The 67,634-nt window shown below is 42.7% G+C and overlaps 1 protein-coding gene across 1 annotated transcript; it reads left to right on the top strand.

Moving 5' to 3' along the window:
* Positions 1-7,059: 7,059 nt before the first annotated feature.
* On the top strand, positions 7,060-46,107 carry LOC124019154 (calcium/calmodulin-dependent protein kinase type 1-like). Its single transcript, XM_046334546.1, has 11 exons — positions 7,060-7,242; positions 36,516-36,647; positions 38,817-38,891; positions 39,667-39,801; positions 40,243-40,257; positions 40,310-40,425; positions 40,620-40,695; positions 41,499-41,611; positions 41,882-41,960; positions 42,488-42,575; positions 45,914-46,107. Exons 1-11 carry the CDS (start codon positions 7,178-7,180, stop codon positions 46,055-46,057), a joined length of 1,038 nt encoding a protein of 345 aa, XP_046190502.1. The 5' UTR covers positions 7,060-7,177; the 3' UTR covers positions 46,058-46,107.
* Positions 46,108-67,634: the final 21,527 nt, after the last annotated feature.

The raw sequence follows: 67,634 nt of genomic DNA, 5'->3' as shown, positions 1-67,634 counted from the left end.
GTCTAAAGGCCAGTTTTATTGCTTCTTTAAATAGGACAACAGTTTTCAGCTGTGCTAACATAATTGCAAAAGCGTTTTCTAATGATCAATTATCCTTTTAAAATTCTGAACCTAGATTAGCTAAAACAACGTGCCATTGGAACATGGTTGCTGATAATGGGCTTTTGTACGTCTATGTAGATATAGCCGGAAATGCATGATTCTTTATGGAATAGGAGTCATTTACAACATTAACAATGTCTACACTGTATGTGATCAATATGATAGTTTAATAGACAAAAAAATTTGCTTTTCTTTAAAAAACAAGTGACCACAAACTTTTGAATGGTACTATATATACTGTGTGTACACACACACACACACACACACACACACACACACACACACACACACACACACACACACACACACACACACACACACACACACACACACACACACACACACACACACACACACACACACACACACACACACAGTGGGGAGAACAAGTATTTGATACACTGCCAATTTTGCAGGTTTTCCTACTTACAAAGCATGTAGAGGTCTAAAACAACAATCCAGAAAATCACATTGCATGATTTTTAAGTAATTAATTTGCATTTTATTGCATGACATAAGTATTTGATACATCAGGAAAGCAGAACCTAATATTTGGTACATAAACCGTTGTTTGCAATTACAGAGATCATACATTTCCTGTAGTTCTTGACCAGGTTTGCACACACTGCAGCAGGGATTTTAGCCCACTCCTCCATACAGACCTTCTCCAGATCCTTCAGGTTTTGGGGCTGTTGCTGGGCAATACGGACTTTCAGCTTCCTCCAAAGATTTTCTATTGGGTTCAAGTCTAGAGACTGGCTAGGCCACTCCAGGACCTTGAGATGCTTCTTACGGAGCCACTCCTTAGTTGCCCTGGCTGTGTGTTTCGGGTCGTTGGTCGGGTCCACCCTCCCCTCAATACGGTGCAGTCGTCCTGTCCCCTTTGCAGAAAAGCATCCCCAAAGAATGATGTTTCCACCTCCATGCTTCACAGTTGGGATGGTGCTCTTGGGGTTTTACTCATCCTTCTTCTTCCTCCAAACACGGCGAGTGGAGTTTAGACCAAAAAGCTCTATTTTTGTCTCTTCTGACCACATGACCTTCTCCCATTCCTCCTCTGGATCATCCAGATGGTCATTGGCAAACTTCAGATGGGCCTGGACATGCAATGGCTTGAGCAGGGGGACCTTGCGTACGCTGCAGGATTTTAATCCATGAAGACAGTGTGTTACTAAAGATTTTCTTTGAGACTGTGGTCCCAGCTCTCTTCAGGTCATTGACCATGTCCTGCCGTGTAGTTCTGGACTGATCTCTCACCTTCCTCATGATCATTGATGCCCCACAAGGTGAGATCTTGCATGGAGCCCCAGACCGAGGGTGATTGACCATCATCTTGAACTTCTTCCATTTTCTAATAATTGCGCCAACAGTTGTTGCCTTCTCACCAAGCTGCTTGCCTATTGTCCTGTAACCCATCCCAGCCTTGTGCAGGTCTACAATTTTATCCCTGATGTCCTTACACAGCTCTCTGGTATTGGCCATTGTAGAGAGGTTGGAGTCTGTTTGATTGAGCGTGTGGACAGGTGTCTTTTATACATGTAACGAGTTCAAACAGGTGCAGTTAATACAGGTAATGAGTGGAGAACAGGAGGCTTCTTAAAGAAAAACTAACAGTGGTAGCCGGAATTCTTACTGGTTGGTAGGTGATCAAATACGTATGTCATGCGATGAAATGCGAATTAATTACTTAAAAATCATACAATGTGATTTTTCTGGATTTTTGTTTTACATTCTCTCTCTCACAGTTGAAGTGTACCTATGAAAACAATTACAGACCTCTATGTGCTTTGTAGGTGGGAAACACTGCCGATTTTGCAGGTTATCAAATACTTGTTCTCCCCACTGTGTACATACACTGCTCAAAAAATAAAAGGAACACTTAAACAACACAATGTAATTCTAAGTCAATCACATTTCTGTGAAATCAAACTGTCCACTTAGGAAGCAACACTGATTGACAATAAATTTCACACGCTGTTGTGCAAATGGAATAGACAACAGGTGGAAATTATAGGCAATTAGCAAGACACCCCCAATAAAGGAGTGGTTCTGCAGGTGGAGATCACAGACCACTTCTCAGTTCCTATGCTTCCTGGCTGATGTTTTGGTAACTTTTGAATGCTGGCGGTGCTTTCACTCTAGTGGTAGTATGAGACAGAGTCTACAACCCACACAAGTGGCTCAGGTAGTGCAGCTCATCCAGGATAGCACATCAATGCGAGCTGTGGCAAGAAGGTTTGCTGTGTCTGTCAGCGTAGTGTCCAGAGCATGGAGGCGCTACCAGGTGACAGGCCAGTACATCAGGAGAAGTGTTGGAGGGCAACAACCCAGCAGCAGGACCGCTACCTCCGCCTTTGTGCAAGGAGGAGCAGGAGGAGCAGTGCCAGAGCCCTGCAAAATGACCTCCAGCAGGCCACAAATGTGCATGTGTCTGCTCAAACGGTCAGGAACAGACTCCATGAGGGTGGTATGATGGCCCGACGTCCACAGGTAGGGGTTGTACTCACAGCCCAACACCGTGCAGGACATTTGGCATTTGCCAGAGACCACCAAGATCAGCAAATTCGCCACTGGCGTCCTGTGCTCTTCACAGATTAAAGCAGGTTCACACTGAGCACATGTGACAGCCGTGGAGAACGTTCTGCTGCCTGCAACATCCTCCAGCATGACCGGTTTGGCGGTGGGTCAGTCATGGTGTGGGGTGGCATTTCTTTAGGGTGCCGAACAGCCCTCCATGTGCTCGCCAGAGGTAGCCTGACTGCCATTAGGTATCGAGATGAGATCCTCAGACCCCTTGTGAGACCATATGCTGGTGCGGTTGGCCCTGGGTTCCTCCTAATGCAAGACAATGCTAGACCTCATGTGGCTGGAGTGTGTCAGCAGTTCCTGGAAGAGGAAGGCATTGATGCTATGGACTGGCCCGTTCCCCAGACCTGAATCCAATTGAGCACATCTGGGACATGATGTCTCGCTCCATCCACCAACGCCACGTTGCACCACAGACTGTCCAGGAGTTGGCAGATGCTTTAGTCCAGGTCTGGGAGGAGATCCCTCAGGAGACCATCCACCACCTCACCAGGAGCATGCCCAGGCGTTGTAGGGAGGTCATACAGGCACGTGGAGGCCACACACACTACTGAGCCTCATTTTGACTTGTTTTAAGGACATTACATCAAAGTTGTATCAGCCTGTAGTGTGGTTTTCCACTAATTTTGAGTGTGACTCCAAATCCAGACCTCCATGGGTTGTAAATTTGATTTCCATTGCTTGTGTGATTTTGTTGTCAGCACATTCAACGATGTAAAGAAAAAAGTATTTAATAAGAATATTTAATTCATTCAGATCTAGGATGTGTTATTTTAGTGTTCCCTTTATTTTCTTGAGCAGTGTGTGTGTGTGTGTGTGTGTGTGTGTGTGTGTGTGTGTGTGTGTGTGTGTGTGTGTGTGTGTGTGTATATACACATACATACACACACTACCAGTCAAACGTTTGGACACAACTACTCATTCAAGGGTTAATTTTATTTTTACTATTTTCTACATTGTAGAATAATAGTGAAGACATCAAATCTATGGAATCATGTAGTAACCAAAAAAGTATTAAACAAAGTATCAAAATATATTTTAAATTTGAGATTCCTCAAAGTAGCCACCATTTGCGTTGATGGCAGCTTTTCGCACTTTGCATTCTCTCAAAAAGCTTCACCTGGAATGCTTTTCCAACAGTCTTGAAGGAGTTCCCACATATGCTGAGAACTTGTTTGCTGCTTTTCCTTCACTCTGTGGTCCAACTCATCCCAAACCATTTCTTCTGTGTTGAGGTCGGATGCGTGTGGAGGCCAGGTCATCTGATGCAGCACTCCATCACTCTCCTTCTTGGTCAAATAGCCCTTACACAGTCTGGAGGTGTGTCGGGTCAATGTCCTGTTGAAAAAAAATGATAGTCCCACTATGTGCAAACCAGATGGGTTGGCGTATTGCTGCATAAACCCGCAAATTCAGACAAACAGAGGTGTAATGAGTTCACCCTCAAAAATATGTCACATTTTTTACTGGATCAGGGATATTGTACACAGCCGTTGCGGCTTTACGGCGATCTTCAATGTGTAGGTACAATTATTTTTAAATTCACAACAGCATTTGTAAGCAGTAGGTGCTTTTGATCAGGATTTCCACTCATCTGCCAATCGGGGACGCAGACCCTCTGGTCTACCTCTATACAAAATATTCACCAAAAGGTACAGAATTATAGGGTATGGGAGTGGGCACGAAGGGCAACTCACACATGATCGCCCCAGGTGTCCGCTCACCTAAATACGTCACATCAATTAATGAGATAGCCCACCACAATGGACATCAGGCAAAGTCGTTAATAAATATGTGGGGCCTGTTCTTGTATATGTGGGGCCTGCACCTGCTCGCCTGTCCAGCATCACTACTCTGGACGGCTCTGACTTAGAATACGTGGACAACTACAAATACCTAGGTGTCTGGTTAGACTGTAAACTCTCCTTCCAGACTCGCATTAAGCATCTCCAATCCAAAATGAAATCTAGAATTGGCTTCCTATATCGCAACAAAGCATCCTTCACTCATGCTGCCAAACATACCCTCGTAAAACTGACCATCCTACTGATCCTCGACTTCGGTGATGTCATCTGTAAAATAGCCTCCAACACTCTACTCAACAAACTGGATGCCGTCTATCACAGTGCCATCTGTTTTGTCACCAAAGCCCCATACACTACCCACCATTGCGACCTGTACGCTCTCGTTGGTTGGCCCTCGCTTCATACACGCTGCCAAACCCACTGGCTACAGGTTATCTACAAGTCTCTGCTAGGTAAAGCCCTGCCTTATCTCAGCTCACTGGTCACCATAGCAGCACCCACTCGTAGCACGTGCTCCAGCAGGTACAGTATATCTCACTGGTCACCCCCAAAGCCAATTCCTACTTTGGTTATCTTTCCTTCCAGTTCTCTGCTGCCAATGACTGGAACGAACTGCAAAAATCTCTGAACCCTCACTAGCTTTAAGCACCAGCTGTCAGAGCAGATCACTGCACCTGTACATAGCCCATCTATCTACCTACCTCATCCCCATACAGTATTTATTTATTTATTTATCTTGCTCCTTTGCACCCCAGTATCTCTACCTGCACATTCATCTTCTGCACATCTCACTGCATATAGACTTTTTGTTTTCTTTTGTTCTACTGTATTATTGACTTTTGTTTATTCCATGTGTAACTCTGTGTTGTATGTGTCAAATTGTTACGCTTTACCTTGGCCAGGTCGCAGTTACAAATGAGAACTTGTTCTCAACTAGCCTACCTGGTTAAATAAAGGTGTTCTCAACTAGCCTACCTGGTTAAATAAAGGTGTTCTCAACTAGCCTACCTGGTTAAATAAAGGTGTTCTCAACTAGCCTACCTGGTTAAATAAAGGTGTTCTCAACTAGCCTACCTGGTTAAATAAAGGTAAAATAAAAAAAGAATACGTCTAAATGTAGCTTATAGCAAGGAGGTGAAATCAAATTATTTGTTTAAACCGTATGGAGATACAGAATTAAATGTATATATCCACATAGCAATTACATTTTTAGAATACCGACACAAAGCAATTCATTAATATGATGATTTTGTTCTATAAAGTGTCTCGGAACTGGCGAGGTGATATCTTGACATCTAATTGAAGATTTATATTCTCTAGATGTACTTTGAAGGCGGGGGATGTTTTTACAATAAAAATCGTATTACAAGAACATTGTAACATAAGTCCTTTAGTAGCGCAAGTTATACATTACTTTATCTCATAAGTTCTAGAAGTCTGAGGGCATACAAAGTTACACGTCCTTATGGTGCTGCAAGAGGTACAAGATATACAGGGGAAGCATCCTTTTATGAAGGCCTCTTTTCTCTCTGATTTAACCAAAATGTTTGATCGATTTCTTGATCGTTTATAGGTTAATAAAGGTGGAATCTGGAAAGCAGAATTTAAAGAGGAGTCTGATGTGCCAATATTTATGACAATAGACTTGATGCCATAACAGCTATCATTGAAAGTACGTATATAGTTTACAGAAAACTGTTTATTCTGTTTTTGTTAGTATTTATTAAGTAACTGGCTCCTGTTCAAGCTTTTAATTTGTTTTTGAGCTTTATCATGCCAGGTATCGGGGTATCATCTCAAGTGAAAACGCTCAAGGAGAGAGAGAATTTGATTGTCTATCATATTCTTCTTCTGTATTACAGATGCGACGCAGTCTATGAAGTTGTCTTACTGGTAAACCTCTTTTTAGGGGGAGAGGGGGATAAATATCAGCTATCAATATAGTATTTTTATCTGTAGGTTTTCCAGGTTTTCTCCCTCCCTCCCTCCCTTCTCTTAGCCTTGTGGTAAATACAACCTTGAGTGGTGATCACTCTTTTCTCCGGTTATTTATCGATTGAAATGACCTCTGAGTTGTAATGAATTAAAATACTAAAGAGAGATGGCATTGGAAATTGCTTTAAATCTCCCATGTTGATCCATACATCTGATTTCGCATTAGGCACACCATGGGGCCAATGGGGCTCTGGTCAAAACTAGTCCACTATATAGGGAATAGGGAGCCATTTGGGATGCAGCTCATGCCCATTTAAGACCCTACATGTCTCATCTATGTAAATACCACATCTTTCAAAGCCTATCATAATTTGATATTGAATGACTAGATGATAGATTGTCTGTGTCATCATTAGCATGCTTGGCTGCTCTTCTCTTCTTCTCTTCTCGATTTAAAGTATGAAGTGTGTGTGTGTGTGTGTGTGTGTGTGTGTGTGTGTGTGTGTGTGTGTGTGTGTGTGTGTGTGTGTGTGTGTGTGTGTGTGTGTGTGTGTGTGTGTGTGTGTGTGTGTGTGTGTGTGTGTGTGTGTGTGTGTGTGTTTTCCAGTGAGCAGGGTCTGCCTGCTAATAAATGTGGATGCTAAACTTTCTGCCTGACAGTCCACAACTTCATCCCTCCACAGTTCTCCCGTGGCTGATTGGATTGACAGAACAGGTTAGGATGCCCCTTGGAGATCTAGAGGACGGGAATGGATGGAAAAAGAAGACGTCGGACATCAAAGAAAACTATGACTTCAAAGAAGGTCATCGGAATGTAAGTGTTCTGACACTACTGTTACAGTAATAGCTAAATACAGTAAGTCTCAATGTTTTGCTGGGAGAGAGATGTGCAAGAAGAAATATATCACGTTTAGCGTAACAGAGAGATTAGTGCGCTTCGACATTATTGTATTTATTTCTAGTGTCTCAGTAAGAGCAGAGCATAGAGCAGCCAGGCCAAATGGCACAGTAACAGCCGTGTGTGAGAGGAACAAAGAGGGGAAATAAAAGAAGACAAAGAAAAACAGGATGAGAAGACATTTTATTTAACCAGGAAACACCCGTGAGGATAGAATTTTATTTTTTTGCGAGGGTGACCGTGACCTGGATATCACTGAGGAAATAACACACATTTGGATATGATAATTGGTCCAAAATGTAACATCTTTGGCCTTTTTCTGTTGCAAGACATCAAGCTGTGTCACGCCCTGACCTTAGAGAGCTGTTTTATTTCTCTATTTGGTTAGGTCAGGGTGTGATTTGGGGTGGGCATTCTATGTTGTTTCTTTCTATGTTTTGGCCGGGTATGGTTCAATCATTGTCTCTGATTGGGAATCTTAGCAGCCTTTTTTCCTTTTATCTTTGTTAGTGGCACTATAGCCCTAGTAAGCTTCACGGTCGTTTTGTTGTTTCTTGTTTTGTTGGTGATATTTTAATTAAATAAAGAGAAAATGTACGCTCACCACGCTGCACCTTGGTCCGGTCATTTCCAAGACGATGTTCCTGACAAGCTGCCATGGGTACATTATGCTTTTACTTGGATGTTCTGAGGAGCAGAACCATAGAGATCATATCATTCGTAATGAGAACTCCATTATGTCTTTGAGTAGTTAAATTTAGAATGTGTACTTAAAAATGTATCCTTGTTTGCTCTCCCAAATTGCGTGTGTGTGGGTGTGTAGCTTAGCATGCCTCTGCTTGGGGTAGAATTCAATGCACATAGTGGGGTAATATGAGGCTACTTTGGCAGATCCCCCTTGGAAATAGTCATTATAAGGATGCCTGACTCGTCTCTCCTGCTAACGGCAAGAGGTCTGACTGCTGCATTACTTTCACTGTCCTTGTCCAAAAACCCATACTAGTGTACTCCATACTTAAACTGCATGCTGTGTACTCATCAATACTATTTAGCACGTACAGTTTAGTAAAAAGTGTGCAGTATGACACGGCCGCAACACAGTAGCAGCTCCTGACTGGGGTCGAGTGCGAGTAGATTTTTCCAAATTCAACAGACATGCATTGCATTAACCAGCCTGATAATAGCCCATTTAGAAAATGATTAATTTCTCTAAACTCGGAATAGAATAGGAATGGAGTTATTGGCTGGTTATAGGCAGTCTATCACAATCAACCTATACCCTTGTAGACCACATAGCCCATCTATCCTATTTATAAGCGACTGAAGACAGAAATAGATAATTTGAGTGTGGTAAACTGTCATCAAGGCAACTTTGAAGAATAATAAATCTAATGTATGTTTAACACTTTTTTGGTTAACACATGATTCCATATTTGTTAAATCATAGTTTTGATGTCTTCACTATTTTTCTACAATGTAGAAAATAGTAAAAAAATAGTGTGTGTCCAAACTTTTGACTTCTACTGTATATAAATGAAATGAAATAGCCTAGTACACACACTTTTTAAATGTTCAAATCGAAAGTCTATTGCACAGAAAAATGTGGACAGTCAGTCGGGTGCATCACAAATTCAGGATCGCTGGACGCAGCCACATCCCAATGTAACAAGTGTTGAATTTCATGTTGTATAAATACACAAAATCTGAATAGTTTCCATGCCTGATATTAGTGTACTTTCCTTTTGTTGTTGTAAGTGTCCTTTTTAATGTTGCACGATTCCTTCTCCTTCTGCATTCCCCCTCATAAACATCCTCTGCCCCTCTCACCTCTTCCCTGTCTACTGTACCTATGTGGAAGAGAGAAACCCTAAATCTTTGGTCACATGTAAGCCGATCAAAACACAACACAGAGACAGTCTACACCGGTGACACTGAGTCCCTTTAAAGCTGTAGCCAACGAAGCAATACTTGTGATCATTTTAAGGAGAACAAAAACTACTTGGCCTACATTTGAACACCACCACAGAAGCTTTGCTATTATGTAGCCTTTTTATGTAGCCTTTAAAAAATTTTTTTATCACATACTATAAAACATTCTATTTTTGCATAATTAGAACGTGACATGATTACCACTATTTGTTGATTTTGGTAGTGCATCACATGTCTAGTTGATCAGCTGTTGTCAAAGCCCAAATGAGTATGACATCCAGGCATTTAAAGTATACAACATTTTCAAAATGTTGCATACTATTAAAGGTCATTTTTTCGCACACTCAAACGGCCTACTATTTAGGACGCAGTATGGGTATTCGGAAACGGCCACTGTCTGATGCAGCCTCATTCAGACCATTTCCTTTTCTGTCCATGTGTTTGATCAGACTACAGAGCAACACTCGTATTTCATTTTTCAACTGCATTGTTTTGTTCGAAAGTTAGCACATATTTCTCAGTTGACATTTTAATGGTCCAAACCTTGAAGCACACATGAAGCCTACGATCATCACATTATTTTTTGGTCAGTTCACACAAGCCTATGCACCCCAATGGACCAGAAAATCCATTTCCAAGCAGAAAGCTGAACACAGCCCTTGGCATTTTGACTGATGGTTTGTATCTGGAGGGGACAGACTAGATCGAGTCTGACGGCGTGACACTAAGCAACAGGAGGACAGCATTGACTCCAGATGGTCAGGGATTGAGTCTCCACCTTTCCGCTCCCCCCCACTAAAGCACCATGCAATGACCTAACATACATGCACTGGTGTTAACAGAGATATGGTGCTGTGTGTGGATGCTCACCTCTGTCAGGAATCGCATATTAATAACAGGTGTTTCCCTGGGACAGGAATGGTTGGAGCTGGAGATAAATGGCTCTACTGCATGCAGCTCAAACAGGGTGACATGATAGTGGCTTTGTCCTCTGGTCAAAAGTAGTACACCGTATAGGGAATAGGATGCCATTTGGGATGCAACCACTGTTGGTTGGATAATGAGGTGGTCCCTTACAGAATATCAGACCTGGTGTAGCCTGGACTCCAGCAATTTGCTGTGATGTCCTGTACTGTGAGACTAGAACTGCCGTAGCCAAGAGGAGTAAACTGAAGTAGTGAGTCAGAGTAAAGTCTGTGATATACAGTTACAGTATCACACCATATTTACCCCAATGTCACATCAATGTGAGAGAAGTAGAACATCACACTGCATCAATGCTAAACAGTGACAAAATAACATGAGCAATGATCTTCGTCCGCATATTTCAACCTTCCAGAGTTGTTATCTATTTCTTTCAGTAACATTGGATACAGCACTCAATACAGTGGTGTGGCATCTGACAGAATATGAAGATATTATAAAAGTCTTATATAAACAGGAGCCAGGAGGATAGCATCGCATTCTTCCTATGAAAACCTCATAGCAATCTTCCCTCCCTGTTGTCATGGTTCACAGTGAGACATGGCAGAGAGCAGAATATAATCTCACTGTATGTGTTGACGGAAAGCTGCTTACGCTCCCAGACAGATTACTGAATAAAGCTTTATCTAGGAATGCAGGGTAGGGAGTTAATAGATTTAGGGAAAATGTGGTATTAGGGTCTTCTGGTTAAATCTTGACATTCTATCCTTGTGGGGTTGATGGAACAATGACCTCCAAATATCATTTGTTTTATGGATCCAGATGTCATCATTTACAGTGAGCTCCAAAAGTATCTGGAACGGTGGGAAAGTGACAATTTTGCTGTTGTTTTAGTTCTGTACTCCAGCACTTTAGATTTAAATAATACAATGACTTGTTGTACATAGTCCCGCCATGTTAATGATGAGAGGCATGTCTTGGGGCTATGATATTTGTGCGTCTGTAACTTTCTCACCGTCATTATTCACAACTCATTCAGGGCTATTCGTAATCAAGCGAGCCAACTTCGTTCAGCAATTAGCTTCAGCAAGCAGGTGTGCGACAGTGGCAAAATTGGTTTCACTTTAGATTGCCTGTCTGAGGGGCTAGTTAGGGACCGTCAATAAATTACACTATGTAAATGGACAATATACATTTCATATTCATTTATACAAGCTTTTTAAGTTTGAAATTTTGTGAAATTTGGTGCTATTGAAATGTTTTAATATTGTCCCCTGTACATTTGTCTCTCCTCCATGGCCCGGTAACCGAAAAGTGGTCGAGGAGAGTGTCAATTAATTAAGGAGTCGATTACCTACTTTGGCAAGAATATTGTGTTTAGTGTGCAGCTGCGCACTGAATTGATGATTACATGGGTGCTGCCAACTGTGGGCATATGGGCAGGATTTTTTTTTAAAACAACCTAAGGAAAACTGGCCTACCCTTTATTCCGAGACAAACAATTTTTTTCTAGTCATCTTGCTAATCTCAGCTTTGAACTAAACGGATTTTATGACTAACATTATCCCTATATTATTATCATTATATTATTTTTATACTAGGATAAATGTTTCTAACTCATATCGATGCCACATAGGCCCATTTTAACCAGATAAGTTGTTTTTTCTGTTCAGTTACACTTTAAATCTACACTGTCTGCTAAAAAAAGGAGGTTTAATTTACCCCGATGATAATACCCACCAGAATGTCTTCAAAGATGTTGACAGTGACCAGGAACACTTAGTGAGCTTTAGAGAGCAGCAATTCAGAGCCCGACGATGGTTGCAATTGAAATCAGCTGTGCCGGTGATATGATGTTGTATTGATGGTTTAATGAGAGTATACCTCATTTTAATATGCTGGCCAGTGCTGGTTGCAATTGACCATGTGTGTTTATAGCCAGGTCTAGTACTAAGCATTAGGAAGAATAGGGTCAGTATGTTCCATGGTAGACTACTGTTTCTCTTCAAACCAAACACTGTTCTGTAGGCTAGGCGTTGAACTAGATTGCGCCAAAGAACATGGCCGATGTTTTACATTCTCCCAACCAAATGTGCTATTTTGTAAAAAAAAATTGCGTTTTGTGTAACTTATTTTTTAACTTGTTGTATAAATAATGTTGCTGCTACCATCTCTTATGACCAAAAATAGAAGTTATTTTTGGTCATAAGAGATGGTAGCAGCAACATTACTCTGAGACTAAACACCTCCCTCTGCAACTGGATCCTGGACTTCCTGATGGGCCGCTCTCAGGTGGTAAGAGTATGCAATAACACATCTGCCACGCTGATCCTTAACACTGGGGCCCCTCAGGGGTGCGTGCTTAGTCCCCTCCTGTACTCCCTGTTCACCCATGACTGTGTGGCCAAACATGACTCCAACACCATAATTAAGTTTGCTGATGACACAACAGTGGTAGGTCTGATCACAGACAACGATGAGACAGCCTATAGGGAGGAGGTCAGAGAACTGGCAATGTGGTGCCAGGACAACAACCTCTCTCTCAATGTGAGCAATACAAAGGAGCTGATCGTGGACTACAGGAAAAGGCAGGTCGAACAGGCCCCTATTAACATCGACCGGGCTGTAGTGGAGCGGGTCAAGAGTTTCAAGTTCCTTGGTGTCCACATCACCAACAAACTATCATGGTCCAAACATACCAAGACAGTAGCGAAGAGGGCACGTCAAAACCTTTTCCCCCTCAGGAGACTGAAAAGATTTGGCATGAGTCCCCAGATCCTCAAAGGTTCTACAGCTGTACCTTCGAAAGCATCCTGACTGGTTGCATCACCGCCTTGTATGGCAACTGTTCGGCATCTGACTGTAAGGTGATACAGAGGGTAGTGTAAATGGCCCAGTACATCACTGGGGCCAAGCTTCCTGCCATCCAGGACCTATACAATAGGCGGTGTCTGAGGAAAGCCCATAAAATGGTCAGAGACTCAAGTCACCCAAGTTAAAGACTATTTTCTCTGCTACCGCGTGGCAAGCGGTACCGGAGCACCAAGTCTAGGACCAAAAGGCTCCTCAGCGGCATCCCCCAAGCGATAAGACTGCTGAACAATTAATAAAATTGCCACCGGACAATTGCTGCTACTCGTTTATTATCTATGCATAGTCACTTCACCCCCACCTACAGTGAGGGAAAAAAGTATTTGATCCCTTGCTGATTTTGTACGTTTGCCCACTGACAAAGAAATTATCAGTCTATAATTTTAATGGTAGGTTTATTTGAAATGTGAGAGAGAGAATAACAACAGATGTCCAGAAAAACTAATGTCAAAAATGTTATAAACTGATTTGCATTTTAATGAGGGAAATAAGTAATTGACCACCTCTCAATCAAACAGATTTCTGGCTCCCAGGTGTCTTTTATACAGGTAACGAGCTGAGATTATGAGCACACTCTTAAAGGGAGTGCTCCTAATCTCAGCTTGTTACCTGTATAAAAGACACCTGTCCACAGAAGCAATCAATCAGATTCCAAACTCTCCACCATGGCCAAGACCAAAGAGCTTTCCAAGGGAGAGCTACACTTGTAGACCATGTCAGGTACAAGATTGTAGACCATGTCAGGGACAAGATTGTAGACCATGTCAGGGACAAGATTGTAGACCTACATAAGGCTGGAATGGGCTACAAGACCATCGCCAAGCAGCTTGGTGAGAAGGTGACAACAGTTAACAGAAGAAACACAAAAGAACTGGCAATCTCCCTCGGCTTGGGACTCCATGCAAGATCTCACCTCGTGGAGCTGCAATGATCATGAGAACAGTGAGGAATCAGCCCAGAGCTACACGGGAGGATCTTGTCAATAATCTCATGGCAGCTGGAACCATAGTCACCAAGAAAACAATTGGTAACACACTACGCCGTGAAGGACTGAAATCCTGCAGCGCCCGCAAGGTCCCCCTGCTCAAGAAAGCACATATACATGCCCGTCTGAAGTTTGTCAATGAACATCTGAATGATTCAGAGGACAACTGGGTGAAAGTGTTGTGGTCAGTTGAGACCAAAATGGAGCCCCACCGTCAAACATGGAGGTGGAAACATTATGTTTTTCTGCTAAGGGGACAGGACAACTTCACTGCATCAAAGGGACGATGGACGGGGCCATGTACTGTCAAATCTTGGGTGAGAATCTCCTTCCGTTTGCCAGGGCATTGGAAATGGGTTGTGGATGGGTATTCCAGCATGACAATGACCGAAAACACACGGCTAAGGCAACAAAGGAGTGGCTCAAGAAGAAGCACATTAAGGTCCTGGAGTGGCCTAACCTGTCGCCAGACCTTAATTCCATAGAACACCTGTGGAGGGAGCTGAAGGTTCAAGTTGCCAAACGTCGGCCTCGAAACCTTAATGACTTGGAGAAGATCTGCAAAGAGGAGTGGGACAAAATCCCTCCTGAGATGTGTGCAAACCTGGTGGACACCTACAAGAAACGTCTGACCTCTGTGATTGTCAACAAGGGTTTTGCCACCAAGTACTAAGTCATGTTTTGCAGAGGGGTCAAATACTTATTTCTTTCATTAAAATGCAAATCAATTTATAAAATTTCTGACATGCGTTTTTCTGGATTATTTTGTTGCTATTCTGTCTCTCACTGTTCAAATAAACCTACAATTAAAATTATAGACTGATCATTTCTTTGTCAGTGGGCAAATGTACAAAATCAGCACGGGATCTAATACGGGGGTACAGGTTAGTTGAGGTACAAATGACCTCAACTAACCTGTACCCCCACACACTGACTCGGTACCGGTGCCCCCTGTAAATAGCCTCGTTATTCTTATTGTGTTTTATAAATAACATTTTATTTGAGTCTACTTGTTAAATACTTCCTTAACTCTTCTTGAACTGCACTGTTGGTTAAGGGCTTGTAAGTAAGCATTTCACTGTAAAGTCTACACTTGTTGTATTCGGCGCATGTGACAACATTTTATTTTATTTACAGTGTTTAACGTTTTGCTGCAGTGGGCTAAATCAAGGTAACACAGAGTGATTATTGTTAGTCTTAAATCTACTTTGAAACAAAAGTATACACCTCACACATGGTTATGGGCGACAACAAAAAAAGACGCCTGTACCATGTCAGATATAGAATTTAAAGTATCCAATTTTGAGTTTGCATCCCAATATTACACTTTATATAGTGCTTTCAAAAAGTATTCATCCTCCTTGCTGTTTTTCCTATTTTGTTGCAATACAACCTAATTTAAATGGATTTTTATTTGGATTGCTTGTAATGGACATACACAGAATAGTCCAAATTGGTGAAGTGAAATTAAAAAATAAAAAATAAAACGTTTTCAAAAAATGTTTTCAAAAATGTCAACGGAAAAGTGGTATGTGCATTGGTATTCACCCCATTTGCTATAAAGCCCCAAATAAGACCTGGTGTAACCAATTAGCTTCAGAAGTCATATAATTAGTTAAATAAAGTCCACCTGTGTGCAATCTAATTGCAACATGATCTGTCACATGATCTCTGTGTATATATACACCTGTTTTGAAAGGCCCCAGAGTCTGCAACACCACTAAGCAAGGGTCACCACCAAGCAAGCAGCACCATGAAGACCAAGGAGCTCTCCAAACAGGTCAGGGATAAAGTTGTGAAGAAGTTCGATCAGGGTTTGGTTCTAAAAAAAATATCCAAAACTTTGAACATCCCACAGAGCACCATTTTTAAATCCATTATTAAAAAAATGGAAAGAATATGGCACCGCAACAAACCTGCCAAGAGAGGGCCGCCCACCAAAACTCAGACCATGCAAGGAGGGCATTAACCAGAGAGGCAACAAAGAGACTAAAGCTACAAAGCCCCACAGCGGAGATTGGAGTATGTGTCCATAGGACAACTTTAAGCCGTACACTCCACAGAGCTGGGCTTTACGGAAGAGTGACCAGAAAAAAGCCATTGCTTAAAAATAAAACAAGCAAACACGTTTGGTGTTCGCCAAAAGGCATGTCGGAGACTCCCCAAACATATGGAAGAAGGTACTCTGGTCAGATGAGACAAAAACTTTGCCTTTTGGCAATCAAGGAAAACACGATATCTGGCGCAAACCCAACACCTCTCATCACCCAGAGAATAACATCCCCACAGTGAAGCATGGTGGTGGCAGCATCATGCTGTGGAGATATTTTTCATCTGCAGGGACTGGGAAACTGGTCAGAATTGAAAGAATGATGGATGGTGCTAAATACAGGGAAATTCTTGAGGGAAATCTGTTTCAGTCTTCCAGAGATTTGAGACTGGGACGGACGTTCACCTTCCAGCAGGACAATGACCCTATGTATACTGCTAAAGCAACACTCGAGTGGTTTAAGGGGAAACATTTAAATGTCTTGGAATGGCCTAGTCAAAGCCCAGACCTCAATCCAATTGAGAATCTTGACTTAAAGATTGCTGTACTCCAGCAGAACCCATACAACTTGAAGGAGCTGGAGCAGTTTTGCCTTGAAGAATGGGCAAAATCCAAGTGACTAGATGTACCAAGCTTATAGATACATACCCCAAGAGACATGCAGCTGTAATTGCTGCAAAAGGTGGCTCTATAAAGTATTGACTTAAGGGGGGTGAATAGTTATGCATGCTCAAGTTCTTTTCTTTTTTTGTCTTATTTCTTCTTTGTTTCATAATAAAAAATATTTAGCATCTTCAAAGTCGTTGTGTAAATCAAATGATACACCCCCCCCCCCCCCAAAAAAAATAAAAATAATTTTAATTCCAGGTTTTAAGGAAACAAAATTGGGAATATGCCAACTGGGTGACTACTTTCACAAGCCACTGTACATCACAGAGGGGTAGGGACTTTCCAAGGATCCCGGAAGCACTAATGACCAGTGTTTTTTATTTGTTTTTCAGACTCACGAGGCTACTTAGCCAGCTTATGGTGTTTTTTAAAACAATTTTGTTCTCTGTTTGTTTCCATTAGGCATTGACAACTGATTGGCTAAAAGTAAAACAAAGATCCATGCATGTCTTAACTGTTTGCACTGCTCTGAGATCATAACCATCTGGTTGTCTTGACAACAGCAAGAGAATGTTTCCATGTGGATTTTCTTCAGTCAGCCAGTCACTATGGATGCAGAAGTACATTTTTTTGGCAGGCAGATACATGTGTAGTAAGGCACAGTGAGATCCCCTCTCCTGTTGACTCAAGCTCTCCTAATTGTGACTGTCTAAAGGATGGGACTGGTTGTCATCTGGAGTGTTTATCTTCTTTCTGAAGGCTGTAAATGAAGGGAGGAGAGGAGAAGAAGGGGGAGGGGGGAGGCGAGTGGGAGGAGGTAAGATAGGTGGAAGGATGAGAGAGATGCAAGCTGTCAGACTACTCCTCTGTTCAGCTCCATCCCCCCATGAAAATTACTCCTGCATTAAAGTAATAAAGAAATGACAGTAGAAGATAATGTCATTCCACAGCAGCACGGTAAGTCATAAGGGATACTGATGTATGTTTGGGAGTTGGGACAAAATCGCTCTAATATGCATGATGAACTAATCATCACTCTCTGAAAACACCCATTGCTATGCTAGCTGGTGAGTTAACATGAGAAATGTCAGGAGCAGTGATACCGCATGTCTGTTCTTGGAACAGTAGCTGTAGGAAACACAATAGCATTGTTAGACACTGAATGGTCTGGTGCTAGTGGGTGGTGATGTTTGTGTTGTTGCATTATAATGTTCAAAACAGTCCAGGTGGGAGAAATGGATTTGAGGAGTTAGGTTGAAACTGTTTGGAGGGCAGGGATCATGGGCACATGAACACTAATACAAATGTATGAAAACACACACACACACACACACACACACACACACACACACACACACACACACACACACACACACACACACACACACACACACACACACACACACACACACACACACACACACACACACAGCCAAAAAGAAAGTATATCATGTTTTGGCGTAGGAAAATGTTCTCTATGGAAGACGAAAAGAGAGAGATGACTGGGAGAGCATCAGGGAGATATGTAGAGGAGATGTTGGATTGAGGATGGGTGAGGCAGGGTTGCGAGGTGGTCTGGGCTCTGGAGGGAAGCACCTGAATCATGTGGAATAGATAAACTGATGGATGGCTGTGGCCAAGGGAGGGATCCCCCTTCCTCTAAATCCTTTCCCTCCCAGGCTCTAACCCTCCCAGGCTCTACTCCTGATAGACAGCTCAGAACCTCAGCATATTTGCCAACCTCAGCAAACATCCTTTTTAATTTTATTTATTTATTTAACCTTTATTTAGCTAGGCAAGTCAGTTAAGAACAAATTCTTATTTACAATTACGACCTAACAGAAGGCAAAAGCCTCCTGCGGGGACGGGGGCTGGGATTAAAAATATAGGACAAAACACACAAAAGAGACACCATGACAGTACATAAAAAGAGACCTAAGACAACATTGCATGGCAGCAACACATGAAAACACAGCATGGTAGCGACACAACACGGCAGCAGCACAGACCATGGTACAAACATTATTGGGCACAGACAACAGCACAAAGGGCAAGAAGGTAGAGACAACAATACATCATGCGAAGCAGCCACAACTGCCAGTAAGAGTGCCACGATTGAGTCTTTGAAGAAATGGAGATAAAACTGTCCAGTTTGAGTGTTTGTTGCAGCTCGTTCCAGTCGCTAGCTGCAGCGAACTGAAAAGAGGAGAGACCCCGGGATGTTTGTGCTTTGGGGACCTTTAACAGAATGTGACTGGCAGAACAGGTGTTGTATGTGGAGGATGAGGGCTGCAGTAGGTATCTCAGATAGGGGCGAGTGAGGCCTAAGAGGGTTTTATAAATAAGCATCAACCAGTGGGTCTTGCGACAGGTATAGAGAGATGACCAGTTTACAAAGGAGTATAGAGTGCATTGATGAGTCCTATAAGGAGCATTGGTGGCAAATCTGATGGCCGAATGGTAAAGAACATCTAGCCGCTCAAGAGCACTCTTACCTGCCGATCTATAAATTACATTTTTGTAATCTAGCATGGGTAGGATGGTCATCTGAATCAGGGTTAGTTTGGGAGCTGTGGTGAAAGAGGAGTGATTACAATAGAGGAAACCAAGTCTAGATGTAACCTTAGACTGCAGCTTTGATATGTGCTGAGAGAAGGACAGTGTACCATCTAGCCATACTCCCAAGTACTTATATATGAGGTGACTAGCTCAAGCTCTAAACCCTCGGAGGTAGTAATCACAACGGTGCGGAGATGGGTATTCTTCTCACCACACCACATGACCTTTGTTTTGGAGGTGTTCAGAACAAGGTTAAGGGCAGAGAAAGCTTGTTGGAGAGCCTTTAACACAAAATCCGGGGCGGGGGGGATATAAATGCATATACATGGATGAGAGAGCTTCCTACTGCTTGAGCTATGTTGTTTATGTAAATTGACAAGAGAGTGTGGCCTAGGATCAAGCCTTGGGGTACTCCCTTGGTGACAGGCAGTGGCTGATAGGAGAGAGATGGGTTGGAGCCAGCTTTTTGCTAGGAAGGCTGCAGCTAGCTACATTATTACCTTATTGGCTGTATCACAAATGGAACACTCTTTAAATCAAATGAAATGTATTTATATAGCCCTTCGTACATCAGCTGATATCTCAAAGTGCTGTACAGAAACCCAGCCTAAAACCCCAAACAGCAAGCAATGCAGGTGTAGAAGCACGGTGGCTAGGAAAAACTCCCTAGAAAGGCCAAAACCTAGGAAGAAACCTAGGGAGGAACCAGGCTATGTGGGGTGCCGGGTAGAGATTATAACAGAACATGGCCTAGATGTTCAAATGTTAATAAATGACCAGCATGGTCAAATAATAATAATCACAGGCAGAACAGTTGAAACCGGAGCAGCAGCACGGCCAGGTGGACTGGGGACCGCAAGGAGTCATCATGTCAGGTAGTCCTGAGGCATGGTCCTAGGGCTCAGGTCCTCCGAGAGAGAGAAAGAAAGAGAGAATTAGAGAGAGCATACTGAAATTCACACAGGACACCGGATAGGACAGGAGAAGTACTCCAGATATAACAAACTGACCCTAGCCCCCCGACACAAACTACTGCAGCATAAATACTGGAGGCTGAGACAGGAGGGGTCAGGAGACACTGTGGCCCCATCCGATGACACCCCCGGACAGGGCCAAACACGAAGGATATAACCCCACCCACTTTGCCAAAGCACAGCTCCCACACCACTAGAGGGATATCTTCAACCACCAACTTACCATCCTGAGACAAGACCGAGTACAGCCCACAAAGATCTCTGCCACGGCACAACCCAAGGGGGGGCGCCAACCCAGACAGGAAGATCACATCAGTGACTCAACCCACTCAAGTGACGCACCCCTCCTCGGGACGGTATGAAAGAGCCATAGTAAGCCAGTGACTCAGCCCCTGTAATAGGGTTAGAGGCAGAGAATCCCAGTGGAAAGAGGCCAGGCAGAGACATCAAGGGCAGTTCGTTGCTCCAGAGTCTTTCCGTTCACCTTCACACTCCTGGGCCAGACTACACTCAATCATATGACCCACTGAAGAGATGAGTCTTCAGTAAAGACTTAAAGGTTGAGACCGAGTTTGTGTCTCTCACATGGGTAGGCAGACCATTCCATAACAATGGAGCTCTTTAGGAGAAAGCCCTGCCTCCAGCTGTTTGCTTAGAAATTCTAGCAACAATTAGGAGGCCTGCGTCTTGTGACCGTAGCGTACGTGTAGGTATGTCCAGCAGGACCAAATCAGAGAGAGAGGTAGGAGCAAGCCCATGTAATGCTTTGTAGGTTAGCAGTAAAACCTTGAAATCAGCCCTTGCCTTCACAGGAAGCTAGTGTAGGGAGGCTAGCACTGGAGTAATACAGTGCACTCTTTACAATGTTGTGAACAGAGTGCCCCATTGTGGCGTTGCGGTAATAGTATGGGCAGGAATTACGGACCACGAACACAATTGCATTTATCAATTTTAATTTGAATGCACATAGATACCGTGATAAGATCCTGAGGCCCATTGTCGTGCCATTCATCCGCCACCATCATCAGCATGATAACGCGCGGCCCAATGTTGCAAGGATCTGTGCACAATTCCTGCATGCTGAAAATGTCCCAGTTCTTCCATAGCCTGCATCCTCACCAGACATGTCACCCATTGACCATATTCAGGATGCTCTGGATTATGTGTATGGTAGCGTGTAGTGCGTTCCAGTTCTCGACAATATTTAGCAACTTCGCACAGCCATTGAATATTGGAACAACATTCCGCAGGCCATAATCAACAGCCTGATCAACTCTATGCGAAGGAGATGTGTCGCCCTGCATGAGGCAAGTGGTGGTCACACCAGATACTGACTGGTTTTCTGATCCACACCCTACCTTTTTTTTAAAGGTATCTGTGACCAACAGATGCGTGTCTGAATTCCCAGTCATGTGAAATCTATAGATTAGTGCCTAATAAATTCATTTAATTTGACTGATTTTCTTATATGAACTGAACTCAGTACAATCTTTGAAATTGTTGCATGTTGCATTTTATTTTTCTGTTCACTATGTAGTTTTGACTGGTATATCAATTTGCATTTAGCTCGCAGCACTTGTTGGATTTGATTAGTTAATGAAGCTTTTATGGATTTGATTAGTTAATGAAGCTTTTATAGAGTAGGGAAGACATCACCACACCTACATTAGTTTTTCATGTGGATCCTAAATACAAATTGGTATAGTTACACATTTTGGCACTGGCCACTACAATATTTTGGTAATAGGAGAGTCCAATAGGAGAGTACTCAGCTTCCGGTGCCGAGAGAGATGGCCACCTCGCTTCGCGTTCCTAGGAAACTATGCAGTTTTTTGTTTTTTTACGTGTTATGTCTTGCATTGGTACCCCAGGTCATCTTAGGTTTCATTACATACAGTCGGGAAGAACTACTGAATATAAGAGCAACGTCAACTCACCATCAGTATGGCCAGGAATATGACTTTCCCGGAACGGATCCTGTGTTCTGCCTTTCACCCAGGACAACGGATTGGATCCCAGCCTGCGACCCAAAACAAAGACGTCGTAAAAGAGGGAAACGAAGCGGTCTTCTGGTCAGGCTCCGGAAATGGGCACATCGCGCACCACTCCCTAGCATACTTCTCGCCAATGTCCAGTCTCTTGACAACAAGGTTGATGAAATCCGAGCAAGGGTAGCATTCCAGAGGGACATCAGACATTGACTGCGTGGCCAACATTCTTTGCTTCACGGAAACATGGCTCACTCGAGAGACGCTAACGGAATCGGTGCGGCCAGCTGGTTTCTCTACGCATCGCGCCGACAGAAACAAACACCTTTCTGGTAAGAAGAGAGGCGGGGGCGTATGCCTTATGGTTAACGAGACGTGGTGTGGTCACAACAACATACAGGAACTCAAGTCCTTCTGTTCACCTGATTTAGAATTCCTCACAATCAAATGTCGACCGCATTATCTACCATGGGAATTCTCTTCGATTATAATCACAGCTGTATATATTTCCCCCCCAAGCAGACACATCGATGGCTCTGAACGAACTTTATTTGACTCTTTGCAAACTGGAAACCACATATCCTGAGGCTACATTCATTGTAGCTGGGGATTTTAACAAGGCTAATCTGAAAACTAGACTCCCTAAATTGTATCAGCATATCGATTGCGCAACCAGGGCTGGTAAAACCTTGGATCATTGATATTCTAACTTCCGCGGTGCATATAAGGCCCTCCCCTGCCCTCCTTTCGGAAAAGCTGTCCACGACTCCATTTTGTTGCTCCCTGCCTACAGACAGAAGCTAAAACAAGAAGCTCCTGCGCTGAGGTCTGTTCAACGCTGATCCGACCAATCTGATTCCATGCTCCAAGACTGCTTCCATCACGTGGACTGGGATATGTTCCGCATCGCGGCGAACAACATTGACGAATACGCTGATTCGGTGTGACAGTTCATTAGAACGTGCATTGAAGATGTCGTTCCCATAGCAACGATTAAAACATTCCCAAACCAGAAACCGTGGATTGATGGCAGCATTCGCGTGAACCTGAAAGCGTGAATCGCTGCTTTTAATCAGGGCAAGGTGTCTGGCAACATGACTGAATACAAACAGTGCAGCTATTCCCTCCGTAAGGCAATCAAACAAGCAAAGCGTCAGTATAGAGACAAAGTAGAGTCACAATTCAACGGCTCAGACACAAGAGGTATGTGGCAGGGTCTACAGTCAATCACAGATTACAAAAAGAAAACCAGCCCCGTCACGGTCCAGGATGTCTTGCTCCCAGGCAGACTAAATAACCTTTTTGCCCGCTTTGAAGACTGACATGGCCCGCTACCAAAACATGCGGACTCTCCTTCACTGCAGCCGGCGTGAGTAAAACATTTAAACGTGTTAACCCTCGCAAGGCTGCAGGCCCGGACGGCATCCCCAGGCGCCCTCAGAGCATGCTTAGACCAGCTGGCTGGTGTGTTTACGGACATATTCAATCAATCCTTATCCCAGTCTGCTGTTCCCACATGCTTCAAGAGGGCCACCATTGTTCCTGTTCCCAAGAAAGCTAAGGTAACTGAGGCAAAAGACTACCGGCCCGTAGCACTCACTTCCGTCATCATGAAGTGCTTTGAGAGACTAGTCAAGGACCATATCACCTCCACCCTACCTGACACCCTAGACCCACTCCAATTTGCTTACCGCCCAAATAGGTCCACAGACGATGCAATCTCAACCACACTGCACACTGCCCTAACCCATCTGGACAGGAGGAATACCTATGTGAGAATGCTGTTCATCGACTACAGCTCAGCATTTAACACCATAGTACCCTCCAAACTCGTCATCAAGCTCGAGACCCTGGGTCTCGACCCCGCCCTGTGCAACTGGGTACTGGACTTCCTGACGGGCCACCCCCAGGTGGTGAGGGTAGGTAACAACATCTCCACCCCGCTGATCCTCAACACTGGGGCCCCACAAGGGTGCGTTCTGAGCCCTCTCCTGTACTCCCTGTTCACCCACGACTGCGTGGCCATGCACGTATCCAATTCAATCATCAAGTTTGCAGACGACACCACAGTGGTAGGCTTGACTACCAACAACGACGAGGGAGGAGGTGAGGGCCCTCAGTGTCGTGTCAGGAAAATAACCTCACACTCAATGTCAACAAAACAAAGGAGATGATCATGGACTTCAGGAAACAGCAGAGGGAGCAGCCCCCTATCTACATTGATGGGACAGTAGTGGCGAGGGTGGGAATGTTTTATTTCCTCGGCGTACACATCACGGACAAACTGAAATGGTCCACCCACACAGACAGTGTGGTTAAGAAGGCGCAGCAACGCCTCTTCAACCTCAGGAGGCTGAAGAAATTTGGCTTGTCAACAAAAACACTCACAAAAATGTACAGATGCACAATCGAGAGCATCCTGTCGGGCTGTATCACCGCCTGGTACGGAAACTGCTCCACCCATAACCGTAAGGATCATTAGAGGGTAGTGAGGTCTGCACAACGCATCACCGGGTGAAAACTACCTGCCCTCCAGGATACCTACACCACCCGATGTCACAGGAAACACCATTGCCAACAAAACGTATATAACAAAGTATTGAGATACACTTTTGTTATTGACCAAATACTTATATTCCACCATAATTTTCAAATAAATTCATAACAAAATCCTAGCATGTGGTTTTCTGTTTTTTTTCTAATTTTGTCTGTCATAGTTGAGGTGTACCTATGATGAAAATTACAGGCCTCTCATCTTTTTAAGTGGGAGAACTTGCACAATTGGTGGCTGACTAAATACTTTTTTGCCCCACTGTATATGTATATATATCATACACAGGGAGAGGGGGAGGGAGTCACCAGCTAAGTAATTATTCACATCGGGTTCTAATCCTGTCCTCTGTTGAAACTGGTGTGTGCATGTGTGAGACAGTTATACTACAGTTGAAGTCGAACGTTTACATACACTTAGGTTGGAGTCATTAAAACTCATTTTTCAACCACTCTACAAATTTCTTGTTTACAATAGGCCATCTACTTTGTGCATGACACAAGTCATTTTTCCAACAATTGTTTACAGACAGATTATTTCACTTATAATTCACTGTATCACACACAATTCCAGTGGGTCAGAAGTTTACATACACTACGTTGACTGTGCCTTTAAACAGCTTGGAAAATTCCAGAAAATTATGTCATGGCTTTAGAAGCTTCTGATCGGCTAATTGACATCATTTGAGTCAATTGGCGGTGTACCTGTGGATGTGTTTCAAGGCCTACCTTCAAACTCAGTGCCTCTCTTCTTAACATCATGGAAAGATCATAATAAATCAGCCAAGACCTCAGGGAAAAAAAGTATCCATATGCACAATTAAACGAGTCCTATATCGACATAACCTGAAAGGCCACTCAGCAAGGAAGAAGCCACTACTCCAAATCTGCCATAAAAAAAAGCCAGACTACGGTTTGCATCAGCACATAGGGACAACGATCATACTTTTTGGAGAAATGTCCTCTAGTCTGATGAAACAAAAATAGAACTGTTTGGCCATACTGATCATCATTATGTTTGGAGGAAAAAGGGGGAAGCTTGCAAGCCGAAGAACACCATCCCAACCGTGAAGCACGGGGGGTGGCAGCATCATGCTGTGAGGGTGCTTTGCTGCAGGAGGGACTGGTGCACTTCACAAAATAGATGGCATCATGAGGATGAAAATTATGTGGATATATTGAGGCATCATCTCAAGACATCAGTCAGGAAGTTAAAGCGGGGTTGCAAATGGGTCTTCCAAATGGACAATGACCTCAAGCATACTTCCAAAGTTGTGGCAAAATGGCTTTAGGACAACAAAGTCAAGGTATTGGAGTGGCCATCACAAATCCCTGACCTCAATTCTATAGAATATTTGTGGGCTGAACTGAAAAAGCGTGTGCGAGCAAGGAGGCCTACAAACCTCACTCAGTTACACCAGCTCTGTCATGAGCCAAAATTTACCCAACTTATTGTGGGAAGCTTGTGGAAGGCTACCCAAAATGTTTCACAATTTAAAGGCAATGCTACCAAATAGTAATTGAGTGTTTGTAAACTTCTGACCCACTGGGAATGTGATGAAAGAAATTAAAGCTGAAATAACTCATTCACTTTAATCATTACTCTGATTTAAATGTCAGGAATTGTGAACAACTGAGTTTAAATGTAAGGTGTATGTAAACTTCCGACATCAACTGTATGTTTAACACTCTGTAGTAAGGGTGCCAATTACTCTTCTCTGATTGTCCCTCTCACTCGTCCCCAGGCCCTCAGCCCAGTGCTTTTTAGGGGTTGCCAGGTACAGGTCATTGGGATTTTACTGACAGACTAAGACAGGGCCTTTTATACTAGTGATAAATATCAGTCAATATTTACTGTAAAACAGGCCAGGGCAGACTTTATAGCTACAGCCCGAATATAGAGAGGGTCGAACAGACCAAATAAAGCTGTGTTCTTTTCCGAGTCGATGACAAGTGCAACTTTATTTGATTTAAAAACAGTTCTGTTGAATGGGAAATGCAGTGAGTGTGTGAGATTAGATTCCCCCCTTTTGGAATCAGCCTAACCATGCAACCATTTCTGCACCACTGGCTCATTGAGCACAAGACTGAAGGCCATTTGTGGCAGGATTTCTGGGGAGTCTTACAGCGACTTTAAAAATGAATGCAAGGGGAACAAACAATATATGGGAATGCAATGGAATGCATAGGATTAGAATATATACAATGTGCAGAGAGTTTTGGGAGGGCAGGTGCTCAAAATAAAATAGGTTGAATTCATAACTTGAAATTCATACTATATACCAACTGTCTATGTAGCCAACATGTAAACATTTGTAGGCCTATTGGTTTTCTGCAACAACACAATCACTCAGCACACATGCCACTGACTCCTAGGCCTACTAACTAGATGACACATTTATTGACATTGGGAAAAGAGTGGCTGTCAGCTGATCATAGCGAATAATGATGTAAATCTGCCAGCTAGCTAGTTAGCTATGCTGTCAAAACAAACATGTTTTTACTTGACTTCAGTTTGTTCTGCTGCTGTGCCAACATCTGCCTTTACAAACACGCAGTCGAATTGCCCCCTTCTTGGCCCCCAACAGTGAGAGATATACACATGACAGATCCAACATAAAGTAGCCTACCAGTATTCAAACGCCCAGTGTCAGTAGCAAGTGGCTGTTGCATGCAGAAGTTAGACAGGTGCACTTGGGGCTGGAGGGCCAGGGAGGGGGAATTTTCTGAGATTCAAGAGTTTATGAAATGAACTAGTTTGATGTGCAATTAGTTACACTTAAAACATGTTTTTTTAAAGAGACAGGGAAAAGGAGGGCAAAAGGGCAGGTTCTCGGGCCCTGGTTGAGCCCTATCTGTACACGTGCCTGGTGTGCACGTGTGTGTGTGTGGTTGGTGTTATGCTCAGCTCAGTGATAGACAGTAAGTTAAAGCTATGCACCATGTTACCCTATAGCAGGACAGGGTTGCTAATAGTAACAGAGTCTGAGAACCGGAAAGTTTGCATCCTTTCACTTAAGAGATGCGCTGTTAGCCAAATCAGGTTGTAAGTGAATGGGAGTTATAGTGTCTTCAGAAAAATGTTCACACCCTTTGACTTTTTCCACATTTTGTTGTCTTACAGCCTGAATTTAAAAGTGATTAAATTTGGATTTTTTTTGTCGCTGGCCTACCCACAATTCCTCATAATGTCAAAGTGGAATTATGTTTTTCAACATTTTTACAAATAAAAAATGACAAGCTGAAATGTCTTCAGTCAATAAGTCTTGAACCACTTTGTTATTGCAACCCGAAATAAGTTCAGGAATAAAAATGTGCTTAACAAGTTGCATGGACTCACTATGTGTGCATTAATAGTGTTTAACATTATTGTTTTAATAACTAGCTCATCTCTGTACCCCACACATATAATTATATGTATGGTCCCTCAGTTGAGCAGTGGATTTCAAACACAGATTACACCACAAAGACAAGGGAAGTTTTCCATGCCTCGCTAAGAAGGGCACCTATTGGTAGATGGGTAAAAATGAAAAAAAGCAGACATTGAATATCCATTTGAGCATGGTGAAGTTATTAATTAGACTTTGGTGTATCAATGCACCCAGTCACTACAAAGATACAGGCGTCCTTCCTAACTCTGTTGCCGGAGAGGAAGGAAACCGGCAACCATGCCAATGGTGACTTTAAAACAGTTTAATGGCTGTGATAGGAGGGAACTGAGTATGGATCAACAAACATTGTTGTTACTTCACAATACTAACCTAATTGAGGGAAAGGAAGAAAAATAAGAAATATTCCAAAATATGCATCCTGTTTGCAAGAAGATATTACAGTAATACTGCAAAAAATGTGGCAAATCAATAGACTCTTTGTCCTGAATACAACATGTTATGTTTGGGGAACATCCAATACAGGACATTACTGAGTACCACTTGAAAAGAATAATGGGCAAATGTTGCACAATCCAGGTGTAAAAAGTACTGTATTTCTGTATTTAATTTTCAATAAATGTTCAAACAAAATGTGTAAAAAAAAATGTTTTCACTTTGTCATCATCTGATGTTGTGTGTAGATAGATGGGTGAGGGAAAAAAGCGATTTACTGTAATCAGTTTTGAATTGAGGCTCTAACACAACAAAATGTGCAATAAGTCAAGGGGTATGAATACTTTCTGAAGGCACTGTGAGAGATCCAGCCAATCTTCTGATAAAGGATGCAGTGATGAGTTTTAAACCTGTCACCTGTGATAAAGTGAAGCTCGCGATCATACCCTGCATCCAAGGGTTTTAGAGTAGTGGCTGCTGCAGGAAGTTGGCAGGAAGGCTTTCCCATACAACCTGCTTCCTGCTGCTTAGGGAGAGGCATGATCTATTTCTATAAAAGAAGCGTACTGTAAATATCAGCATCATAACTAGCTCATCGGTATGTTTGTTAAACATAACATTTTTGTCAATCCAGAAGTCCATATATTTTTTTGCGGGAACCTGCTCGATGAAAGAACCATCCAAAGCATAAATGTGTAAACCATCTGAAATATTTCTACAAGAATTAGAAAACAACATACTTTTATTTTTTTTCTGCATTAAGTACAAATTTTAAATCTACAAGGGCTTTCTGCAGGGCAAAAAAATCAGATTACAGCTCTAACATAGGCTGGTCAGCAGTAGGCAATAGTGTACATAACAGTGCCATCTGCATACAGATGAATGTTACAGATTTTTGCAGATAAACCAATATTATTTATATGAATATTAATAGGTTCCAAAATTAACCCGTGGGACACCTTTAGTAATGTTGAAGTAATTTCACTTGATCCCATCAGAAAGCACACAGTGTCCTGTCTGACAGATACTTCTCAAACCACTCGTGAGACACCTTGGCCGAGGCCCATCTCAGACAACCTCTGAAAGTGTAGGACATGGTCGACAGTATAAAATCCCTTGGATAGGTCTATAAATATGGCAGCACAGTGATTCCTATAATCTAAGCAATTTAACAAATTATTTAAGACAAGTGTAGTTGCTGAAGCGGTGCTATGTCCAGGTCTAAAACCAGATTGGTGCACATTATTAAGAATTGAATTTGAAGTTAAAAAATCTCTTAGCTGAGAGTTTGCCAGTTATTCCAATTTTTTTGCAAGGCAATATAGTATAGAAATTGGGCAGAAGTTATACAAAGGTTCTAAAATGAGGTGGCAGAAAGCTGCAGTAGAAAAGGATCAAACAAATCAGCTCCTGTGGATTTTTTAACGTACATTTTTTGAAAGGCAGTTCATACATCATTGTCTTAAAATTGTTAAAATGAAGAAAATGAAGTGAGTGCTTGGAAGTGCATAATTCTCTGCTATCTGTTTAGAGGTGAATAAAAGACTCCCTCTAGTGGAACTTTCAGAGTAATTTAAAAAACATTCTTTTTCAAATAGGTGGCTTGCTGAGGCAAAATGCTTATCAACTGTCATTTTTGTCTGTTATGGGACCAGAGGTGGTCCTAACCCGCTGGGGCAATGAGGGGTGGAGTTTTGTTTAAAAGATTTTTACCACTTTTTAGAAGTGAGCTAGATTTCCACCACATTCAGTATTTACAATGGTGTTTGTTCTTCACTGGTTGCCCTTTTCTTGTGGCAACAGGTCACAAATCTTGCTGCTGTGATGGCACACTGTGGAATTCCACCCAGTAGATATGGGAGTTTATCAAAATTGGATGTGTTTTCGAATTCTTTGTGGATCTGTGTAATCTGAGGGAAATATGTCTCTCTAATATGGTCATACATTGGGCAGGAGGTTAGGAAGTGCAGCTCAGTTTCCACCTCATTTTGTGGGCAGTGAGCACATAGCCTGTCTTCTCTTGAGAGCCTTGTCTGCCTATGGCGGCCTTTCTCAATAGCAAGGCTATGCTCACTGAGTCTGTACATAGTCAATGCTTTCCTTAATTTTGGGTCAGTCACAGTGGTCAGGTATTCTGCCGCTGTGTACTCTCTGTGTAGGGCCAAATAGCATTCTCGTTTGCTCTGTTTTTTTGTTAATTCTTTCCAATGTGTCAAGTAATTATCTTTTTGTTTTCTCATGATTTGGTTGGGTCTAATTGTGCTGCTGTCCTGGGGCTCTGTAGGGTGTGTTTGTGTTTGTGAACAGAGCCCCAGGACCAGCTTGCTTAGGGGACTCTTCTCCAGGTTCATCTCTCTGTAGGTGATGGCTTTGTTATGGAAGGTTTGGGAATCGCTTCTTTTTCAGTGGTTATAGAATTTAACAGCTCTTTTCTGGATTTTGATAATTCGTGGGTATTGGCCTAATTCTGCTCTGCATGCATTATTTGGTGTTCTACGTTGTACACAGAGGATATTTTTGCAGAATTCTGCGTGCAGTGTCTCAATTTGGTGTTTGTCCCATTTTGTGAAGTCTTGGTTGATGAGCGGACCCCAGACCTCACAGCCATAAAGGGCAATGAGCTCTATGACTGATTCAAGTATTTTTAGCCAAATCCTAATTGGTATGTTGAAATTTATGTTCCTTTCGAGAGAGTGGTGAGAGAGAGAGTGGTGAGAGAGAGAGTGGTGAGAGAGAGAGTGGTGAGAGAGAGTGGTGAGCGAGAAAGTAGTGGTGAGCGAGAGAGTGGTGAGCGAGAGAGTGGTGAGCGAGAGAGTGGTGAGTGAGAGAGTGGTGATTGAGAGAGTGGTGAGAGAGAGTGGTGAGTTACCGAGGTTAGCTAGCCAGCTATTTGTCGTCCTTAACGTAGGAGACTCTGCTAGCTAGCCAACAGCTAGCCAACGCTAGCCAACGGCTACTAAATAGAACTCAACAACCCGGTCGCATTCACAGGTAGTATCACATTTTCATTTAATTTCATTACAGTACAACGGTTTGATTTGTTTGATCGTAGCTAGCTACATAGCTAGCTACATAGCCTTCTTTGTATCAAAGATAATTGTGTAGTCTAGAGCGATTTTCTAGGTTAGCTAGCCAGCTATTGTCGTTCTTTTAACGCAACGTAACGTAAACAACACTACTAGCTAGCCAGCTAGCCCCCGAATAGCAGCACTGCAGAAACTATTACACTCAACGGAACGACTTGATTAGTGTAGTGTCAACAACGCACCCACTGCCAGCTAGCCTACTTCAGCAGTACTGTATCATTTGAATCATTTTAGTCAATAAGATTCTTGCTACGTAAGCTTAACTTTCTGAACATTCGAGACGTGTAGTCCACTTGTCATTCCAATCTCCTTTGCATTAGCGTAGCCTCTTCTGTAGCCTGTCAACTATGTGTCTGTTTATCCCTGTTCTCTCCTCTCTGCACAGACCATACAAACGCTCCACACCGCGTGGCCGCGGCCACCCTAATCTGGTGGTCCCAGCGCGCACGACCCACATGGAGTTCCAGGTCTCCGGTAGCCTCTGGAACTGCCGATCTGCGGTCAACAAGGCAGAGTTCATCTCAGCCTATGACTACCTCCAGTCCCTCGACTTCTTGGCACTAACGGAAACATGGATCACCACAGACAACACTGCTACTCCTACTGCTCTCTCTTCGTCCGCCCACGTGTTCTCGCACACCCCCGAGAGCTTCTGGTCAGCGGGGTGGTGGCACCGGGATCCTCATCTCTCCCAAGTGGTCATTCTCTCTTTCTCCCCTTACCCATCTGTCTATCGCCTCCTTTGAATTCCATGCTGTCACAGTTACCAGCCCTTTCAAGCTTAACATCCTTATCATTTATCGCCCTCCAGGTTCCCTCGGAGAGTTCATCAATGAGCTTGATGCCTTGATAAGCTCCTTTCCTGAGGACGGCTCACCTCTCACAGTTCTGGGCGACTTTAACCTCCCCACGTCTACCTTTGACTCATTCCTCTCTGCCTCCTTCTTTCCACTCCTCTCCTCTTTTGACCTCACCCCCTCACCTTCCCCCCCTACTCACAAGGCAGGCAATACGCTCGACCTCATCTTTACTAGATGCTTTTCTTCCACTAACCTCATCGCAACTCCCCTCCAAGTCTCCGACCACTACCTTGTATCCTTTTCCCTCTCGCTCTCATCCAACACCTCCCACACTGCCCCTACTCGGATGGGATCGCGCCGTCCCAACCTTCGCTCTCTCTCCCCCGCTACTCTCTCCTCTTCCATCCTATCATCTCTTCCCACCGCTCAAACCTTCTCCAACCTATCTCCTGATTCTGCCTCCTCAACCCTCCTCTCCACCCTCTCTGCATCCTTTGACTCTCTATGTCCCCTATCCTCCAGGCCGGCTCGGTCCTCCCCTCCCGCTCCGTGGCTCGATGACTCATTGCGAGCTCACAGAACAGGGCTCCGGGCAGCCGAGCGGAAATGGAGGAAAACTCGCCTCCCTGCGGACCTGGCATCCTTTCACTCCCTCCTCTCTACATTTTCCTCCTCTGTCTCTGCTGCTAAAGCCACTTTCTACCACGCTAAATTCCAAGCATCTGCCTCTAACCCTAGGAAGCTCTTTGCCACCTTCTCCTCCCTCCTGAATCCTCCCCCCTCCCTCTCTGCAGACGACTTCGTCAACCATTTTGAAAAGAAGGTCGACGACATCCGATCCTCGTTTGCTAAGTCAAACGACACCGCTGGTTCTGCTCACACTGCCCTACCCTGTGCTCTGACCTCTTTCTCCCTCTCTCTCCAGATGAAATCTCGCGTCTTGTGACGGCCGGCCGCCCAACAACCTGCCCGCTTGACCCTATCCCCTCCCCTCTTCTCCAGACCATTTCCGGAGACCTTCTCCCTTACCTCACCTCGCTCATCAACTCATCCCTGACCGCTGGCTACGTCCCTTCCGTCTTAAAGAGAGCGAGAGTTGCACCCCTTCTGAAAAAACCTACACTCGATCCCTCCGATGTCAACAATTACAGACCAGTATCCCTTCTTTCTTTTCTCTCCAAAACTCTTGAACGTGCCGTCCTTGGCCAGCTCTCCCGCTATCTCTCTCTGAATGACCTTTTTGATCCAAATCAGTCAGGTTTCAAGACTAGTCATTCAACTGAGACTGCTCTCCTCTGTATCACGGAGGCGCTCCGCACTGCTAAAGCTAACTCTCTCTCCTCTGCTCTCATCCTTCTAGATCTATCGGCTGCCTTCGATACTGTGAACCATCAGATCCTCCTCTCCACCCTCTCCGAGTTGGGCATCTCCGGCGCGGCCCACGCTTGGATTGCGTGGGCCGCTCCTACCAGGTGGCGTGGCGAGAATCTGTCTCCTCACCACGCGCTCTCACCACTGGTGTCCCCCAGGGCTCTGTTCTAGGCCCTCTCCTATTCTCGCTATACACCAAGTCACTTGGCTCTGTCATAACCTCACATGGTCTCTCCTATCATTGCTATGCAGACGACACACAACTAATCTTCTCCTTTCCCCCTTCTGATGACCAGGTGGCGAATCGCATCTCTGCATGTCTGGCAGACATATCAGTGTGGATGACGGATCACCACCTCAAGCTGAATCTCGGCAAGACGGAGCTGCTCTTCCTCCCGGGAAGGACTGCCCGTTCCATGATCTCGCCATCACGGTTGACAACTCCATTGTGTCCTCCTCCCAGAGCGCTAAGAACCTTGGTGTGATCCTGGACAACACCCTGTCGTTCTCAACCAACATCAAGGCGGTGGCCCGTTCCTGTAGGTTCATGCTCTACAACATCCGCAGAGTACGACCCTGCCTCACACAGGAAGCGGCGCAGGTCCTAATCCAGGCACTTGTCATCTCCCGTCTGGATTACTGCAACTCGCTGTTGGCTGGGCTCCCTGCCTGTGCCATTAAACCCCTTCAACTCATCCAGAACGCCGCAGCCCGTCTGGTGTTCAACCTTCCCAAGTTCTCTCACGTCACCCCGCTCCTCCGTTTTCTCCACTGGCTTCCAGTTGAAGCTCGCATCCGCTACAAGACCATGGTGCTTGCCTACGGAGCTGTGAGGGGAACGGCACCTCAGTACCTCCAGGCTCTGATCAGGCCCTACACCCAAACAAGGGCACTGCGTTCATCCACCTCTGGCCTGCTCGCCTCCCTACCACTGAGGAAGTACAGCTCCCGCTCAGCCCAGTCAAAACTGTTCGCTGCTCTGGCCCCCAATGGTGGAACAAACTCCCTCACGACGCCAGGACAGCGGAGTCAATCACCACCTTCCGGAGACACCTGAAACCCCACCTCTTTAAGGAATACCTAGGATAGGATAAGTATTCCCTCTCACCCCCCCCTTTAAGATTTAGATGCACTATTGTAAAGTGACTGTTCCACTGGATGTCATAAGGTGAATGCACCAATTTGTAAGTCGCTCTGGATAAGAGCGTCTGCTAAATGACTTAAATGTAAATGTAAATGAGTGAGAGTGTGGTGAGAGAGAGAGTGGTGAGTGAGAGAGTGGTGAGTGAGAGAGTGGTGAGAGAGAGAGTGGTGAGAGAGAAAGTAGTGGTGAGCCGAGAGGTGAGCGAGAGAGTGGTGAGCGAGAGAGTGGTGAGCGAGAGAGTGGTGAGTGAGAGAGTGGTGAGAGAGAGAGTGGTGAGTGAGAGAGTGGTGAGTGAGAGAGTGGTGAGTGAGAGAGAGTGGTGAGTGAGAGAGTGGTGAGAGAGAGAGTGGCTCGTAGAAATAAAAAAGGAAATGCTTTATCATCTCAATAATAGATAGATGGAGTGCAGTTTTTGTGGGAGTTCGGATGGCTGATGTGGATGGATTGTTATAATGGTGAGTGAGAAAACCCAGTCATGTTTTTGTTTGTACAGCCTCTTCTCGGGCCCCACGGGACCCGGCTGCCATGACACACACGGCTGTGAGAGGCTGCTGGCCTGGGACGTACCGTGCAGTGCTTCTGGGGTTGAATGAGGGGACGGACAGCATGTGATGATATTGTTATAATAATTTGCCCTCCGTAGGGAAACCCTCCATGGGTGGAGAGACAACCTGTGGTGCTTCTGGGAAGGATGAGGTAGGGTAGGGTGGGGTGGGAGGGATTGGGTGGGTGGGATGGGAGACGCATGATGTGCCTGGTTAGAGACTGGCCGTGGGGACACATTTCCTGGATAGAGAGGTGCTGCCTGCTGGGCTACCGGGATCGCTTAGAGACAGACACAATGTGCCTGGTTATAGCTGGCATGGGGATCCACTCTCTCGGTGGAGAGAGCCTACGGTGCTGGGAGGTATCATGGGAAGGATAGGGTGAGAGACCGGCAGGATGTGCTTGGTTAGACCATGGGGATCCCCTCCTTAGGTGGAGAGACACTGTGGTCCTGGGGGGGAAGAGAATTGTGGACACTGGACAGAATGTGCCTGCTAATAGTGACTGGCCATGGGGAATGGGTTAGGGTTGGACAGGTTGTGCCTGGTTAAGCCAGGTGTATCCAGGGGGATACCCTACCTTGGTGTGTGTTCTCAAGGGGGAAGGCTCTGTCTGTACCCGCACTCACCCCACCATGAGTCATGCAGCTCACGTGCAAACCCTGTCTGAGCAAAGTGAGCCACAAACAGACACACCACACACTCAGGGTGGACACTCGCCTTATTTCCCAGGAACTCCACCTATTCATTTGATCCCGAACCGTTCCTTTTATTTAAATGTCACTGTCGTTTTAGTGACCCACCTCATTGGTGACCCACCTCATTGGTGGCATATGTTCAGCAACCACCCTTTAATACAGTTTACTGCATATGATTTGTTAATGTACAGCATTTGAATTGGTCTTTGCCGTTAGTAAGTGTAACTGTACGTGTGTGTATGTGTGTCATGTTTTTGAAAATGTGTGTTTCCTGTGCTGCAGGGGGGCGTTCTCGGAGGTGGTGCTAGCGGAGGAAAAGGGGACAAAGAGGCTGGTAGCCATCAAGTGTATCCCAAAGAAGGCTCTGGAGGGCAAGGAGAACAACATTGAGAATGAGATCACTGTGCTGCACAGGTCAGTAACATAGAGAATGAGCTCATCGTGCTGCACAGGTCGGTAACATACAGAATGAGATCGCTGTGCTGCACAGGTCAGTAACATAGAGAATGAGCTCATCGTGCTGCACAGGTCACTAACATAGAGAATGAGCTCATCGTGCTGCACAGGTCAGTAACATACAGAATGAGATCGCTGTGCTGCACAGGTCAGTAACATAGAGAATGAGATCACTGTGCTGCACAGGTCAGTAATATAGAGAATGAGATCACTGTGCTGTACAGGTCAGTAACATAGAGAATGAGATTGCTGTGCTGTGCTGCACAATGACAGCCTAGGAACAGTGGGTTAACTGCCTGTTCAGGGGCAGAACGACAGATTTGTACCTTGCCAGCTCAGGGGTTTGAACTTGCAACCTTCCGGTTACTAGTCCACCGCTCTAACCACTAGGCTACCCTGCCGCCGGTATGGTGTATTATGGTATAGCATGGTTTGGTGTAGTATGGTATAGCATGGTTTGGTGTAGTATGGTATAGCATGGTATGGTGTAGTATGGTATAGCATGGTATGGTGTAGTATGGTATAGCATGGTATGGTGTAGTATGGTATAGCATGGTATGGTGTATTATGGTATAGCATGGTATGGTGTATTATGGTATAGCATGGTATGGTGTATTATGGTATAGCATGGTATGGTGTATTATGGTATAGCATGGTATGGTGTATTATGGTATAGCATGGTATGGTGTATTATGGTATAGCATGGTATGGTGTATTATGGTATAGCATGGTATGGTGTATTATGGTATAGCATGGTATGGTGTATTATGGTATAGCATGGTATGGTGTATTATGGTATAGCATGGTATGGTGTAGTATGGTATAGCATGGTATGGTGTATTATGGTATAGCATGGTATGGTATCTATGTGTCAGTAGAAACAATGGGTTGTTCACCAGAAATGTCAGGAGTAAAGAAGATAGCCCTATTTTTAGTGTACTTGTTGCCAGGGTAACATCACAGAGAGGCAGAGGGAGATTGTGTGTGTGGGGTTCCTTTCTGCAGTGTAATGAAGAAAGAGAAGGAGAGAGAGCAAGAGTGAAGGCAAAAGAGAGAGACAGCAGGAGAGAGATGGGTTTGTGATGAGGGAGAAGTAAACAGAGCGTGATACAAAGAAAACCTCATAGACAGACACTGACTTGGATCCCAACACACTTATACTTTCTCCTTCCTCCTCTCTCCTTTACAGCAAGAACATAGTGTCACATATCACCTACATAACAACAGAGCAGAACAACAGTGTATTACCAGTGCTGTTTTTGCCAGTGTATTTCCCTCAGTCACTGTAGAACTCCCCCTAACTTGCTAGTTTCTCTCTCATCATTGGTGCTGAATGAAGACATGGACACTGATGTTCAACCAATGTCAGTGGCTGGCCCCATATTCTGGTTAGAGATTATGAAACACTCATCTATGTCAGACCACTGTTTGATGTGGTGAGAAAACAACTGGCCCTACAATATGACTAGTTCTATATTGATTGGATCCCGTATAGGGCTCTTTCATTGACCATTAGCCTAATGTTTTTGTTTGTGTCGCTCCTATACACTCTTACACACAGCAATGGTGCCACCTGGTGATAATATGACAGTATTGCGAGTGAGACACCGTGGGGCATAGCACTGCTGGAAAACATTGGGGATAGCACTGCTGGAAAACATTGGGGATAGCACTGCTGGAAAACATTGGGGATAGCACTGCTGGAAAACATTGGGGATAGCACTGCTGGAAAACATTGGGGATAGCACTGCTGGAAAACATTGGGGGATAGCACTGCTGGAAAACATTGGGGGATAGCACTGCTGGAAAACATTGGGGATAGCACTGCTGGAAAACATTGGGGATAGCACTGCTGGAAAACATTGGGGATAGCACTGCTGGAAAACATTGGGGATAGCACTGCTGGAAAACATTGGGGATAGCACTGCTGGAAAACATTGGGGATAGCACTGCTGGAAAACACTGGGGATAGCACTGCTGGAAAACATTGGGGGATAGCACTGCTGGAAAACACTGGGGATAGCACTGCTGGAAAACATTGGGGATAGCACTGCTGGCAAACATTGGGGGATAGCACTGCTGCACTTATAGCACTTTCTGTCTTACCCCTTCTTTTTGTCTTTTCAGAATCAAGCACACCAACATTGTTTCACTGAAGGACATCTTTGAGAGCACATCCCACCTGTATCTGGTCATGCAGCTGTGAGTCTCCTCTTTCTTTCTTTCTTTCTTTCTTTTCTTTCTTTCTTTCTTTCTTTCTTTCTTTCTTTCTTTCTTTCTTTCTTTCTTTCTTTCTTTCTTTCTTTCTTTCTTTCTTTCTTTCTCTCTCTCTCTCTGGTAATGTTTCATTAAACATGTTTCTTATTCAGTGTTCTGTTAGGAATACTGTAGGTCATAAATCGGGGACAGATTGGGGGATTGGTTTGGAGTATGAGTTCAATACATGTGGGTGTGTGTATGTAACGGATGTGAAACGGCTAGCTTAGTTAGCGGTGTGCGCTAAATAGCGTTTCAATCGGTTACGTCACTTGCTCTGAGACCTTGAAGTAGTGTTTCCCCTTGTTCTGCAAGGGCCCTTGCGATGGGTAACAATGCTTCGAGGGTGACTGGTCGATGTGTGCAGAGGGTCCCTGGTTCGCGCCCGGGTATGGGCGAGGGACGGACGTAAAGTTATTCTGTTACATTGATGCTGTTGACCCGGATTACTGGTTGCTGCGGAAAAGGAGGAAGGTCAAAAGGGGGGTGAGTGTAACGGATGTGAAACGGCTAGCTTAGTTAGCGGTGTGCGCTAAATAGCGTTTCAATCGGTGACTTGCTCTGAGACCTTGAAGTAGTGTTTCCCCTTGCTCTGCAAGGGCCGCGGCTCTTGTGGAGCAGAAGGTCCAGAAGGTCCCTGGTTCGCGCGAGGGGACGGTTTAAAATTATACTGTTACATGTAAAGCCTCTCCCTTTAATGTTTCTCCTCTGTCTCGATCAGGGTGTCTGGAGGGGAGCTATTTGACCGCATCGTAGAGAAGGGTTTCTACACAGAGAGAGCCGCCAGCCAACTCATCCACCAGATCCTGGACGCTGTCAAATACCTCCATGGCATGGGCATCGTACACAGGGACCTGTGTACATACACATACAAACACGCACGCACGCACGCACACACACACACACACACACACACACACACACAGCATCCTACACAAGGACCTGAGGGATCCGAAGAGGGCAGAGGGCTGATCTGTTTGCTTACTCCTTGGAGAGTCAGTATGTTAGAACTTGTACACTACTCTTGTGCAATAGTAATGGATCCTGTAGAAATAGATACAGCGATGCATTAGATGCTGTCCATTAGATTAGTACTCAAACAAAATAACACTCCCGTTACGCATTGTCTTGCATTGCCACACATCCATGTCTCGTGTTCACCAACGTGAGAAATCTGGAAATCGAGGTTCATTTACATCTCAGGCTGTATGGAGGTACCAATGTGCTGCCTCAACAGCTTGTCTTGCCAATTATTTCTTACCAGAATCGTTAAGGTTTCTGTGAGAATAGCTTCAAGTAAACCAAGTTATATACATTCTCTCTCTCTCTCTCTCTCTCTCTCTCTCTCTCTCTCTCTCTCTCTCTCTCTCTCTCAGTATGGACGAGGACTCTAAGATAATGATCAGTGACTTTGGCCTGTCTAAGATCGAGGACACTGGCAGTGTCATGTCTACAGCCTGTGGGACCCCAGGATATGTGGGTAAGGTGTGTGTGCGGGATCTCTCTCACTACCCCCTCCCTCTCTCCCTGATCCACTTACAACCTCCTCTGAAGCATGCTCCCTCCCCCTTTGTCTTTCTCAGTGATCCTGTCCCTCTTTCCAACTCTCTCTTTCTCATTCGCCCTCTTTCACTCTCTCCTTCTTCTGACTTCGCTGTTTCATGTTATTGGCAGCTCCTGAGGTGTTGGCTCAGAAACCGTACAGCAAAGCAGTAGACTGCTGGTCCATCGGAGTCATCTCCTATATTCTGTAAGTCATCTGTTTAGTACTCTAACACAAATACAGTCCCTCATACTCTGTATACTCGTGCCTGTGCATTTAAAAATCTGTTATATTCATGGGTTGCACCTCAGTCACTCGGTCGCGTCGTTGCCATTGTTATGAACGTTCTACATAGCGCCGTAACCATAATGATGACCGACTGATGATTGATGCCCAGTCATTCTGAGCGGTACAATGGCTTAGAAATACGATGGCAGTGCTAAAGAAGGCAAATCATTTGTAGGAAACAACTTTGCCATCATTATGATGCAATCAAATTTGCTTCAAGAAAGGGCAATGTTGCCATTAGCTAGTGAAGTTTGTCAAAAATAGCTAGCAATGCTAACATTAGATAGCTAATATTCGGTGCTCGCTAAAATTCAGTGCTGTCCCCTCAAACTAGCTAGCTAAATACTGCATCTAAAGTCAATCTGGTGACTTCACAATGATGACAAAAGATTGTCCAACTAATTATTTGCCTCCTTTTAAAATTATATTGTGTTTCCAAACCACTGGAATGCACTTTTAATTAAATATTAATTAGCGCCAATTGACATTGCATTGAGCAGCTCAATCCAAATGTTCGAAAATTATAAAATGGTTCTGTGCATGACCTTCACACCTCCACATTTATGTCTGAGAAAGTACAGTCCACCTGTGGCTGGGACTCATGGCACTTAATAGCACTATAGGGATATTATATCCTAACCAAATTTATATTGGACATTTTATTATCTGGGTTCAATGTATAGAGCAATAACTGTTACCTCATGTCACATGAACTCTTTCAGGTTATGCGGATACCCTCCGTTTTACGACGAGAACGATGCTAAGCTTTTTGAGCAGATACCGAAGGCAGAGTATGAGTTTGACTCTCCGTACTGGGATGACATCTCCAATTCAGGTAGCTTATACCCCCTTTTTCATTTGTTTAAAAAAAAGAAAATAACGACAAGGACAAGAAACAAGAGAAAGAGGATCACATACACAAAACAAACAGAATCAAATTCAAATAGCATGAATCGTTTTCAATTATCTGTAATTGTTTCAAAGACATAGATTACATTTGACTGTGAATTAATACCATGTCTACTTTGTGTGGAATTGTAAATCATTAGTTATACTGTTTTATGTCTGTTCTGTAATGATTTGAAACTGTTTTTATTCATTCCAGCTAAGGACTTTATCTGTCACCTGATGGAAAAAGACTTTATGAAGAGATATACCACAGATAAAGCACTCCAACACCCCTGGTAATACAAGATTTCCTTACCTCTAACTCTAGCTACATGTCCACGACCAGGTTCAACCCTAACCTTAACCCTAACCATAAACCTAAGCCTAGCTTCATCTCCACATCCCGATACAACCTTAGCACCTTTTTTCTAAGAGTGTAGTGTTATCTAGAACCTAAAAGGATTCTTCGGTTGTCCCGATGGGAGAGACCTTTAAAGAACCCTTTTTGGTTCCAGGTAGAACCCTTTCCACAGAGGGTTTTTCATGGAACCCCAAAGGTTTCTACTTGGAACCCAAAAGGGGTCTACCTAGAACCTAAAATGATTATCCTATGGAGACTCAACCACAACTCTTACCCTAACCATTGCTTCATGTCCACATCCTGGTTCTTCCCCACGCCCTTCAATGCATTCTTGCATAACATTCAGGCTGGTTAAACCAGGCTAGAATGCCTACGTCCCATAACTCAAACTTTAAACTTCTGACAGCTTGCCCCCTCCTTACTCTCTTTCTCTCTCTAAACTCTCTCTTTTCCTGTTTGCAGGACCTGTGGAGACACAGCTCTTGATAAGAACATCCATGAATCTGTCAGTGCTCAGATCAAGAAGAACTTTGCTAAAAGTAAATGGAAGGTCAGTGGCTCAATATTACTGATTTGATAACTCAAATGTTCTTTCTACTTTTGTTCTTCTTCTGTCTATCTGTCTCAAAGACACCTGCTTGTCAAACATCTCATTCAAAAATCATGGGCATTAATATCAGTCGTTCCCCCCTTTTCTGCTATAACAGCCTCCACTCGTTTGGGGTGGCTTACTACTAGATGTTGGAACATTTCTGTGGGGACTTGCTTCTATTCAGCCACAAAAGCATTAGTGAGGTGGAGCACTGATGTTGAGTGATTAGGCCTGGCTTGCAGTTGCCGTTCCAATTCATCCCAAATGTGTTCAATGGGGTTGAGGTAAGGCCTCTGTGCAGGCCATTCCAGTTCTTCCACACCAATCTCGACAAACCATTTCTGTATGGACTTCGCTTTGTGCACGGGGGCATTGTCATACTGAAACAGGAAAGGGCCTTCCCAAAACTTGACACAAAGTTGGAAAAATGTCATTGTATGCTGTACCGTTAAGATTTCCCTTCACTAGAACTAAAGGGCCTAGCCCGAAACATGAAAAGCAGCCCCAGACCATTATTCCTCCTCCACCAAACCTTACAGATAGCACTATGCATTTTTATCACCTTTATTTTAACCAGGTAGGCCAGTTGAGAACAAGTTCTCATTTACAGCTGTGACCTGGCCAAGATAAAGCAAAGCAGTGCGACAAAAAACACCAACACAGAGTTACACATGGAATAAACAAACGTACAGTCAATAACACAATAGAACATTTGTATAATGTGTGTGCAAATCAAGTAAGGAGGTAAGGCAATAAATAGGCCTTAGTGGCGAAGTAATTACAATTTAGCAAATAGTACTGGAGTGATAGATCTGCAGATGAGGATGTGCAAGTAGAAACACTGGTGTGCAAAAGAAAAACAAATATGGGGATGAGGTAGGTAGTTGGTTGGATGGGCTGTATTTACAGATGGGCTGTGTACAGCTGCAGTGATCGGTAAGCTGCTCCGACAGCCGATGCTTGAAGTTAGTGAGGGAGATATAAGTCTCCAACTTCAGTCATTTTTGCAATTCATTCCAGTCATTGACAGCAGAGAACTGGAAGGAAAGGCGGCCAGAGGAGGAGTTGGCTTTGGGGATGACCAGTGAAATATTCCTGGTGGATCGCGTGCTACGGGTGGGTGTTAAGGCGGAGATTTACCTAGCAAAGACTTATAGATGGCACTGTGATAGACTGCATCCATCCAGGGTTTGTTTGGCAGCATGAGTAAAGGATGCTTTGTTGAGAAATAGGAAGCCGATTCAACATTTCATTTTCGATTGGGGGTGCTTAATATGAGTCTGGAAGGAGAGTTTACAGTCTAGCCAGACAACTAGGTATTTATAGTTGTCTACATATTCTAAGTCAGAACCGTCCAGAGTAGTGATGCTAGACCGGTGCGGGCAGCGATCGGTTGAAGAGCATGCATTTTGTCTTACTAGCGTTTAAGAGCAGTTGGAGGTGTTGTATGGCATTGAAGCTCGAGAGATGGATCAAATAATCACCCGCAGCAAGAGCGACATCATTGATATATACAGAGAAAAGAGTCGGCCTGATAATTGAACCCTGTGACACCCCCATAGAGACTGCCAGAGGTCCAGACAACAGGCCCTCCGATTTGACACACTGAACTCTATCTGAGAAGTAGTTTGTGAACCAGGCGAGGCAGTCATTAGAGAAACCAAACCTGTTGAGTCTGCCGATAAGAATACGGTGATTGACGTAGTCGAAAGCCTTGGCCAGGTCGATGAAGACGGCTGCACAGTACTGTTTTTTTATCGTTGGTGGTTATGATATCGTTTAGGACCTTGAGTGTGGCTGAGGTGCACCCGTGACCAACTCGGAAACCGGATTGCATAGCAGAGAATGTATGGTGGGATTCGAGATGGTCGGTGATCTGTTTGTTCACTTGGCTTTCGAAGACTTTAGAAAGGCAGGGCAGGATGGATATAGGTCTGTAACAGTTTGGGTCTAGATGGTCCCCTCGTTTGAAGAGGGGGGATGACCATGGCCACTTTCCAATCTATAGGAATCTCAGACGATACGAAAGAGAGGTTGAACAGACTAGCAATGGGGGTTGCGACGATGGCAGCAGGTAATTTGAGGAAGAGGGGTTCCAGATTGTCTAGCCCAGCTGATCTGTAGGGATCCAGATTCTGTAGCTCTTTCAGGACATCAGCAGATTTGGGTGAAGGAGAAGCGGGGGGGGGGGGGGGGCTTGGGCTTGTTGTTGCGGGGAGTGCAGAGCTGTTGGCCAGGGTTGGGGTAGCCAGGTGGAAAGCTTTGCCAGCCGTATAGAAATGCTTATTGAAATTCTCGATTGTCATGGATTTATCTGTGGTGACAGTGTTTTCCTAGCCTCAGTGCAGTGGGCAGCTGAGAGGATGTGCTCTTATTCTCCATGGATTTAACAGTGTCCTAAAACGTTTTGGAATTAGTGCTTTGAAAAAGCTAGCCTTTGATTTCCTAACTGACTGTGCATATTGGTTCCTGACTTCCCTGAAAAGTTACATATCGCGGGGAGTATTCGAAGCTAGTGCAGATAGCGTTCTCCTGGCATTCGCCGAACCCAGATTCGTCTGTCGGACTGCCAGATGCTGAAGCGGGATCCCTCACTCCAGAGAATGCATTTCTACTCCTCCAGAGTCTCATGGCAGTGAGCTTTACATCACTCCAACCGACACTTGGCATTGCACATGGTGATCTTAGGCTTGTGTGCAGCTCCCGACGAACAGTTATTGTTCTGAACTCTGTAATGAGTGTTGCAACCGAGGACAGACAATTTTTGCGCACTTCAGTACTCGGCGGTCCCGTTCTGTGAGCTTCTGTGGCCTACCACTTCCTGGCTGAGCCGTTGTTGCTCCTAGACGTTTCCACTTCACAATAACATCACTTACAGTTGACTGGGGCAGCTCTAGAAGGGCAGAAATTTTACGAACTTTGTTGGAAAGGTTGCATCCTATGACTGTGCCATGTTGAAAGTCACTGAGCTCTTCAGTAAGGCCATTCTACTGCCAATGTTTGTCTATGGAGATTGCTTAGCTGTGTGCATCAACTTGATACACCTGTCAGCAATGGGTTTGGCTAAAATAGCCAAATCCACTAATTTGAAGTGGTGTCCACATACTTTTGTATATATAGTGTATATGGTAAATCACTGTGCTTTTATCACCTTCCCCTCTCTCTCTCTTTCTCTCACCCCCTTTCTCCTCCCTATCTCTCAACCCCCTCCCCTTGTCTCTCGCTCCCCCGTCATTCTCTCCCTCTCCCCATCCCCCCTCTATCTCTCTGCTCCTCCTATCACTATCCCTACACAGCAAGCATTCAATGCCACAGCAGTGGTGAGACGCATGCGGAGGCTGCTACTGGGTACCAGTCTAGAGAGCCCCAGCCAGATCACCCCCACAAGCCCCTATCATGCCCACGCACTCCTGCTGCGGGAGGAGGACAAGGAAGAGTAGGGATCAGGGAAAGAGGAGGAGGAGAGCTGTAAGTGAGACGAACACTGAGCTTGCCCCCCCTCAGCTCTCTCTCTCTCTCTCTCTCTCTCTCTCTCTCTCTCTCTCTCTCTCTCTCTCTCTCTCTCTCTCTCTCTCTCTCTCTCTCTCTCTCTCTCTCTCTCTCTCTCTCTCTCTCTCTCTCTCTCTCTCTCTCTCTCTCTCTCTCTCTCTCTCTCTCTCTCTCTCTCTCTGAGCACGTAGCCTACAATACTGTTGAGCCTCTGAGCACGTACAGTGGTGTGTACAGTACTCTAGTAGTACAACACTCTAGTACAGCACTGTGGAGTACCGTCCTTGTCATCTCCTCTCCCCTCCTCTCCAGTGCCATACTGTGAGGATGAGCAGCAGCGCGGTAGTGCAGAGCGCAGGTCCTACCGGGACAGTCTGACGAGTTGCACCTACTGCTGCAGGCCAGCCAGTCACGTCTGAGTGGCCACAGACCCCTCCCCTTTGTCGACATGGGGATACGTATGTTTCCATGGAGCCACCCAGAACCCGCCCTGTCCACCTGGTCTGGCCATGAATGCAGAGTGATGTTATGACAGGCTGTGTCCAGTAGAGTAGGGTGGTGATGAGTCAGCCACCAGCCATGTCCAGAGCCACCTTCTAGCTCCAGATGATTGCCCAGAATAAACCATCTACAGTTCCTTTTAGAGGGGAGTTTTGTATGCAGGTATTACTTTGTCAAATTCAATGTCCACAAACACTGATGTTTGTGTAGAATATGCGGTAACACTTCACTTGACACCCAGCATCAAAACACATTATGACACAGTCATAACCATGTCATAATATGTCATACCAGCTGACATAACTTGTCATAACCTGTCATAATATGGTCATAACACTGTCATAACACATATTTAAACCTGTTGTGACATACATGGCATTATTTTATGGCTCTACATAAGAGTGTCAAAACCCACATTTATTCAAATGTGTTTTTCACTGCCAAGAAGTTTCCTTTCGTTTTAAAGTCCTTTGTTCTTGTTGTGAATTCTTTACAGACATTTTTTTCATCATACTTTAAACTTGCAGACACTTGTCATGAAGCTTTATGACTATCCTGTGTCACTTTACTTGGACTAAGAAAATTCACTTTATGACACTGTCAAGAAGCATTATGACCATCATAATCATGTAAGCCAGATAGGCCTATCCACGTACATACCCTTATGTCAGTAATCAGTCACAAAGAGGGTGCTCCTGCACTTATCCCAGTCATCAGCAACCTAGCATTGACGTAGGTACATGTCTGACATCAATTTGTGCTCAATTACTGTACAATGATAATGTAATATGGTCAGTTTCATAAAATGGTATATAACAAACATATTATTGAGAAGTAGGTTATGGTGTAACAGAATGTTTTGCCTTGTGTGGTAGGTTTTGTGGGTTTTGACATTTTTATGTAGGTGTCATAACCAGTAAAAAAATTATGCAATATTTGTCACAACAGGTCTAAATATGACAATGTTATGACCATATTATGACAAGTTATGTCAGCTGTTATGACATACTACCCACCAGCATCACTACTCTGGATGGTTCTGACCTAGAATATGTGGACAACTACAAATACCTAGGTGTCTGGCTAGACTGTAAACAATCCTTTCAGACTCACATTAAACATCTCCAATTCAAAATTAAATCTAGAATCGACTTCCTATTTCGCAACAAAGCCTCCTTCACTCATTCCGCCAAACATACCCTCGTAAAACTGACTATCCTTACCGATCCTCGACCTCTATGCGCTCATTGGCTGGCCCTCGCTTCATATCCGTCGCCAAACCCACTGGCTCCAAGCCATCTATAAGTCGTTGCTAGGTAAAGCCCTGCCTTATTTCAGCTCACTGGTCCCCATAGCAGCACCCATCCGCAGCATGTGCTCCAGCAGGTATATTTCACTGGTCAACCCCAAAGCCAATTCCTCCTTCGGCCGCCTTTCCTTCCAGTTCTCTGCTGCCAATGACTGGAACGAACTGCAAAAATCACTGAAGCTGGAGACTCATATCTCCCTCACTAGCTTTTAAGCACCAGCTGTCAGAGCAGCTCACAGATCACTGCACCTGTACATAGCCAATCTGTAAATAGCCCATTCAACTACCTCTTCACCATATTGTTATTTATTTGATTTATTTTGCTCCTTTGCACCCCAGTACCGCTACTTGCACACTCATCTTCTGCACATCTATCACCCCAGTGTTTAATTTGACATACGGTAATAATTTCACCACTATGTTCTACTTATTGCCTCACCCCCCCTTATCCTACCTCATTTGCACACACTGTATATAGACTTTCTCTATTGTATTATTGACTGTATGTTTGTTTATTCCATGTGTAACTTTGTGTTGTGTTTTGTGTCGCACTGCTTTGCTTTATCTTGGCCAGGTCACAGTTGTAAATGAGAACTTGTTCTCAACTAGCCTACCTGGTTAAATTAAAGGTGACATAAAAATAAAAAAATAAAAAATTAATGACATGGTTATGACAAAAATCAACAGATCAGTGCTGACTTGACCAAAATGACTATTAGGTCAACTAATTATGATCCTATACTAGTTTTCTAATTAGGTTACACGTCCTTAATTAAAATAACAGAGATGTATGGGGTTAAAATACCCCGATGCAAATGGGAAGTAGAAGTCATAGGATGTGGGTCTGGACACACGAAGGTGACATATTATTGGAGATGTTGTGACATAAAGACAAGGGTTTCCTTTCCCAACATTGTTCTCATTTTATGGCATATCATTTTGCACCTCCCTATATTCATGGTGTCATATCCCACTGTTAGTCCATACTTCATACTATCAGAGCTGTTTCAGACCAGACCAAACAGTGCATATGGTCTTAGGAGAGGGCAAACATTTGGTGCAGCCCCTATCATGACCCCAATTTGACCCCATCACCTACCATTGTAATGTGTTTTTTTCCCCATTTGGCTCATTAGTCATCCTTCTCTTACCTGTGTTTGTTTTGGTTTTGAAGTTTACAGCTCCATCAGAAACATTCAGGGTTTACAAGTGAGTTGACTTTCTGGGCTCTGGATTGACTCTGTATTCTGGCTCAGACTAGGCTCATAAAAGCGTTTCTGGTTTGAGGCACATGCATGTCTCAATTGAATGATAAAAGGTGAAATATATGGCTATAAAAGGCATACCTTTTATTTTATGGCTGTTCTGTTACAAGAGGTTCACACTGAGATCCCTATGGCAACACACAGTCCATATAGCCTATCAGATTAATACAATCTCTCAGCCAATGAGCATTTCCATAATAGCCACACCACTTAACATGAGAGTTGAGGTACCACAGGGTTTGATGTTGAGACCATTTCAGTTAGAAATAGTTTGCAATTATCTTCCACGTGCTAGGGAATCAAATCAGTTGTATGCATGACATTTCTATCTGCAAAGTTCCCTCAATGTTATGCCCATTTAAACAATATTTCACTCTTGTCCTCAGGGGTGGTGGGAGGAATCTCAGTGTGCGTTCTCTGGCTTCTCTGTACTTTGCACCTGTCTCTCTTGGAAGAAGTATCGGTCTACCTATCTGCGTGACCTGGTTATATGTTTACACAGTTGATGATCAACATAGGAATATACAAAAACATGCACATGATTATTATTACTACTCTGTTGTCCTGATGAACATGTATTTCTGTAATTCTGAAAACTATATAATGTGACGTGAGAAGAACATGCATACGTGTAGCGCGGTCTGAACTGTAACGTTACCTTAACCTCTGCATTGACTATATGATGGTCATATCTCTACCCAGTGACACACTGACACCATTTCCCTGGTAACCATGTTGATTTAGTTTAGATTACAACTCTAGGATGTACAATAAGTTGTTGTGGGAGTCTGTTTATTTGTCATTTTGTAGTCTTTCTCAACCTACCAAATATAAATAGTCCCTGACCCCTCCCTTGTCCCAGTTCTGTTTGTAACGTACACCATGTTGAGTGACTAAGACAGACCTAAGTTCAAATACTATTTGAAATATTTTAGTTGTCTTAGGAGTGGAAAGATAAAGCCAGTTCTCTAACTGTGATGAAAAGACAGAATGCAGTCTGATAGAAAATCTCAAGGTACAGTGTTACCTGCTATGATTACAGTCTAAACACAAGGCTGACAATGGGTAGGCCTATATTTATTTATTAAGATTTAGGACTCTATTCAATCTGTATCACTGAAGTTCCGCATTACAGCTTGCTTGAAATTTAAAGGCAATGTTCCCACGTTAGCAGAGACTGCATTCATGGTAAACACTGCATATGTCACCTCAATCGGAAATTACCTTTATATTTCTATTTCGCAATCTGTACCTCTTCAGCGATATGGATGGAATAGAGCCCTTACTCTGTTTGGGTCACGCTGCGCTGCATTTTCTCTGCTGTTTAGATGAGATTCTCCTTATTGTTAAATTGAATCAGAGGTACTAGCTAAAGCCTTCTAGTTGAACTCTACCTTGTTTAGGGCAATGACCTGTGTTTGGTCCTTAGCAGCTTATAATTGCTCAAGAGCAATCATTCTAGCTTCACAAGACAGTGACTGACTGACTGCAGAATGGAAAATATGTAAACTCTGTGTGAATTGCTTCATGTTATATGGTAGGTATAATTGCTGTTCATGACTTTGTTGATAACCTGATAACCTGTGTTCATTTGTTTGGTAAATACATTCTTCTGTTGAACCTTTCCTTGGTTTCTATTTGTTTTTAATAAACAGATTTATTTGACTCATGACCAACATTCATGACCAAATTTAAATGCACAAAGGAACGTGTATGAAAAAAATAATACAAAAGTGTCTTTATTATAAGTGTATATATATATATATATATATATATTGTATATCCTTTTTTGTAAAAGTTGTTTTGAGCCAATAATGTATGGATGCAATGCATCATGGCTTATTGATCAACATGTAAGGAAGGAGACAATGATTTGTACCTTCGATATATGATCGCAAGAAATTAAAGACAACTTCCTTGTCTATGCATTGTGTGTTCTGTCATTTTACTGTCATTTCTTTTATTTAGTCAGGGCCATGTTCATTAGGCACCAAACAGAAGAAAACAAACTCAAACAGGGAGGGACTTTAAGAAAACACGATTTAAAATGTTCTGTTTCGAAACACCTCAAAATGTTTCGCTAGTGTGCTCTACTGAATACGACTCAGTAGATGTCATTACAGTGAGAGTCATGGTATGTTATAATAATACCATTGCTTATAGATGTAGCTTGTGATCTATTCTGCCATTTTGTGGGGGCAGTATATACCTGAGCGTGGCTGATAGAAGATGTATGGTACAACATACATATGATGCTGTCTGTTACGCTAAAAATATCTAAAATATAGATGCACAGTAATAATATTTTCAATGTCCGTTTTATTTATGACAAAGTAAAAATGTGTCCAAGGACACTAATGTGTCACCAAACAATGATTCACTAGTATCACAATATTTGTTTGGTAAAGACATTCTTCTATTGAACCTCTCCTTGGTTTTGTTCCCACTCGTGGGAATTGGTCTATATAGATAGGGCTCAAGATATTAGTTCAAAGTTGAAGGCACAACTGTTCACCTGACACAAGACTGAATCCAAACATTACGCTGTTGATTTATGTGCATTTTAAATGTACTGTATCTGAAAATACTCTGGATACATTCAGTAATCTCGTCTCATTGATTGGACTCCAATTAGCTTTTGGAGAAGTCATTAGCCTAGGGGTGCATATACTTTTTCCAACCTACACTGTGAATGTTTAAATGATGTCTTCGATATATACAATATTTTGTGTATTATTTGTTTATTAATCACACTATGTTTGTCTATTGTTGTGACTTGAATATCAGATCAAATGTCCAGGTAATTCCAAAGGGTTCACATACTTTTTCTTGCCACTGTATGTGAGAAATGGCGGTGGAAACGCCTCTATAAGCAAGTATTTATATAATAACCATCATATAAAAGTAAACATGGAGTCACATGATGATATTGTGTGGTCTTCCCATTATGAAAGCATGTAGTTTATTAGGCTACAGATGGAATAAGTTATGAACTTTGCAGTGTGGAAAAGGTGCAAGGTGATGAGGTTGATGCTCCTTTCCAATAAATATTGAGGGTTGATGCTTGGCTGCCACTTGACAAATAAAACATAATCAGGCTCTTTTTGTCCATAATAATGTCATCATCTAGCATGTTCCCACACTGTGTCTGGGAGCTGTTAGCTAGAGTGAAAATGCCATGACCAGAGTGGGCACATTCGCTATTAAACAGCAGCATGTTTAGTGACAAAACCATCAGTAGAGTTGAAAATAAGATGGAGAGTTGAATTTTTTTAGAAATACTTTTGTTACCCTTTCAAGCTTTATTCAAGTCATCAAGTTCCAGATCTGTTTGTGATGTATAGCCATATCCGACTGTTGTTGCCATGCAAAACATGCTCATACGAGGTTGGCAAAACAACAGAAGGAGATCTGGGACCAGGCTAGGAGGGACTCAAACCCTAATAGGAACAAGTAAAGATGTTCTTCAATGGCCAAATGAACACGTCGAGGACATGCGTCTGCTAAATGACTTAAATGTAAATGTAATGTTCAGGTACCAATCTGCACCATGCACGCTGTAACGGTTTTGACTTGAGGTTATTATTTATAGGGGTGCCAGGTAGGTTGTGCCTACCAGAGAAAACATTAGTTTCTCCTTTTAGTTTGGGTGGGAATGAGTCCCATCTGGTCCGTCAAGTCTACACCAATACAAAGGACGTATGTAAAAGTCAGGATGGAAATAAACTTTTCATAAACCCTTAAAACATTGAAAAGAACTTCAAAAACAATTATATTCTGTTGCGTGGGTTGTATTAGCAACAACAATGATTACACACATATATAATAATATCACAATGAGTTCTGGTTCCTCCAGAAATGTCCTGTACCTCGGGCCTAAAAAGAGTCCTGCCCGGTAAAGGAGTTCAGTGAACTCAAGTGACTTCTGTCACGCAATGTTTGTCCGTTCATTCCGTGTAGCATAAACCCAGTATTAATCATACCATCAATAGAACAATAAGTTTACCACAGAACTTTAAAGATCACTCTTAATAAGTCCTCAACTACAACTAACAACATAAATCACAGTATACATCACATCAAAACAAATGAAATACCGTATAGAAAAAGGTGGTAGTCAGTCGGTCAGTCAGACAATCCAATCCGCCAATAGATCTCCCGCGGAGAAAGGCCACGAAGAACGGAGAGGTGTAGTCCAGGGACGCAAAGAGGGGATCCGATCCTGGGTAAACTCTATTAGGCAACAAAACACACGTTTAACGGCAACAAAACAACGGAATAGAGAAGCTTCGGGAACTGAGGGTTGAACACATCCTCAGTCACGTCTCCATCACAACCCCCCTTTTTGCGCAGCTGATACTGGCTATTTAATTGGGAATTAAAGGGAAAGCGCCCTATTGGAAGGAGCTGCACTGAGACGGTTCAGAAAAATTCAGGGCCGTCACAACGCATCCGTCTTTCACCACCACCTCCCTCCACTGATCTCACCTTCAGTCTCTTGACCATCGATCTACTCATGATGATTAATCAATTGCTTGTTTTTTGTTGTTGCTTTACAGCGCTTTGAGATTTCTTTATGTAATGAATAGCGCGATAAAGGTTGAATAAATTATACCTTATTATTATTATCTGTACTCCCATGCAGCTGAATCATGCCAAGCATACTATCCCACCAACATGATCTGTCAACAAGATCCAATAGCTCAATGTCAACCAGTCAGGGGAAAAATCTCAATTGCATACTCCTTGCGTCCACTCCCCTCTCCCCTTCTCAAAACCCATTGGAGGAGAAGGTCAGAGAGGAGGGACCTCCGGCTTTCTCCTTTTCTCCTAAAAACCTACAGACACTTGGCCCTCCGTGGAATGAGTTTGACACGCGTGATATACAGTATGTAGTATGTACAGGTTGCAGGAGCTGAATAAGTCATGTCTGCTCTGCTTTGAGCATTGTGTGTAAATGAGCTAGTAAGGCATGAGTGAAACTGTGTGCAATGCAAATCATGTCATGGAGAGCAAGGTGTGCTTGGCTTAAGCAAATGGCAGTCATGTGACCATGATGTTGACATGGAGCATACCAACCTCCTTCAGCCTCTGATGCCTCTTGAGCAGTCCAAATACCCACACGAGCTAGGTTTACACCTGTGGTTATGTCCCAATACTCTGATAAAGCAGGTCTACCCCTGCTGTGACTATTCCGAAAAACTCACATAAACCAGGTCTACCACTGTGCAAGAGACACTAAACAAACCTATTGATATCAAATATTTAAGTTATTAGACTAATTCAGTTGGATATATACATGGCCAATTCCCCCTGAAATATCAAAATAAGACATTTTACAGTCACAATCACTGATTTAAACATGTCAGGCTGATCGATAATGGTAAAATCCATAATCTAACTCAACTTCAATCTATTGATGAAATAAATAATCTGATATGATTAAATATACACTGCTCAAAAAAATAAAGGGAACACTTAAACAACACAATGTAACTCCAAGTCAATCACACTTCTGTGAAATCAAACTGTCCACTTAGGAAGCAACACTGATTGACAATACATTTCACATGCTGTTGTGCAAATGGAATAGACAACAGGTGGAAATTATAGGCAATTAGCAAGACACCCCCAATAAAGCAGTGGTTCTGCAGGTGGTGACCAAAGACCACTTATAATAATAATAATAATAATAATATTTGCCATTTAGCAGACGCTTTTATCCAAAGCGACTCTCAGTTCCTATGCTTCCTGGCTGATGTTTTGGTCACTTTTGAATGCTGGCAGTGCTTTCACTCTAGTGGTAGCATGAGACTGAGTCTACAACCCACACAAGTGGTTCAGGTAGTGCAGCTCATCCAGGATGACACATCAATGCGAGCTTTGGCAAGAAGGTTTGCTGTGTTTGTCAGCGTAGTGTCCAGAGCATGGAGGCGCTACCAGGAGACAGGCCAGTATATCAGGAGACGTGGAGGAGGCCGTAGGAGGGCAACAACCCAGCAGCAGGACCGCTACCTCTGCCTTTGTGCAAGGAGGAGCACTGCCAGAGCCCTGCAAAATGACCTCCAGCAGGCCACAAATGTGCATGTGTCTGCTCAAACGGTCAGAAACAGACTCCATGAGGGTGGTATGAGGGCCCGACGTCCACAGGTGGGGGTTGTGCTTACAGCCCAACACCGTGCAGGACGTTTGGCATTTGTCAGAGAACACCAAGATTTGCAAATTCGCCACTGGCACCCTGTGCTCTTCACAGATGAAAGCAGGTTCACACTGAGCACGTGACAGACGTGACAGTCTGGAGACGCCGTGGAGAACGTTCTGCTGCCTGTAACATCCTCCAGCATGACCGGTTTGGTGGTGGGTCAGTCATGGTGTGGGGTGGCATTTCTTTGAGGGGCCGCACAGCCCTCCATGTGCTCGCCAGAGGTAGCCTGACTGCTATTAGGTACCGAGATGAGATTCTCAGTTCATTTGGCCCTGGGTTCCTCCTAATGCAAGACAATGCTAGACCTCATGTGGCTGGAGTGTGTCAGCAGTTCCTGCAAGATGAAAGCATTGGTGCTATGGACTGGCCTGCCCGTACCCCAGACCTGAATCCAATTGAGCACATCTGGGACATCATGTCTCGCTCCATCCACCAACGCCACGTTGCACCACAGACTGTCCAGGAGTTGGCGGATACTTTAGTCCAGGTCTGGGAGGAGATCCCTCAGGAGACCATCCGCCACCTCATCAGGAGCATGCCCAGGCGTTGTAGGGAGATCATACAGGCACGTGGAGGCCACACACACTACTGAGCCTCATTTTGACTTGTTTTAAGGATATTACATCAAAGTTGAATCAGCCCGTAGTGTTGTTTTCCACTTTAATTTTGAGTGTGACTCCAAATCCAGACCTCCATGGGTTGATAAATTTGATTTCCATTGAACATTTTTGTGTGATTTTGTTGTCAGCACATTCAACTATGTAAAGAAAAAAGTATTTAATAAGAATATTTCATTCATTCAGGTCTTGGATGTGTTATTTTAGTGTTCCCTTTATTTTTTGAGCAGTGTATATATATTGCATATATATATATATAAGTTAAAGCCACTGTATTTTGCCATTGGTCACAAATGTGACCGCTAAGATATTTTCATATAACATGAGCATCATGGATACAATGTATTGAAATTGAAGGCACCTACTGTGCGTATGTTATCTAGACCATTTAAACATTACATTTACAAAGAAAATATTTTAAAATGTCAGTTATTTCTTTTTTTTAAGCTGTTGAATATAGATTTCTGGTGCCAAATTCGACAATAAAAGTACACCTTGGAGATTTATACATGTGGTCTTCTGACCATTTTGAGAAATCATATGAAACTTCTCTGAATCATACTAAACACCTTAAAGCAACAATCAGCAGTTTAAACAGTAGTTCTCCCCGCTCCTGTTTCAGTAAAAAGCTGAGGGATGTGGTTAGAGAAATGCAACCACTCAAATTCATACAGAGCTATGGATGCAAGGGCTGACCATAAATTATTTCAAATGTGAACTTTTAACCATGTTTTGAGGCTTTATTCGTTTACATTAATGACTAAGCTCATGAGGCATTTATAAGTTATATTCTTCAAGAATCAATGGGCACATTCATTTATAGGTTAACAAAATATGTATCAACTGCAGATTGCACCTTTAAACATGCAGAAATCGTTATGCCATTTCCTTGTTGCTAAAATTCGAATAGTTCGCCTAATTTTAGTTTATGTGACAAAACAAGCATGTATAGTGAAGAGAATCGTTGTACCATGTAAACTCGCTGTGAAATATATTTTCCATAAACAAAAATGTTTTACACTGCATGAACAAAGTGATTGGCTCAAACGTATTAACAAATTAACTTTTAACATGATTGCTACTTGATTCCATATGTGTTAATTCATAGTTTTGATGTCTTCACCACTATTCTACAATGTAGAAAAATCAACAAAAACCTTTGAATGAGTTGTTGTGTCCAAACTTTTGACGGGTACTTTATATATTCTGTATGACGTGGAACCCACAAACTGCAGTTCAACAAATAGCCCACAGAGAGAGCCCAAGCTGCATCATTTACATTTAAACAATTTCCTCTACTCTCATTCCTCAATGACACAATTAATTTGTGCAAATTCTGTAAACTAGATTAATTTGACTTGAAAACCTCCACAATTCCCAGCCTGTACAAGGAAGTGTTCCATGTTGTTGAGTGATACTGACAGTGGTTTCTTTAATACCTCAATCATCAGTCAAAAGCCAGTCTGGATCCAGTCTAGATCCCCCTTCATAGGATGTCTCCTTACTTATAAAACATCTCATACTACGAGTGCTGATCCAGGATCCGTTTATCCTTCATAATGAATAAGAATAAATGGACAGGATGGACATGATCCTAGATCAGAAGGCCTACTCTGGGATCTATTTATGGAATGTTTAGTCTATGGGAACTTCCTGGGGAAGCAGCCAACTGTGTGCACCATCACTTGGCAGGTTACGTACATATTGGTCTTTTGATTATTTGCAACCAGCTGAACAGTAGAAGATAGGAATTAATCAGACACGGTGGTTCCATTAAAGAACCTGTCACACTATACCATCTGTTTCATTACAATTAAAGAGGGAGCTTATAGATATTAAGTTATACAGTACTATAGATTATACTACAGTTTATACTACTACAGTAAAGATGAGAGTACTAGTGCATAGTACTGATGTACTGCTCAACATTTTCCCCTACATAATAGGGACTTTATATTGATTGAGCTTGATATTTACAGTAGACAGTGTCGATGCTACGGATGCCTTCTCACCTTTTCACCTTTTCTTTTGTCCCGGAGTCTCCAGCAACCAGCAAACACCCAGACATCCTTGATCATGCTGCTTCCCAGTCCCACAAATATGTCCCTGACTTCATACGTCATCCCGAGGAGAGATTGAGGATCAGAGTGGATGTTTGACTGTTGTAATTAGAACACAGGATGTAAAATGTATGTTGAATTATGAATGAGGAATGGGCACCGATAAGGAAAATCTATATCAATATCAGTAGCATTTTTCCCCAATATGAGCACAGAGAGAAAGGTGTATTGAAATGATATATTTACAAACCAACAGAGAAAACAACATACTCATCAAGGTGTAACACATCCTTCTAATATGTCTCATGTACAACTAGTCAAACAACCTATGAAGACTAAAATCTCTTCTGATGAGATTAAATTGATCCAAAGTATACATTAATACAAGGTGAATGATGATAAGACACATTTTAAGAACTTTTAAGAAAATCATATTATGAGAGACAGACTTAAGAGACAGAGTTAATTAACATGTAGGACCCCCCTCCTATATCTCCTTTACAACGAGCGCTATCACGCTCCTAATTCTGATGAAACAGAGTACTGGGTTACTTTCAAGAAGTGAGGGAGGAGGTTATGAATAAATAAAGATGACTGACTGATAGATGACAGAGTTCTGATACATGGATCAGGAACAAAGAGAACTTCAGACATCATAAGAGTCTTCTGAACTGTCTGTATCACTTTGACATTCAATTATTTACTTCATAATCAATTATTCCTTTGGAATATTTGGTTGAGGAGATAGGGTCAAATTCTAATTGCTGTGTTCAGCTATGAAGAATGATTGAAAGTATTGAATAAGATAGGGAACTAAATGAAATGGAAATGTTTAGTGATCACTGTTGCTGAAAAATGAAAACACAACACAATGATATTATGAGGACTAACTAATAAAGAGAGGGCAAAAGAGATACACTGTCACGACTTCCGCCGAAGTTGGTTCCTCTCCTTGTTCGGGCTGCGTTTGGCAGTCGGCGGTCTTCTAGCCATCATCGATCCACTTTTAATTTTCCATTTGTTTCGTCTTGTCTTCTCACACACCTGGTTTCAATTCCATCATTACATGTTGTGTATTTAACCCTCTGTTCCCCCCACGTCCTTGTCCGGAATTGTTTATTGTAACTGCTTGTGCACGTTATTCCGGTGTGCGACGGGTTTATTAAACTGTATTATTAAACTGCGCCGTTGTAACACAGCTTTTGCTCTCCTGCGCCTGACTTCTCTGCCGCCAGTACGCACCCCTTAGATACCCAGAAATACAAATGGCGAAAGAGTAACTTTAAGATAACTTGTTCTATGTTTCTGGCTCTTTCATGAATGTAGGGTGGATTAGTAGAGATGAGGAGAGTAACAGCACACAAAACATCTAGCAACCACAACCACACATAAGTGAGATAATGCAAATTCCACACTCAATCGCATTAAACTTATACAAAATATTCCCATACCATGCACAGACCGAGATCTCACCTCTTAGTCTCATCTCAACAGTCAATAAAAAGGCCATTCCTGGGTATTTATGGCAGTTCTAACCACTCAACGAAGAGATTCCTGAAGTATTTCCTGTCAGCCTGGAGTACTCTCCACCGACAGCCTGATGAAATCTACAGCATGCGGACTGTTAAAATCTACAGCACTGTGTTCAAACTCAATAGAGAACTAACAGTGATTGTACTGTCAAGAGAAAATGCCAACACTCTTGTGTTCGGTTCTTATTTTTCAGAGTAAATAACTCACTCTAGAGAAGCTTTAACCAAGTTTAATTCTGCCAAAAAGGTTCTGTACAGCTGTAATTCAGACCACCCAACATTTCTCCCATATATATATATATATATATGTATATTGTGAGCAGACCAAGTAATTGGGAGTCACTCTAAAGTGGAAAGGTGGAATAAACGAGTCAGTAGTAGGTTTTCTTGATTTAACACAGTTCTCTATTGGGGGCATTTGGTCAACACAAACACTCCAATATAATCAATGAAAATCTTCCAAAGCAAAACATACATCTTCTCCAGATTAAACAGGAACACAATAGGATTATCTTTAAACTACAACAAAAGTCACAGGATTGTCACCGTCTTAGTGGTTCTTCCTGGATAGCTCCTCTCTCTCGGTGGCCATCTTCCAGAGATAGTTTCCCCCCCTCTCTGCTGGTTCCATTCTCTCTCTTATAGGGGAAGGAGAGTATGTCATTAGTACCGTCAGCTGTGCTTAATTGCCTCTGGTTACTTTGTCTCCCATGCCTTGTTGCGCTACTATCCGTGAGCCCAGCCTGCCCTCTGGTGGACCTTCCACAATATATATATCCCACTTAAGACACTCCTCCTCTCCAATCCTTACATCTTATGGTGCTACAGGAAAAGAGTAACAGGATACTAAAGCCTTATTGCTCCCTTCCGGGGATCTGACCTCACCTCTTGACCTCAATCCCTCCTTCACCTTGTCCACAGATGTCCATCTGTCTTCCCTATATCAACACGTTGCTCTCCTCCCATCCACCCAACACATTCCAAAGCCATCTGTCTTTCTACAGAGAACCATTCTTCTTCTCTATCATTTATTTAATATCGCAATGTTCAAAATGTCGAATCCAACAGTCCCTCCTCTTGAACAATAGCACCCTAATGTAACCATTGCAACCATTGCAGTAATATTGCACAGAAGAAGTATTTTGTTGTCACAGCTTCCAAAATGGAGTATTACGTCAAGCATTTCATTAACTGTAAAACCACTCATGTCATCTATAGATTTGAATGTCCACAGTGCAAGGTGTTCTACATTGGACGGACAAAGAGACGCCTTCAAGACCACTTAGCGGAACACAAGTATGCCATACGGGTAGGCAATGAAGACTACCCCATGGCTAAGCACTACAAGTCCCTACACCATGGCAACCCTGCCTCCCTACAAGCTATGGGTATTGATTATATTCCAGCCTCTATTAGAAAAGGGAACCGTCTTAAACAGTTAAACCAAAGGGAATGTTTTGGGATTTACAAACTACAGGCCACTAAATACCCTGGTTTAAATGAAGATATGGATTTACAAACTACAGGCCACTAAATACCCTGGTTTAAATGAAGATATGGATTTACAAACTACAGGCCACTAAATACCCTGGTTTAAATGAAGATATGGATTTACAAACTACATGCCACTAAATACCCTGGTTTAAATGAAGATGGTTTAAATGAAGATATGGATTTACAAACTACAGGCCACTAAATACCCTGGTTTAAATGAAGATATGGATTTACAAACTACAAATGAAGATATGGATTTACCACTAAATACCCTGGTTTAAATTAAGATATGGATTTACAAACTACAGGCCACTAAATACCCTGGTTTAAATGAAGATATGGATTTACAAACTACAGGCCACTAAATACCCTGGTTTAAATGAAGATATGGATTTAAATGAAGATATGGATTTACAAACTACATGCCACTAAATACCCTGGTTTAAATGAAGATATGGATTTACAAACTACAGGCCACTAAATACCCTGGTTTAAATGAAGATATGGATTTACAAACTACAGGCCACTAAATACCCTGGTTTAAATGAAGATATGGATTTACAAACTACAGGCCACTAAATACCCTGGTTTAAATGAAGATATGGATTTACAAACTACAGGCCACTCAATACCCTGGTTTAAATGAAGATATGGATTTACAAACTACAGGCCACTAAATACCCTGGTTTAAATGAAGATATGGATTTACAAACTACAGGGCCACTAAATACCCTGGTTTAAATGAAGATATGGATTTACAAACTACAGGCCACTAAATACCCTGGTTTAAATGAAGATATGGATTTACAAACTACATGCAAACACTAAATACCCTGGTTTAAATGAAGATATGGATTTACAAACTACAGGCCACTAAATACCCTGGTTTAAATGAAGATATGGATTTACAAACTACAGGCCACTAAATACCCTGGTTTAAATGAAGATATGGATTTACAAACTACAGGCCACTAAATACCCTGGTTTAAATGAAGATATGGATTTACAAACTACATGCCACTAAATACCCTGGTTTAAATGAAGATATGGATTTACAAACTACAGGCCACTAAATACCCTGGTTTAAATGAAGATATGGATTTACAAACTACAGGCCACTAAATACCCTGGTTTAAATGAAGATATGGATTTACAAACTACATGGCACTAAATACCCTGGTTTAAATGAAGATATGGATTTACAAACTACAGGCCACTAAATACCCTGGTTTAAATGAAGATATGGATTTCTCACCCTTCTTGTAGGGTCGTGATGGGTCCATTTGCTGTCATCTAGTGGACATTTTGCTCAATTGCCTTCAGCTATGGTTAGACTGTTCATGTTTAGCTGTGTTCTAGTGTACTATGGAATATATAGCTTTCTTATTCTTGACACCTCTCCCAGTCATATTTAAGGTTAGAACTACCTGTTAGTGTTCTGATACTTCTAGTTTGGAGTTGTGTTTTTATGATAACATTGCTACAGTATTTCATCTTTTAATGTGTATAGTATTGCTTACTAGGTGTGTCCAATCAATTGTGTAACCACTCCCTCTTCCAATTAGGGCTAATTGAAAAGCTGTTAAAAAGAGGACCTTGTATTCCTTTTTTGCACTCCCTGATGAAGGCCATGCAGCCGAAACATGTCGTTTTTAAAACAACTTTGTTTCTATTGAACATGCCATACTAATAAAGGCATTAATAAAGGCATTTTAATCAATTATATGAAGAGTGCCTTTCTTTTTGTGACCAAAAGCATCCTAATGTTCAATTTATATAAAATTGGAAATGACTAATAAATGGATAAACAATGATAATAAAACATTAATAAAACAACTAACAAATTATTATAAACATGAATTAAACAAATCAACAAACAATGAACAAACATTCACTGCGAGGTTTACAAATTCAGAGACTTAATGGCCTCTGTACTATGATCACACAATTTTATTTCCATCTATCATCACACAACAAAATGCCATTCCAGCTGAATCTGCGGTCTTGTTCTGTCAGATTGAGCCGCTTTTAGTTTCTCCACTTCCCCCCTCTGGTTCCTAAGAGAGTAATAGCACAAGACTTGGAAAAAAGCAACAAAAATACATAAAACATAACAGTATTAACAATGTGATAAGCTATGCCTAATTATATATGCATGAAAATCAAAGTCTGAGACCATGACAATTCCCACTCTCTCTTCACCTGACTCTATGCCTACAGGATACTTTTCTGCTGGGTTCTACAAAAATGAAAACTCTAAAAAGCTTCCTCATGCTTTCGCCCAGTCTTCCCCTTTAGGCTCCAGGTTCCGAGAGGTGTTCCCAAGTCATGTCATTTTCACTTTGTTCCCCATCTCCTCCCTTTCAACTGATAAGCACATCACCTGATATGCAAATGTCAAATGTCAAATGTTTGCCGGTTGTTAGAAATTGGAGAAAAATTAATGAGTTGGGAATAACAACCTAAAAAAACTCTGAGTCACAGGTGTCCTGAAAGTTTACCATAGTGTCCAATTTGTAAGTCGCTCTGGATAAGAGCGTCTGCTAAATGACTTAAATGTAAATGTAAATGTGTCTGAAATGCCTCTTCTACTCTCACCATGATCTAGGTTTGTGTAAAGTTTAATTAACCTGTTGAATCTAGGGGGCACTATTTTCATTTTTGGAAAAATAACGTTCCCAAAGTAAACAGGCTAATTGACAGCTTAGGATAGAAAACACTCTAAAGTTTCCAAAACTGTACAAAATATTGTCTGTGAGTATAACAGAACTGATATTGCAGGCGAAAGCCTGAGAAAAATCCAATCAGGAAGGGACTCTTATTTAGAAAGCTCTGCGTTCCTATGCGTCCCTATTGAGCAGTGAATGAGATATGAACCAGATTCCTTCTTCTATGGCTTCCCTAATGCGTCTAGTGTCACAATACATAGTTTCAGGCTTTTATTTTGAAAAATGAGCCTGAAAGTCAACATTGTGTCAGTGGTCAGCTGGAGTCTCTCAAAGTGTTTTGTGCGTAAAAGACAAATGCGGCCATTGTTTCTCTCTTTTCTACTAAGAAGCCACCTGTCACGGTTGATATATTATCAAAAAGATATTTGAACAACACCTTCAGGATTGATTATAAACAATGTTTGCCATGTTTCTGTCGATATTATGGAGCTAATTTGGAATATTGTTCGGCATTGTCGTGACTGCAATTTCCGGTCGAATTCTCAGCCAAACGTGAAGAACTAAAGGAGTTATTTCGGCTACAAAAATAATATTTAGGGAAAAAAGGAACATTTGCTATCTAACTGGGAGTCTAGTGAATGAAAACATCTGAAGCTCATCAAAGTAAAACGATTTAATTTGATTGCTTTTCTGATTTTCGTGACCAAGCTGCCTGCTGCTAGCTAGGCATAATGCTATGCGATAAACTTACACAAATGCTTGTCTTGCTTTGACTGTAAAGCATATTTTCAAAATCTGAGATGACAGGGTGATTAACAAAAGGCCAATCTGCGTTTCAATATATTTAACTTGTGATTTCATGAATAGGAATATTTTCTAGTAATATTTATGTCCGTTGCGTTATGCTAATTAGTGTCAGTTGATGACAACGCTCCCGGATCCGGGATGGGTAGGACCAAGAGGTTTTAACTACCAGGAAACATCATTATGGTGAGGTTGATTTCACATCTTGCCAAGTATTGTACAGATGAAGAACAGAGGTTCAAATCTGTGGAGTGGTTGATTGACTTACAGAGGCATAAAATCAGCGGCAATTTTCTTTTTTGCAGTTACAGGTGTAAAGGATCTTACTTTGACCAGTATTGTCGTAGCAAAATAATCCTGTAGCAACAGGATTTGAATGTTACTTGATCAGTGGTAAGGCTATGAAACTACATCAAAAGTGCTCAACATATGTGGAAACTCCTTCAAGACTGCTGGAAAAGCATTCCAGGTGACAATCTCATGAAGTTGGCAGAGAGAATGACAAGAGTTAACTAAATCCCCATGTTTGTACAGTTAGCTGTCCTCCCTCTTCTATGAGCTATCTCCTGCAACAACATACAGTCTCTGGGAATGCTACTCCTCTATCATTACATATAACCCATAACATACTATACTCCTAATGCATTTTCTACAGTTCTAAACATACTAACACATTCTCAAATCAGTTAATCAATATACATCATTCCCTCCTCTGGAACAATGAACACCCTCATGTTCCACCAAACCTAAAAACACTTGGAAAGAAAAGAGAAACAAAGTACATGTTTAATAACTTAGCACCACTCATTGATGCAATGCAGCATAAACATTCTGAATACCGGGTAAAACAAAACAGAACAGAAACCGTTCATGATTGTCCCACGCTTTCATCCAGTGATTCCCCTAACAAACCACCTCCCCTCAGGATGACACTTAGAGATAAGGTTCTGGAGACTCTCTCGGCCAAATAAATGTGAGCAGTGGCCCCACCCCTCATCGCTCTTTAGCAATTCTCTCTCGCTTTATCCCAATCACAACTAAAACATTTTATAAATTATCCAACCCAACTTTAGAGTGACTAACCTCAGTGCTTACTTTGAGTCTAGGACTCAACATAGCACACATCATCCCTGTTAGAACATACATTTATCAACAACCTTTTATTGCTGGGCAGGGTAGCCTAGTGGTTAGAGCATTGGACTACTAACTGGAAGGTTGCAAGTTCAAACCCCAGAGCTGACAAGATACAAATCTGTCGTTCTGCCCTTGAACAAAAAAAATATTCCTCCATTTGGGAATCGCTAAATGAATCGTCCTCTATCATTTTCTTCTAAAATTGTGTGTACATCTGTATATCTGGACTTAGATTTAACTTTCCCTGACTTAGTCGCCATACTGATTGATATATAAACAGCTGAATATGCGCTTTACCAAAACAATGCTGTGCGTAACATTGGTGGCTCCTTCCGGCATGAATCGTCAATGGCGAATTAACTTCTTTACTCAGGAGTGTACTACATGGGTTGGTCTTCCAACACATAAACATTACATATTGTCGTTTACCTCAGCACATTGTATATCTACCCAGGTAGATTTCAAGACTATCAGTTGTCATTGGGTTAAAATACAGTCAATCAACGAAACAGCGGTCATATCATTGGTGCACAATGATGTCATTACTTGTCTTCAAATCGGTTTCTTTCAGTCAATACGTTCCGCTAAATGACCCATCAGGTTTGGTTGTGTTACAAACATCTAGTGGTTGTGTTACAAACAAACCAGTTGATTGCAATGAAACCAAACATGACTGGAAAAGTCACGTTTTGTGTGGGTATTTACCTCGAATGTGTCCTCGAAAATGGAATGAGATGGAATTTACGACACAAAATGTTTCGTGTTAGGCTATAAAAATAGATTTTATCAAACCAAAGACCATTCATTGTGTAATAATGAGCATTGGGATTGCAAACAGAGGTTGATCGTCAAAGGTAAACCATTTTTTTTATTGCAGTTTGTGATTTTGTTACGCCTGTGCTGGTTGAAATAGTTATTTTTATGGGGCTCTATCGTCAGATAATCGCAATCGTATTCTTTCGTAGTAAATCCTTTTTTAAATCTGACAACGCGGTTGTCGATTATAGATAAACTACTCTTTAATGCAACCGTTGTGTCAGATTTAAAATATAAAAAAATACAGTAAAAGCACTCAGAAATATCATTATAAACATTCACTTACCTCTGATGATCTTCATCAGAATGTTTTTTTCGATAAAGCCCATCATTTATGTCCGAATACCTCCTTTTTGTTCGCGCGTTTAGTCCAGTAATCCAAATTAAAGTCCAGAGGAAAAGTAAAAAAAGTGACATTACAGTTCGTAGAAACATGTCAAACAATGTATAGAATCAATCTTTAGGATGTTTTTATCACAAATCTTCAATAATGTTCCAACTGGACAATTACTTTGTCTTTAGAAATGAAAGGGAATGCAGCTCGCTCTCACGGCCAAGCACGTGACTTAGCTCATGGCATTCTGCGAGACACCTAGTTCAAACAGCTCTTATTCTCTCCCTCTTCATAGTAGAGGCCTGAAACCAGGTTCTACTGACTGTTGACATCTAGTGGAAGCCTTAGGATTATGACCCCGTAGACACTGTATATTGGATGGGTAAAGACTTGAAAACTTACAAACCTCAGATTTCCAATTTCCTGGTTCTATTTTGTCTCAGGTTTTTGCCTGCCATATGAATTTTGTTATACTCACAGACATCATTCAAACAGTTTTATAAACTTCAGAGTGTTTTCTATCCAAATCTACTAATTATATGCATATTCTAGCTTTTGGGCTTGAGTAGCAGGCAGTTTACTCTGGGCACCTTATTCATCCAAGCTACTCAATACAGTCAGTCCCCCCCCAGTCCCAAATACTGGGGGGCAGTGGGTGTGTAGAATAAGGCATGCATGTCATGATGACAATTCCCTGAGTTATAACCAACTTCAACATCAGTGGATAATAGCCCTGTTAGAACTAGGCAAGACAAATCAGCCCAGCCATTTCTAGTGCATGTAGACTG

The sequence above is a fragment of the Oncorhynchus gorbuscha genome, linkage group LG03 (assembly GCF_021184085.1).
Source record: "Oncorhynchus gorbuscha isolate QuinsamMale2020 ecotype Even-year linkage group LG03, OgorEven_v1.0, whole genome shotgun sequence".
In the NCBI taxonomy this organism is placed as follows: Eukaryota; Metazoa; Chordata; class Actinopteri; order Salmoniformes; family Salmonidae; genus Oncorhynchus; species Oncorhynchus gorbuscha.
The sequence above is the reverse complement of the archived record's forward strand: the minus strand, read 5'-3'. Positions and strand labels throughout refer to the sequence as shown.

What these genes read in the sequence shown, in the direction of transcription:
- LOC124019154 (XM_046334546.1), top strand. Translation starts at nt 7,178, where the DNA reads ATGGATGGAAAAAGAAGACGTCGGACATCAAAGAAAACTATGACTTCA. An exon ending in GGATGACATCTCCAATTCAG is followed by an intron (nt 41,612 to 41,881) that starts GTAGCTTATACC and finishes TATTCATTCCAG; the next exon opens with CTAAGGACTTTATCTGTCAC. An exon ending in TTGCTAAAAGTAAATGGAAG is followed by an intron (nt 42,576 to 45,913) that starts GTCAGTGGCTCA and finishes ATCCCTACACAG; the next exon opens with CAAGCATTCAATGCCACAGC.